Genomic DNA, 72,089 nt, shown 5'->3' with positions numbered 1-72,089 from the left:
CGATAGAATCATAAGATTTCCTCAAGCCACATGTTAGTATTAATAATGGTCTTCCTTAAATATATTTTGTTAAAACATTTCAGCATTTTCTAATTATTTTCACACATATTTCATTGCTTAAAGATGCTAGTCAGGACCCATACTCTCATTTTTCAGAAAAGAAAATGAAGTCTCAGAGAGGTACACTACGTGTTTAAGTTCGAAACCGGTGTCAGAAACACAAGAATTATTGTCTTCTAAAACTTAGTTCATGATTCTTCTTGCCAGATGTGCTTATGGAAAACCATCGTGTGCAATGAGTTCTGGCAAATAAAATCAGTTGGCCCAGGGGAAACAGGCTATTTAAAGGAGTCCCAGTGTGAATCATTTTGTGGAGTAAATATTCTCTAATGCATCCATTTTACAAATCTGGATTTTCAAACACTGTGTATCTGCTGAAAGTGGGGTACCTGTGAGCCTCCACTTTTCAGACATTAAATCATCCTTCATGTCCCTCCTAATTAGAGGTGTCTGTAGGCTGGCTGAGTCTGTGATGTGTATAAACAGCAGCAGCAGAGGGGCAGACAGAGCCTCTGACAGACACTTGAGCAAGTCTAGCTCCTGGATTTGGCCATTGACCAGCTGCTTTCTATTATCTGCCAGTAAATGATTCCTCCCAGGTCTGAAGGGCTGAAGAGCGGGGCCCAGGTCAGCACATAGCTTCTGTTCACTACCTCTTTGCTTGACCCCGTCTCACCTTCCTCTGTCCCCTCACCTCCTGGTGCCACACTCCCAATCCCAATGGGGGATTTTGCTATAAATACAAACCCTTGATCATACTTTTCCCTTCTAGGTTTTTGTCTAACCCTTTCCCTCAACCTTGTTTCTTCTGATCCCGCTAGTTGCAGGGTCCTCAGCTCAAATAGATTCTCAGCCCTGGATGTATATTAAACTAATCTGGGGAGCTTTCACAATTTTTCCAACACTGGGGCTCCATGATCAAAATTCCAACTTAATTGGTCAGGTATGGGGCTTGAATGCAATGCTTTCTGTTGTTTGATTTGTATGCTATGTAGGTGAATTGAACATACAGCAAAACGGAAGACTTAAGATATACTTGATGGCCTGACCTTGACCCTGACTCCTGATTATCAAATGGTCCTTGCATTGGGTTGAATTGTGTCTCCCAAACTTCATATGGTGAAGGTCTAACCCCCTGAGAATGTGACCTTATTGGAGATAAAGTCTTCACAGAGATCATCAAATTAAAATGAAGTCATTAGGGTAGGCCTTAATTTAGTATGACTGGCATTCTTAAAAACAGGGGAAATTTGGAGACAGACCCATATGCAGAGAGAATGCCATGTGAACATGAAGAAAGCCATCTATAAGCCAAGGGGAGAAGCCTGGAACAGATCCCTCCCTCACAGCCCTCAGAAAGAACTAACTTTGCCTATATGTTGATTTTAGAGCTCAGGCCTCTAGAACTCTGAAACAACAACTTCCTGTTGTATAAGCCAGCCAGTTTGTAATACTTTTTTACAGGAGCCCTAGCAAACAAATATTTCCCTCAAGACCTCATGCAGTTGCCCTGATCCTGGAGCACAACTGGAGTGACCAACTGGTTTCAGTTTGCCTACGACGTTCCTGCTTTTAGCAATGAACATTCTAGGTAACAGGAACCTGTTTAATTCTAGGGAAACCAGGACAGGTGATTACCCTAAACAAAGCATAATGATTACGTGTGTAGGTTGCAGGACCAGACAATCTGGGTTTAAAATCCATCTCTGCTCATTCTTGGCTATGTTGCTTTCAACCTCAGCTCCTATAGCTGCAAAACAACCTATCTTATAGTGACATTGTGTGGATAACATGGACCAATGTATGTAAAACTCAGAACATTTCCTGGTACAGAGTGAGTACGCAATAATATTAAGGAAGTTAATATCTTATATACAATTAAAATCAGAAAATAGTCATACAAAGATATTTCCTTTTGTGATAGTAAGATAATTAAATGGCCTTGCTTTAAGAGCTGAATGTAGTCAAAGTTACTTGACTTCCATCCACTCATTCCAATCCTGGTTTTTCTTCATGTATGACTGTAGTATGGTCTTGGCATTTCTCAGTACTTCTGCTCTTTCTTATATGATGCATATTTACCATAAGACTGACTCTAGAAATCAAAACAAACAGAAAAAGGAATTGTCTTAACCATTCGGTATGTTTATTTCCCATCTCCCTGCAATACCATGAGGGAAACCACCCATGGGCAACAGGTAACAGGCATGACCTGGTCTGAGGGTGAAACTTCTAACCAGTCAGAACCAAAAAGGTTCACTCCTGAAAGAAGACAGGCTTGCAAACGAGGAAGTGTCAGTTCTCTGAGGACAGATAGAGGTCAGGAAGAGAATTAACGGAGGGATGTTACTGAGGTAGAATTGTTCAGGAAGCAAAGGCATTGCTGGGCAGCTATGGAAGTTTGGGGCTAGTTCAGACAGAGGGAGCTGCACCAGTAAAGACAGGAAGATGTGAAACTGCCTGGCATGTTAGGAGACTAGAAGTAGAAGATCACTTGTAAAGGGAAGAAGAAAAGTCATGTTTCTACATTCTGGCTTCTCTGACTGTAGGAACATGGGGAAACAGCAAGAGATGAATTCAACCAATCCTGACTTTTCCCTCTTTGGCATAAGGCTAAATCACATAATCAACACTTTGTGAGAATTGCCTTCAAAACCAGATATTTAATTCACTGAGGATAGTGCAGTAATTTTTACTTTAAAAAAAATACTCCTAGTAAAATTTTGGCATAAGTCACTCACAAGTAAAAGTAGTTAATTTTGTCAATAACTCTTTCAAGATGGACAGATGTTGAACATATATATATAAATTCTAAAATTACTCTATTTGGAATCTGTGTGTTACCTTGTAGAATTTATTGTGCCAACCCCCTTTCACCACCCTTCCCACCCTTGGGCTTCTTCTGGAATCTGAATCTGTCCAAATCTGCATCACTATATTCCAGCTACAACTCCAAATTGACGTCTGTGAGCCCTGGTAGAATATAAAACTAGGGCTTTGGGGAAAAAGGTCGTATTTAGAATAAAGGTTGCACTGTGTTCACATCTAAAGCCATTCTTATAATCTTCCTTATTTTCGTTGTCTCTTTATTGCTTGATTTTTAATTTTACTTTCATTCCTAGCAATTTTTTACTGTCTTTGATTTCTCTTTTCTGGACCTCTTTGCTTTTCTCCATATTAACTGGTCCCTGATCTGAACTTACGTATTTTTCTGGATGTGTAGTCACCACTAAAGCCTTTCTATTCAAAAGGTATCAGGGATTCTTGCCTCTGGCTATGCATGAGAGTAGCATGTGAATCACATGTGCAGTTTGTTGTATAGCCTCTGTCCAGGAAATTTTAATTCAGTAGAAATAGAAGGAGTACAGGAACATGTAAAAGAAACAAAATACCAAACAAAAAACATCAAAAAACAACAAGAAAAAACCCACAAATCATTCTCGTGTGCAGGCTGGGATGAGAAGCATTTAATTGGACGTAACATCTTAATTTCCATAGGCCTGCCATTTTCTGTTGCTGCATAAATCCCAAATTGTATTGCTCATCACAATGTAGCAAAGAGAAAGACAGAGGAGTCCATATGTCCCCAGGTACCAGTTTATGGGACCACTACAAATTCACTATCCTTTGCAAATGTTAGTACAGAGACAACATCTGTAAGGAGAGAAGATGCAAACATCTTCTATTTCTATCTGGCCCACTAATTACACTTTGGGTAAATATTAGGAGATTTGGGGGTAACGGGAGAGTCAGAACATAACCCTAAAAATAACATAAAACCTGTTTGGAAAACCAGGTAAATTTTTAGTCTTGTGAGTTATTGTAAGTGTCATTGAACATGAATATTCTTGGAAATCAGGTGCTTTCAATGAAATCTTGAGATTCAAAGCTGTAGGCTTTTAGAAAAGAAAAACTGGAGGGTGGTTTGGTTATCATGATGGCTTCAGTGGGGAAAATGGTCCAAGCATAAGAGGCCATGGTGACCTTCACTAAGCACAGCTCATCTCTTCTGCTGCCACTTCCCCTTGGTGTGGCTCTTTAATCTTCGAAGTGTGCTGACATTGTTCATTATCCCAGACACCAACAATATTCAATTGGTTTCTACAGGGATGTCCATTTTATGAAGCTGAATGTGAATGAAAGACCTTGGTGTAAGTGGTGCACTTATCAAACCAAGACTTTACCATGTTATTCATTAGGCAAATGAATTAAACGTCAGGCCTCCTTATCTATTGGGCCATCAAGGGACAGGCCAGCTCCTTGACAGGATTCTTTTATGAACAGTTATTTGTGTGAGAGAGAAGATCTTAGTGAAAGCCTGAAGGGAAGTACCAATGAATTGAAGTATTTTCTGCAGAGCAGATGCTCTATGAACAGGGAAGGAAAGCTGCATTGTAAGACTTAATATTTCATGTGCTGCCTTGACATCTTTGAGCCTCTTAGGACCACAAGGCCCTTACTGTGAGTTCCTCTGCTCTCTCCAGAGATGTCCCCAACCCAACAGAAAGGTTTCCCACCTGGCTAGTTCTACTATCAACTAGACAATCTGCACCCCTCCCAGTCCTTAACCTAATGGGTTTCACCTCCCTTCCAGCCAGCAGTTATGCAAACAAGCCAATCGCATCCTCCTGTGGGAACCAGGGGTCACCTTACCCTCTTGTTATTACAAAGCCTACCTCCCACATCTCTTGCTGGTTCCCTCTGTCCTGAGTGCAACCCCTAGGTGGACTTATATGATGTGTGGTGTCCCCTCCCCCGTTCATCCCCTAGACTGTGAGTACACATGACTAATAAACTGCTGCCAGCCTCATCTGCATGGTGTCAGTGTAGGTGTGCAGCCATCTAGTATTAACGTAGGGTGGGGATGTCTTCCATCACCAAAGGGGCAAATAGGAGGCTCAAGTTCTCTCTGTCTGTGAAAGCACTTTGCCCTTGGTGATCACAAAATAGGTAGTCAGGGCCCTGGTTTCCAAGGCAAGCATTTCCAATTAGGTCTGTAACATAAACCCCCTTAGACTCAGTTTTTCTGTCTGATACATAGTCATCATAACATTGGTATCCACCTGCTGCAGAGGTTTTTATGACATCTAATAATGGTGCTTTTGAACATTATAGGCACAAAAGTCTGTAGAGCTATTCTATAATTACTGAGTTGTGTTTTTAGAATCATTTTCTTCACTTAGTCTAGGATGGAATGGGGTTACCAAAAGCAACTGAACAGTGCCTTCTGAGTGATCTAGAACATTCTTTCTTAGCCTTCCTATGCCTTCCCCTGACAAGAACCTGAAGAAGGAAGAGTGACAGTAAGAGGGAAAGGAGAAAGGAGAGAGGACAGTATGCAGCCAAACTGACAGAGTAGTGTTATTTTTCTTTGCAATATTCTAAGACAAATATACCTAATTGTACCACCTCACCCCTGCATATAGAGCACGGTTTGGGCATAAGGCACAGGGATGAGCAAGAGTCGAGAATTAGACATGCACTCTGGCTGTAAAGGACATTATAACATAACTTGGGTGACAGCTTTAAGTGTCTTATAAAACATTATATGAACGAGCAAATATTGATATATCTTTTTCTGTCGGCTTTTTTCAAACTCCTTTATCTTTCAAATTTCTATGGCTACATCAAAAGTCTTCCCCAAAGCTCCATTCCTCAATGATTGCACAAATTGATAGAAGTTTGGAATTCACACAGACTTTAAAGTTCAGTTATGCCAACCCTGATCTCCCCTTCCCAACTTGCAAGGTATGCAGATGTAAAAATAAGCAGGTGTGTGGGTAAGAATAAAGTACCTATGACTAGAGGCTTGGGAGTGGGGAGAGAAGGTTGCATAATGGGCGACTGGGGGGAAATTTGCCACATAACGGAGTGGGTAAAGAAGACTTGAGGGAGAGAGAAGATCACTAGTAAAGGGAAGAAGAGAAAGCATGCCAGGCAAATGGCAAGGTCAGGAGACCCGGAGGGTCAAGTCCATGTGAAAGAGAGCCTAAAAGTAAGATGGAAGGGTGGCTGCTCCTAGCATGGCTTATTCCCTTTACTTAAAAAATAATAATTTTATATTGAAGATAGTGGAGAAGCTTTAAAATGTGTGTGTGTGTGTGTGTGTGTGTGTGTGTGTGTTGTGATCAGATACGTGCCTTAAGAAGCTCAATGTGGCAGTAAGTAAAATGAGATGGCACTGGCAAACTGAAAACTAGGGAGGACTATTTTGAGACTCAAAGTCCAAAAGGGGGAGGGATCAATCCATAGCTATAGCTGCTATGAAAGGACGAAGTGGGTTTGGTTTATGTACACTTCGTATAAAAGTAGAATTCAGTGTGTTCACTATGTATGGCTGTGTGCTCCTACACCAACTTTTCTATTCTGTACCTGGGTGACCTAGGGCAAGTTCTTCTCTTTCTTTAGGACTCTTCTTTCTCCTCTGTAAAATGAGAGGGTTAGATGTATTATGATTACTTCTAGCTCTTAACACTCTGTAACACTATGATACTGGTCCAATTTGAATGGCATCCAAGGAAATTTGGTTAGAGGAATTCCCAAAAGAGCTCATTATAAAGTGGTCCCATAGATTAGAGTCCTAGGGCAACTATGGCAAGACTTAAGAAGACTATTACTAGAGATAATAATAGTGTTTTGTTTTTATACACTTTCACAACTATAATCACCTATAATCTGCATTAATCTTCACCCCATCATTGTGAGGTAAAGTGGTATAATGGTCATTATCCACATTTTAAAGAGGAGGTATTGAGTCCTTGAAAGCTCAACAGACCTGCCTGAGGTCCCGAACAAGTCACGTTTGAGTCTGGACTAGTATCCATGTCTCTGAGGCTGTAACACAGCTCTTCACATGCCCTGGAGCTGCCTCCGAGCCCTCCTAAGCCTTCCAGGTGCCTGCCTAATGAAAACTTCACCCAGTCCCCTCCAATGAGCCCTGAGGTCAACAGTTACCGGGGTCCACTTAAGCTTGGTTTGTTAGATTGGCAGGAATGGCCCTGAGTATTTATGACTTACTCATGGTAGAGAAATATTACTGTGAAGAGGTTCCAAGTAACTTCAGTTTGAGAAGAAGGGAACCCTCAATACAGTTACATGCAAACAAAATCTGAAATGCTCTCATTTTCTATGTGAATTACAAGTCAAAATGCAACTTCTTGGCATTTTTCCAAGTGGCTCAGAGAGCTTCACAGTTTATTTTCAGCCAAGTGTCCTGGCCTAGGAAATGAGATTTTGTAGGAGGGTGGTTGTAGAAACTTTTAAGATCAAGAATCCTTCCTTGTCCTTTCTTCTGCTTCTCCACCATATTGCAGGGAAGACCCATCAGAGGTCTGTGACGGGAGGTGAGAATAAATTTCTTACAGAATTCCTATTTCTTAACAGATGGGCAAGATCATGGTAGACTGTTTTCCTGTCCTGCAGACTCTCTGGCTCCAGCTGAATCTATTGCTCACTCTATCCTCTGTCTCCTCTATTCCCATCACAAGTTCCACATTGACTGATCAGAGATTAGGTGATTTTTATGGAAGGAAGAAAAAGAGGGAGGGGAAGAGGCGTTTACATATTTATAATATTTAATGAGTACCTAATGGGTGCCAGGCATTATGCAACTATTTTAGATATATATTATCTATTTTAATCTCACAATAATCCTATGAAGTAAATATTATTTTAAAGATTAAATGAAAGAAGTGGAGTTACTTAAGGATACATGGGCAAGTAAAGTGAGAATTTGAACCCAGGAATGTATGACTCCCATTTGTTTCCATCTCACTATGCTATTGTTCAGTCCCATTGGTCAACTTGCTGCTGACTTTGAAAATTTATCCGAGCAAACCACTTCAATTTTGCACAGTATGACTAAAATCTTGGAGTCATAAAGGACAGAAGAAAGAAGTCAGTGAAGTTTAGGTAAGAATCTAATATTTATACAGATTTTTCCATACTCTTCAAATAACCTTCTCTGGATTCCTCTTTTGTTACTTCTGATGAGAAAATGGAGGCAGGTAGGAGCTATATGCAACAAAGCCAGTCAATTTCAGCACCGGGATTTGACCACAAATATTATTTTCCCATTGTGGGGCTAATTTCCCTTCCCTGTGGTCTCATCTCATGTAACTCTTTATCCATCCATGGTCAAGAGACAGTAATGGTGGTAAATACAGCTTCTTTGACATTTTAATGATTCCAATGATAGTGGTATTCTTCTTTTATTAAGACCTCTGTAAATGCTGTCCTTGAAATTCCCCATGATAAAGATAATAACTTCACAGACCAAGCTGCAGGAGTGCATTCTTTGGCATTTTTACCAGTTTTCTTCTTGTTCCAGAATGGTTCAAATAGTATAGGATTAAGAAATGTGTTTTTAGGGTAATTTGGTCCAGAAAGTTCCAAAGGCAATTATAAGAAATTGTTTCCACACTCCAAAATCAAAAATATCCATCTTACTCACTTTAAAAGGAAGTGAGGAAATGGCAGGAGCAGCTCTAACAGAGTCTTCATGAAAAAGACTCAATCCCTTGTAATTAATGGGAACCTCTAAAATCAGAAGCCAAGACCATTAATCATTCAACCAGCTCTCCATAAGGTTGGCATCATCCACTCACCCACACACCTGTAATGACTCAATTCACAACAGGCAAATTTGAACTGCAGGAATGATTCTCAGAACAGCATTTTAAAACTGTTCCTCGCAAAACGTGGATGATCTCATTAAATCAATGAGTTTGTTCTCTTTATAGTTCATAAACTTGGCTTAAAGGCCATTTTTAAGGCTGGGCTTAGGGGAATTGCAATTGCTTCCAGGACTGAAAGTGATAGACAGGGATATTTTTATCTCAATGTGTGGTAGGAATTCCTGGGGTATGTTGTCAGATGGTGAGTTTGATATGCCTAAGTGCCCATGATGCTGGAGGAAAGGAGTGTAGGAGAAAGGGCACCTATATTGGATGGGAGATAGGATTAGATTTCCTTCCAATTCAAAAGTATTGGTGTCTTAGTTATTTCTTGGCATGATATAATTAATTGAGAGACACATAATGGAGCAAGCTCCTCCAGGGACTTCCAGATGGATTGTAAGCGCACCATGGCTCTCCCTGGAGAAAACTCACAGGAATAGAGGTTGTTTCAAACTAGATGACTCCCCTAGCCCAAGGTATTCTGTGCAAGGGCGGCCAGTAATCTTCTGGTGGAGAAAAAAAATCTTATATCTATTGCATCTGAATACTTCTGAGTTCTTCACTAAATCTTAGGAAGCTAGAATTCTTTTGACTGGAGTGCTTAATTACATGGACCTTACTGCATTGGCTGAGCATTCAAATTTGCCAGTAAAGGGGAAGAAAATTCTAGCCAAAGAAATTTTTTAAAATATAGGTTTTCTGGAAGTAGTACAGACTTAGTCTCCTCTTTTTCCAAAAGACATTTATAAAGCATGAACTACGAAATAGGATTTGTGATAGATGCTTTGTAGACAATAACTCTGAAAACAGCATTATAAGACAGTTGTGATTATTTCCATGTTACAGTGGAGGATACAGAGATACAAAGAAGTTGAATGACAATCCCAAGATGACTCTTCAACCTTCTTCATGATTTTAGAAGAAATATTCACTCCCAGGTCCCAAGCACCCTCATTAGTGAGGAAAAATAAATACTGATAACCAGCAGACTAATTACATGGAACTAACATGGTGGAACCACTGGGATTTTCTACTTGATCTGCAATTATACAAAAAATTAAATTCATCAGGGGAACTCATAGCCTTCTAAGTATATCATGAGTTGGTTATATTTTCTTCAGTTCTAAGGACACTATCTATTAGGAGGTAAACTGTGTTCCCTTAAAACTCATATGTTGAATCCCTAACCCCTTAGTACTTTTAAATGTGACTGTATTTGGTGATCAGGCCTTTAAATAGCTGATTAAGTTAAAATGAGGACATTAGGGTGGGCCTTAATTCAATCTGACTGGTGTCCTTATAAGAAAAGAAAATATGGACAGGCATAAGAAATGGCAAGGAAGAACCCACGCTGAGCAAAGACCATGTGAAGAGGCAGCATAAGAATGGCCATTTGCAAGTTAAGCAGAAAGGAAGCCTCAGAGGATACGAACCCTGCTGGGTTCTTGATCCTGGAGAGGGAGGTACAGGGCACAGACAGCAGTAGAGTTGAGACCACTCCAAATGGACTTGCGTCAGTAAAGAACTCACAGCCCATTCATATGGTCTTAGCTAAAGGATCTAAACGAATACAGTCAATATATTAAAAAACTATGTTCTTGGTTTTTTGCTAGTCATATTCCATATTGTTTACTGAAGAAGTTCTGCATTATACATGAAATCACACATGCACACACACACATACACACGAATACATATATTAGGAGAGATTCTGCTTATATCTCTGGAATCTCAATGATCCAAATAACTATCCATCCAACAGAAATTTCTGTGATGATAAAAATGTTCTATATCTGTGCTGTCCTTTGTGATAACAGCTATCCACTGGCTACCAAACCCTTGAAATGTGGTGAGTGTTACTAAGAAACTCAATTTTCAGTTTTAGTTTCATTAAGTTAAATTTGAGTAGCCCTGGGTGGCTAGTGGCTATTGTATTGGATACAGCAGTTCTAAACCATGTGGAAAAATTAAACGTGGCATTGGTTTTATTTGGAAATGAATAACAAATAAGGCTAAACACAAACCTCAAAAAAAAAATCAGTGTCCAGTAATATTTTAGTACAGACTCCATTCTGTTTTGCAAACACCAATTTGACCTTTTTAAGAACTAGAAAGCAAAAAGAAGATTTAAAACCTAGAAAATGTGCCTTAACATGTAGTTATATGCCTAAGGAAACATAAAGAATTATAAAATTTGAGACATATAGGACATGTTAGAAAGAGATAATTTTGGATTTCTCATTTCTAAAAAGTGGACTGGGTACTTCTTGAAATCTTCACTTCTTGCACAAAATCATTGCATATGTAAGAAAGAAATCAATTACTACGAAGTCATACTTTGTATTATAAACAAAAAAATGAAGAAACTTCCTCAAAAGAGAAACAGACAGGAGAAAGCATGGTGGTGATATGAGGACAGAACAGCATTACTTTGCCACTTGACAGGAAGACTTCCACAGATAATGAAAATTTGAGTGGGAAAGTTATGTGGAAAAATTTTCTTGAAGCTAAACATTTAACCAACAGCTACCAATAATATGAAGAAAGCTAACACCATAAAAGGAAACAGAGATAACAGAGTAATTTGAAAAGCTCTTAAGATATTTAAATATCCTCAGAAAGATAATGGATGAAATATTCTTGAAAAACAGCCTACGAAACAAAAACAGGAGATTAAAATAAAAGTAGGTACCTGAGTGCCCATCAGTCAATGAGTGAATAAAGAAAACATTTTATACGCGCGTGTGTGTGTGTGTGTGTGTGTGTGTGTATGTGTATATGTATCTCAAGGAATATTACTCAGCCATAAAAAGGAATGAAATGTTGACATTTGCAGCAACCTGGATGGAATTGAAGAGCATTATTCGAAGTGAAGTAACTCAGGAATGGAAAACCAAACATCGTACGTTCTCACTCATAAGTGGGGAGCTAAGCTTTAAGGATGCAAAGAATGATACAATGGACTTTGTGGACTAGGGGAAGGACGTGAGGGATGAAAGACTACAAATTGGGTACAGTGTATACTGTTCGGGTGATGGGTACACCAAAATCTCAGAAATCACCATTGAAGAACTTATTCATGTAATGAAATACCACCTGTTTCCCAAAAACTAATAGGAAAAAAAAGAGCAGGTACCTATGACAAAAAAAGAGTTTTAAAAATATAAATAAAAAATATATATAATTAAAAAATCCAGACACAGCTGAAGGGCAAACCAGTAAGGTAGATGTTAGGTTGTATTCACACAGAGGATAGGTAAACAGAAACTTGAGACCAAAACTAAGTGTTATGGAAACTTTATCTAGAAATTCCAAATGCATTTAATAGGAGTTCTACAAATAATTTCTTTAGCAATCATTGTCCCTCCCATAGTTCTTTTTCATATCTAAATATCCTCGGAAGCATCTGAATACCCATGCCCTCTTTTTGACATTCCTGATATCAAGTTTCTATTCCAAGAAAGCGGATTTGCTCACTCACTCTGTCACACACTACAGTTACCCTGATCTCGATGAAGATTCCCATGCCTTAAATACGTGATCCCAAGTAGATGCTAATCAGAACTCCACCATCCTGCAAGGACCACCTGCAGGCACATCTCCTACACGAAGTCACATCTAGCTCATACTGATCCTCTCCTTGGCTTTCAAAAATGTGATACTTATTTAATACTCATGGTATTTTCCACATTGTCTCAATGATTTCACTCATAACTGACACTAAATGCTTAGTTTGCGCCTAACATTTTATATTGGCTATTAAACTTTATACTCAAAACAATGCTGCTAAGTGGACATAAATTCTCCCATTTTTCAGGTACAGTATCAGAGCCAGGATAGACCAAAGACTGCAGTATACAGTTGTGCAGGTTAGGCACTGTGCAAAGCGGAGGTAAGGAGAGGAAAAGTGAGACCTGATAACCTATTCTCTGCTCAACAAGCCAACAATGTGCCCTGCCTGGGGAAAAGGATGTCCTATTCTAATTTGTCAAAGGCACACTTGGGATTTTTACTGCAAGAGATCTAAGTCTATCTGCCTCTTATCTGTACATACACCCCTTATTTAAAAGATGGCAAAATGAATCCCAGAGAAATAAAGTGATTTTCTGAAGCTTACAGAGCTAGTGGAATCCGAGCTGGCATTTCAGACATTCCATTGCTCTGTCACCCTACTTGGATTGCATTTCACTTACATTTTGTTATCCACCTTGTTTTGTTTATCATTGCTTTATGATTGTCTCTTTGGTCTATATCTCACACCTACAGTAAACTGTGAACTCCTAGAGGTCAAGGACCATTTCTTATACTATCTCAGCACCATATAACCTACACTGAGGCATAGAGAAGATTCAAGCAGACATTCCTCAACTCAAATAGAATGCTTCTTAGAATGAAGTTGCCCTAAGGGCCTGTAGGTACCTCTGCAACAGCACTTGGTCATAGGCTCTTGAGAATACACCAATCTGCACTCATTCCTCTGGGAGGAAGATGGCACCAGCTCCTAGCCAAGAAGTTGTTCTGCCATTTTAGGGTGTTTACTGTTATCACTGGCTTCCAAACAGAGGCAGACTTATCTGGAAGAAATTCTTTGAAATTTCCTTTATCCTTTTCTTTTTGTTCATGCCTAATTTCGTCTTTAAAGCAGTATAAAAAGGTATAAAGAATCACTGTGGAATCAGACCTTACAGACTCCAAGAATAATAAGTTACATATGTCTTGAAAGGTTTAGGTGTAAGATGAATGACATAAATTCCAGGCATAGTTATGGAGTCAAGAAAAGCAATATTATTTTATATAAATATGTGTGTGTGTGTGTGTGTATATATATATCTCCACATATATATGTATTTTATGTAAGAATAAATGGGAGCTTTTAGTAGTTCTCATGCCTGAGGTTATGTGCCAATAAGTGGAAGATCTTGGAAGGAACTCCTAGTCTGTCTAACTCTTAATCCACTGTTTCCTTCTCTCTTCACAGCTGCTGTGCCCTGGGGGATGAGGGAAACGTGGTCCCCTAAAACACTATCAAAGGTTACTGCTTAAACATTTCCCTCAGCCATATATGAAGGCTAAATCAGATAAAGACTCCAGGAAGTGTGCAACAGGTAAGGCATCTTGAAGAATTAAAAATAAATTCTTCTAATCGTCTTTTAGAACATTAAAGGAAGAGATCATATCAGAGCCAGGTAAAAATTCAATAATATCTTCCCCACTAGTGAAGCAAAATGATCAAGAAATTCAACTCTGATCCAACCCACAGGCAAATGCAGCCATTCTCAAAAGGATCCTGTCTTCCCAAAATAAATGTCTGCTCCACTTAAGATTAGACATACGTCCATTCCGGCTGTTGACACAGAAGCCTCTGGCAAGCAGGGTGGAATCTAGAATCTTCTACAGAAATGGCCAATCTCTATAGACATCCCCCAAGATACCTGAGGCTGAAGAAATAAAGTGTCTCACTATTTCTTCCGCATCAGTATCCCCTATCCCTGCCCCACCACCAGCTACACTTAAACAAGCAGCGCAGTGTGAGAAAAAAACTGCCTCTCTCTTTGTGACTGATTTCTAACATGAAATGGCACAAATATTAGATAGCTTTATTTTTTATAATGGCATTAATTTATGAGACCTGTAGACTTGTCTCAGCAATATAATATTCATTGTCTCCTTTATCCATTCTTCGGACAGATATACACTGATTGTCTAGTACTACATTGTGCTAAGTAGTCGGACATAAGACAAGGTCTCAGTTCTCAGTAGCTCCATAACTAAGCTATGGAAATATTATTATCCTTTCTTTGATGAATAAAGAAGTAGACACCAGGAGAGGGTAAGTGACTTTCTAATGTTAGTGTTGTAGGAGAAGAAAAGCCCAAGCCCAACTCTTTCAGAGATGTGAGTTCCCTTTAATCCTCATTCCCTTCAAGGCAGAAAAGCCTTAGGGCAGTTCATTACTGACTTATTCATACTGCTATTGTGATTTTTCTCCAAGGGTATTAAAGATATATGAATAATCATGGGAGGGACATTTATTTTTGGACTTGGGGCAATAATTTTTCGTGTGATAGGAAAGAAAGAAGTAGAATTTAACCAAAACTTCTTTTTTTTTTTTTGAGATGGAGTCTCACCCGTCACCCAAGCTGGAGTGCAATGGCACTATCTTGGCTCACTGCAACCTTCACCTTCCAGGTTCAAGCGATTCTTCTGCCTCAGCCTCCCGAGTAGCTGGGATTACAGAAGCATGCCACCACACCCAGCTAATTTTTTGTATCTTTAGTAGAGATGGGGTTTCACCATGTTGGCCAGACTGGTCTCAAACTCCTGACCTCATGATCCACCTACCTCTGCCTCCCAAGGTTCTGGGATTACAGGCGTGAGCCACTGCACCTGGCCCAAAACTTCATTTTAAACTTTTTTCCCCCCCCTGCATGAGCTATTTTGATATGAAAAATAACCTGCTGAGACAACTGTTTTTGTTTTCTACCTGTTTACTATAATTCTGCTTCCTGTCATTCCAGACCTATGTTCTTACAACAGGTCTCATTTCTAATAACTTCTTATGCAAACCTAGACATAAAAGCATTCATATTCCTAGAAAAGAATATCTATTTAATTCATTTGCTCAGGGAACTTAATTTTTTTTCTGTAGAACAAAGTCTTTGTAAAGGATGGAGATCAAACTCCTTCAAAATTATTCCAATAATCAGGCCCAATCTTCCTACACATTCAGTCAATATTCATTAAGAATTTAGGCTTGGGATGCAACAGTATAAAACTCTGAGTCTTTGTATCCAAGGAACTCCTGGGTTGGCAGGTGAGGAGAGTAAACGGGAGCAGAATGGTAAGCAAATAATTATAACACTGTCTGAAAATTCCCTAGTAGGAGCCCCTGGTAGGCAGAGAAATAAGTCTTCAGGAGAAGTGGCATCTATTATCTAGTTGACCAAATAATCTTTCTTATTCACTCAGCCTAAAGATGAGTGAATAAGAAAGGCCTCCTGCATATTGCCAAGGCAAATCTACAGATTCAATGCTATTCCTATTAAACTACCAATGACATTCATCACAGAACTAGAAAACTTTTAAAATTCATATGGAACCAAAAGAGCCCAACATAAGAATGATACAATGGACTTTGGGGACTCAGGGAAAGGGGAGGAGGGTGAGGGATTACACACTGGGTACAGTGCACACTGCTCAGGTGATGGGTGCACTAAAATCTCAGAAACCACCACTAAAGAATTTATTCATGTAACCAAACACCACCTGTTCCCCAAAAACCCATTGAAATAAAAAATAAAATAAAATAAAAATAAAAAATAAAAGTGAAAAAAAGAGCCCAAATAACCAAGGCAATTCTAAGCAAAAAGAATAAACCTGGAGGCATCATGTTACCTGACTTCAAACTATACTACAAAACTAAGTAACACAAACAGCATGACACTGGTACAAAAACAGGCACATAGACCAATGGAACAGAATGGTGAGCCCAGCAATATTGCTGCACACCTACAACCATCTGATCTTTAACAAAAATAACCAATGGGGAAAGGAGTTTCTATTCAATAAATGGTGTTGGGATCACTGGTTAGCCATACACAGAAGATGGAAACCGGACCCTTTTCTTATACCATATACGAAAAATCAACTCAGGGTGGTTTCAAGACTTAAACATAAAACCTAAAACTATAAAAACTGTGGGAAGACAATCTAGGAAATACCATTCTGGACATAGGCCTTGCCAAAGATTTCATGATGAAGATGCTAAAAGCAACTGCAACAAAAACAGAAACTAATAAATGGGGCCTAATTAAACTAAAGAGCTTCTGCAAAGCAAAAGAAACTATCAACAGAGTAGACAGACAACCAACAGAATGGGAGACAATATTTGCCAACTGTGCATCCATCAAAGGTCTAATACCCAGAAATCTACAAGGAACTTAAATAAATTTACAAGCAAAAAAAGAAACAATCCATTAAAAAGTAAGCAAAGGGCATGAACAGTTTTCAAAAGAAGACATACACTTGGCCAAGAAGCATATGAAAAATGCTTACATCACTAATCAGTAGAAACATGCAAATCAACACCACAATGAGATACCATCTCACACCAGTCAGAATGGTTACTATTAAAAAGTCAAACAATCACAGATGCTGGTGAGGTTGTGGAAAAAAGGAAACATTGGAAAAAAGGAAACATTTATACACTTCTGGTGGGAAAGTAATTTAGTTCAGTCTTTGTGAAAAGCAGTTTGGCAATTTCTCAAAGAACTTAAAACAGAATTACTATTCAAGCCAACGATCCCATTATGGGGTATATACCCTAAGGAATAGAAATTGTTCTACCACAAAGACACATGTACAAGTATGTTCATTGCAGCACTATTTACAATAACAAAGACAGGGAATCAACCTAAATGCCCATCAGTGGTAGAGTAAAATGAAAAAATGTGGTACATATACACAATGGAATACTATGTAGCCATAAAAAATAATAAGATATGTCCTTTGCGGCAACATGGATGGAGCTGAAGGCCATTATCCTGAGCAAACTACCACAGGAACAGAAAGCCAAATACCACATGTTCTCACTTATGATTGGGAGCTAAACTTTGAGCACATATGAACACAAAGAAGGGAACAATAGCCACCACAACCTACTTGAGGGTGAAGGGTGGGAAGAGGGTGAGAATTTGAAAACTACCTATCAGGTACTATGTTTATTATCTAGTTGACCAAATAATCTGTACACCAACTCCCACAATACACAATAACAAACCTGCACATGTACCCCTGAACCTAAAATAAATGTTTAGACAAATTAAGTATACAAAAAATCAATTTTTAAAAAAGAAAAGCTTCCCGGAAGAGGAAATATTTGAATTCCTCTCCACCTAGTCTTCCTTTTCAGTCAGGCCAGTCTTCTTACTATTCAATGTGCCAGTTGTGTATATTTTTGCCTTTTATTTTGGCTTAATTCAATGACTACTATTTATTGAACATTTACTATATCCTAGACACTGTGTTATGGATACAAAGTTTTATCACATCATCCCTCAAAACACTTGACGTCACTGGGAAAACTAACTTTCCATATTCCTCATGTATTTACTCAATACATTTAAAAGACTTAAAATAGATACAAAACACTGATGTCTGACATCATCATTTCCTTTGTCCAAATATCCATCTTCAAGGACAGGTCCTCCATGAGTTTATTCTATTATCTCCCAGGACTCGGAAATACCCCTGCATGTCTGGGGCCCCATTATATACTGTTTTATTCTCCTGTGGTGTTACCTATATAGATTGTATTTCTGTATGGTGTCATTGGTCAATGCTCAGGGATCTCATAAGAAAAGCTTCCAAGGAGTGTGTGCTGTGTTACTACCCAAATGATTTTGTAAAGGGGGTTGTTAATTCTTTTACCCAGAGTCCTCTTTATGATGGTTAGTAGTCCTCTTAAGAGACATTCCTAGCTACTGTTAATGTTAGGAGAGTTCTGGGTCTCCTGAACAAGTCATCTTTTTGAACCTGGTAAGACAAAATATAATTTGCATGATTCATCAGTTTTTTTTCAAGGGAAACTAAATTATATCTTATAACCAAATTTGTGGCCAATGCATAGGAAGTATTTGTGAAATGTTTGGTTCCCTTTACTTCTTTCCTCTCTCTCTCCCTCCTCTTCCTTTCCTCCTTAATTCCTTCTTTCCTTTATTTACCATTTTGCTATTTTTTTTAACATATCCTGGTAAGGTACCTGAAAGTCTCTTCTAGACCAAAAAAAAAAAAAATCCCTCCCAAATAAATAAAAATAATATTTGCATTGTTCTTTAGTTATCTAATTCTATAACATAAGGCTAGTATGGGACTAGGGATTCACCATAACTTTAAGGGTTAGATTTTCTGGGAAATGTCTGGCAGTTTTCCTGTATTATGAATGCCAGAAAATGTAAGCAGAGTTCTTTGTAGAAAAGCAGGAGCAAAGTTCTTCTTTTGCTTCATAATAGGAGCAAACTGAAACAAAGCTGAGGTATAAATTTCAAAGAACAATCCTGAAGTCGTTGAGTTTGAGGAGCAAAAAGATAAATTCAGGCCTTGAAGTTCACACCTACTGGGAGAAGGTAGGAAATGGGGAAAACTGACCCTTTTTAAGGTTCCCGATTTGCCAAGCTTTAATGATATTCCTTTCCTTAAACTTTATTGATTTTGATAAACTCTTAACTCTGTCTTGCTTTAGGGAAAGCCATAGAAGTATATATTTTTACGTAAAACATGTGTAGAATCAACATTTATTCTTTGCTGAAGACCTGCAGAAGATATGGAAAACACATTTATTGAAAAAAGATTCAGTAACCAACATTCAGAGAAGCACAGGGAACCAATGATTAGCTTCATGCAGCTGGAATCAGGCCAGATCTCAGTGACCTTCTCTGTAGAGTGCATTCCATCTCATTGAAACTACCAGCCTAGCCACTGAATAAAGTAATAATGCTGCCCACACACAGGTTTCTACTCTCCAGGTGTAGACTATCCAGCAAGTTGTTGATCCAGTATCCAGTTCTCTTCTGTCTATAGTTCACATTAAAGTTGGCCTTCTAGGCCAACAGTTACCTGGCTTTGTAAGAGAGATAGGTAATAAGATGATGGAGGGTTCCATGGAAGAGTCTCTCTTTGTCTCCCTTTTTTTCCATAGACTACTCCATTTAAGAATTTCTGTGGGGATACATTTTATCATAAAGGATTGCTTCTTTGGATTCAAATATTTCTGTCCTTCTAAGTCTCCACATATCTGTATAAATGAGTTTCTCTAGTGTTTTATCCTGAAAGCTTTCCTTTCTGAAAGTAGGGGACAATTGCCTTGCTATTAAAGAGAAGAAGGGAAAGGGGCAGGGGAGGGAAGGAAGAGGGAGACAGAAAAAAGAGAGTAAGAGAGTTTAATTCCAAGAGGACAGACTTATGTATGGATATATGTCCCATCTTTTAATCCCTGGGATGATCAAAGAAACCATAAACCATGCGAGAATAGATTTAAAGTGATTCTGAGCTTATGGCGCCCTGCGGATCCAGAAAAAAAGTAAACTTTTTCTAGAGGAAAATATATGCATCCTAAGATTTTGGGAACCTACACAGATATGTTTTCGAGAGAGAGGTCTAGCCCACCATCAAAATAAACAGGGACACAAAATAAGTGAATACATCCACGAAGCAGCAGAAACATCAGAAAGAAAAAAATACACTCACAAAAAATTTACAGTTATAGGCCGGGTGCGGTGGCTCAAGCCTGTAATCCCAGCACTTTGGGAGGCCGAGACGGGCGGATCACGAGGTCAGGAGATCGAGACCATCCTGGCTAACACGGTGAAACCCTGTCTCTACTAAAAAAATACAAAAAACTAGCCGGGCAAGGTGGTGGGCGCCTGTAGTCCCACCTACTCGGGAGGCTGAGGCAGGAGAATGGCGTGAACCTGGGAGGCGGAGCTTGCAGTGAGCTGAGATCCGGCCACTGCACTCCAGCCTGGGCGACAGAGCGAGACTCCGTCTCAAAAAAAAAAAAGAATTTACAGTTATATAAAATCACATAAATAATACAAAATAACCATGTTTACTACATCTATGTATAAAAAATATTAAAAGCTTTAGAAAATATATTTAGGGAATAGGAGACCCCCCCCAAAAAGGCTGGCAAATTAAACAACAACAACTTACAGATAGCTGGCTTCTGCTTAGGATGCAGAAAACTGAAAAATGTAGCCTCATTCTTAGAATGAAGAAAAGTGGATAATCTATGAAAACATTATTTTTCTCGAAGACCTCAGAGAGCTGAGTTTGCAGGACAACTGAGTAGCCTGAAATCCAAAGGAAGGGAGAAGTCTCCAAGGAAAGACAGGACACAGCACTTGCTCATCAGGGGTAGGTGCCAGGCATCCTGCCATCTGGTAAAAAACACTCAACTAAAATTTGTAACAATTGCTAAAGAGTAATCATTGCTAAAGGATAATGTGAAAATATGGAAACACTCGGAGACACAGACATAAAGAAAATGAGTACAAACTCTAAAGATCTTTTCCACAGACCATACTGTTGACTCACAAGAAAGATGGGGGCAAGGTGAGAAAGATTAGAGAAAGCCTCCTATGTGTTGCATGCCTAGAGGAGGGAAGAAGCAGTAACTTTAGGAAAGGCAACAAGTCCCACCTGGATTCTACTCTTCTAGCTGCCCCGCAGAACAAAAGGCTTAAGCTGCTGCAGGAAGTACAGAAAACCTCGCACTGCTCAGGGCACAAGTGGAAACACATCATAGCTGGGGGAATAGAAGAGAAAAAAAATGTTAATCCCTGGGGAAGGGAAGAGGTCAGAAAAACACCACTTGATTAGTGCAAAAGAACTTGTACTATTGAGGGAGAGGCAGGATCATGGAGAAGGACCTGTACATAAGACGCAGGGACAAAGAATTTTCTTTTCCTAAGACTAAGGCTGAATAAGGACAACAGAGAATTTCCACCTGCTCTTCCCTCCCCAACCAGCCTAGCAAATACTGAGGAAGAAATAACAGCAGTTTAAGGGGAGGGGAGAGGCAAGAACAACCACAGTGAGTCTCTCTGGGCCTTAGGCACAAATAGAAGACCCAATGCTAACGGTGAATCCGACATTGTCTTAGTCCATTTATGTTGCTATAAAGAAATACCTGAGACTGGGTAATTAATAATAAGAAAAAAGGTGTATTTGGGTAACAATTCTGATGTCTGAAAAAGTTTAAGATTGGACATCTGAGGAGGGCCACAGGCTGCTAATCCCATCTCTACTAAAAATTAAAAATTTGCGGCCAGGCATGATAGCTCATGCCTGTAATCCCAGCACTTTGGGAGGCCAAGGCGGGTGGATCACCTGCGGTCAGGAGTTTGAGTTTTATGGCAGTAGGTAAGAGGGGGGCCAGCTGTGCAGAGATTACACGGCAAGAAAAGAAGTAAGAGATAGACGTGCCAGGTTCTTTTTAACAACCAGCTCTTGTGGAAATGAATAGAGAGATAGAGCGCACTCATTACCATGAGGACAGCATAGAGGGAAACAAGTCATTCATGGGGGATCCACCCCCATGACCTAAACGTTTTCCATTAGGCCACACCTCCAACATGAGACATCAAATTTTAGCATAAGATTTGGAGCAGTCAGACAAACCAAATTATAGCAGACATTAAGAAAATAACCCTGACAAAACCAGTTCCTTTTTTCATGTGCAAGGTAATGCTAGAGGAATTTGAAGCCTGTGGTAAACAGAAGGTAAATATAGCGATAACAAAATCCAAACCCAGATCAACTCCAAACTAGATTGACTCAACATCTCCACCACCACAGCTAAAGGCATAGGCATGATAAAGTAAAAAGCATATCAATTTCTAATAAAAATACTATTTGTCTTAGCCTTTATAGTCCTACACAAATGCTCATCTTCCAAAAAATATTATAAAGCAAAAATTCAAACAGCACACTATCAAGAAAAAAAAATCAATAAAAACAGACTCAGATATGCCCCATATGCTTCAACTACCTGATAAGAAATTTAAAGTAACTATAATTAATAGGCTAAAGGCTTTAGTAGAAAAGGCAGGGATGTATGAACATATAGAAAGATTTTAGAGAACAGAAAGATGGAAATTATATGACTGAATCAAGTGAAAATGCCAAAAATTAATAAAAGAGAAACAAAATATACAAAAATGTCTTTGATGAACTCATAAAAATAGCAGAGAATAGAAAAAGAATCAGTGAACTTGAAGATAGATCAACAAAAAGCACCTAAACTAAAACAGAAAGAAAGAAGAATAGAAAAAGCAAGCAAGCAAGCAAGCGAGAAAGAAAAAGAAAAGCAGAGAAACAGAAGAGTATCCAAGGACTGTGGGACAATGTCAGTCTAATGTATATATGACTGAAATTTCAGAAAAATAATAGGAAGAAAAAGGAGAAAAATATGTGAAAGATATAACGACCAAAAATTTTTCAAAATTAATGAAAACATCCAAATCAAAATTCCAAGAAGTACAGTATAGAGAACATCAATCAATATATTTATCTATACCCCCAAAATACACCTACAAAAATCATATTTGGACTGTTGAAAATTGAAGATAAGGAGAAAACTCTAGAGGGAGCTGGGGGAAAGTAGATGGGGGATACATTACATATATTGAAAGAGAGAGAAGAATTACAGAAGACTACTCATCAGAAATTATGCAAGCCGCAAGAGAATGGAGAGTAATTTCAAACTGCTCAATTTTTAAGATGTCAATAGAGAGTTCTCTACCAAGTGAAAATATCTTTTAAAAATAAAACTAAAATAAAGCTAAAATATATTTCTTATACAAGCAAAAATTGACAAAATTCACTACCACCAACACCGCAAGAAATGTTAAAAGAAGTTTTGTTGGCAGATGGAGTATAATACCAGAGAATAAACTGAATCTGTGAAAAGAAATAAAAAGCAATGGAAATAACATAGGGTAAATATAAAATTTATTTTATTCCAATTTTTATTGCTGTGGATATAACTTTCTAAGGCAAAATAGTAACAAAGTATTTTGTGTTTGTTGCATGTAGTAATAGCATAATGTATAATAACTATAGCATAAAAGACAGACGGAAAAAAGTGGGAGTATGGTGTCATAATGTGCTTACACTACACATGAAGTGGCATACTATCTTTTGAAGGCAATCTGTGACTAATTAAAGATGTGTACTGTAAATCCTGGGGCAACTGCTGAAAAGAAAATTTTAAAAGAGATTAATAATGAGCCAATAATAAAGATAAAATAGTATACAACAGAAACATAAACAAATGAAACGACATGGAGAACCCTAGAAATTAATCTATTATGTACAGCCAACTGATTTTTGACAAAGGCACCAAGAACATACATTGGGGAAAGAATAATCTCTTCACTAAATGGTGCTGGAAAAACTGGATATTCATGTGCAGAAGAATAAAACTAGACACCCCCCCTTCTCCCCCTATAAAAAAATCAACTCAAAATGAATCAAAGACTTCAGTAAGACCTGAAACTGTAAAACTACTAGAAGAAAACATATAGAAAGCACTTTGGGGCATTCATGTGAGAAAATATTTTATGAATAAGGCTTCAAAATCACAGGCAACAAAAGCAAAAGTGAACAAATTATATGAATCCAAAAAGTGTCTGTATAGCAAAGGAAGCAATCAATACAGTTAGAAGACAACCTACATAATGGGGGAAAATATTTGCAAAGTATACATCTGACAGGGAAATAATATCTAGCATATACAAGGAACTCAAGTATCTCAACAGCAAAAAAAAAAAAAAAAAAAGGGCAAATGATCTCAATGGACATTCCTCAGAAGGAGATATACAAATGGCCAACAAATATATTAGAAACGCTCAGTGTCACTAATCATCAGGGAAATGCAAATCGAAACCACAGTGAGGTATCATCTCACCCCAGTTAGCCTGGCTATCATCAAAAAGACAAGAAAGAACAGATGCTGGTGAGGATGTGAAGAGTGAACTCTTACACATTGTTGATGGAAATGTAAACTAGTACGGCCACTATGAAGAACAGTATGGATGTTCCTCAAAAAACTGCAAATAGAACTACCATGTAATTCAGATACTGAGCATTTATCTCAAGGAAAGGAAATAAGTATCTTGAAGAGACCTCTGCACCCACATGTTTATCACAGCACTATTCACAATAGCCAAAATATGGAATCAACCTAGGTGTCCAACAACAGATAAGTGAATAAAGAAAATTTAGTATACACAATGGGATACTATTCAGCCATAAAAAAGGGAAATCTTTTAATTCAAAGCATCATGGATGGAACTAGAGGACATCATGTTAAGTGAAATAAGCCAGGAATAGAAAGTTGAACATTACATATTCTCACTCATATGTGGAAGCTAAAAAAAATTGACCTTTCACCAGTAAAAAGTAGAACAGAGGATATTAGAAGTTGAAAAGGGTGGGGGAAAGGGGAATAAAGAGAGATGTGCTAAAGGATTCAAAATTACAACATGATAAGGGGAATAAGTTCTAGTGTTGTACAGCACTGTAGGATAGCTATAGTTAACAATAATACATAGTTTCAAAGAGCTAGAAGGAGGATATCCAGGGCTGGGTGTGGTAGCTCACACTTGTAATCCTAGCAATTTGGGAGGTTGCGGTGGGAGAATTGCTTGAGCCCCTGAGTTCAAGTCCAGCCTGGGCAACACAACGACTAAAGCTAAGGCTGAATAAGGACAACAGAGAGTTCTGGCCTGCTCTTCCCTTCCCAACCAGTCTAGCAAATATTGAGGAAGAAATAACATCAGTTTAAGTGGAAAGGAGAGGCAAGAACAACCAGAGTGAGATTCACTGGGCCTTAGGCACAAAGAGAAGACCCAGTGCTAATGGTGAATCTGACACTGTCTTAGTCCATTTATGTTGCTATAAAGGAATACTTGAGACTGGGTAATTAAAAATAAAGAAAAAAATATTTATTTGGGTAACAATTCTGATGTCTGAAAAAGTTTAAGACTGGACATCTGAGAAGGGCCACAGGCTGCTCATCCCATCTCTACTAAAAATTAGCAGCCGAGGCCGGGCGCGGTGGCTCACGCCTGTAATCCCAGCACTTTGAGGGGCCGAGACGGGCGGATCACGAGGTCAAGAGATTGAGACCATCGCGGCTAACATGGTGAAACCCCATCTCTACTAAAAACACAAAAAAATTAGCCCGGTGTGGTGGCGGGCACCTGTAGTCCCAGCTACTCGGGAGGCTGAGGCAGGAGGATGGCCTGAACCCGGGAGGTGGAGCTTGCAGTGAGCCGAGATCGTGCCACTGCACTCCAGCCTGGGCGACAGAGTGAGACTCCGTCTCAAAAAAAAAAAAAAAAAAAAAAAAAAATTAGCAGCCAGGCGCAGTGGCTCACACCTGTAATCCCAGCACTTTTGGAGGCCAAGGCAGGTGGATCACCTGAGGTCAGGAGTTCAAGACCAGCCTGGCCAACATGGCGAAACTCTGTTTCTACTAAAAATACAAAAATTAGCTGGGCATGGTGGCGGGTGCCTGTAATCCCAGTTACTTGGGAGGCTGAGGCAGGAGAATCACTTGAACTGGGGAGGCAGAAATTGCAGTGAGCCAAGATCGTATCACTGCACTCCAGCCTGGGCAACAGAGTGCGACTCCATCTCAAAAAAAAAATTAGCTTGGCATGGTGGCACATGCCTGTAGCTCCAGCTACTCAGGAGGCTGAGGCAATCCACATTCCTAGGCACCCTGGTCCTAGTATGAAAGAGAAACACATTAGCCAACATTTTTCAGCCTTCTAGAAATGCTACATAAAACTGGGGAGTACTAAATGGGCAGATGGCACTGATCCCAGTGTCCTAGTATTAACATTTTAACATGTCATACCTTAGCAAGACTTTGGTACTTATTCCATTCTCTCTGAACCATCCTTTGTCTTGTACTAGCTCTGAGGTCTAGATTTAAATCTCAAAAGCTCTAAAGCCTCTTGGGCATCTGTTCTTTTGACTATTTGACTGTTTCTCTAGATGCTGAGCCTGGTGATCTACACTCTTCCTGTTCATTCCCATCATGTGTAGGAATCAGTTTCTGCTCTCCTGCTGCCTCCACATTACTTGATATCCTCCCAAAAAGCCAACCTTTCCTCCTCACCTAACTCAACTGTGTTGTCCTGCCTGAGCACATTCCTTCATATCTTACCAACATTGTAGAATCCAATTATGTTGGTCCTTTTTGGCTAACATCATCATTACACCACAGTAACCCAGGCCTATTTGAATCTTAAACCACAAGAACGTACTAAGGAGACCAACAAAAAATCTTAGGGGAATATAACATCCCAGTAATTTTTAATTATGATGAATTAATAAGAAGTATAACATTGGGCAGACAGTAATTCTCCATTCATTTTTTCCAGGCTGTATCTGTAGCAGGCAGTGAAGCCTGTTTTTTTTTTTTTTTTTTTTTTTTTTTTTTAAATAATTGGTATGTGCTGTTGTTCAAGGGTGAACGGTTGCATTCCCACAATATATCACACTGCAAGTCCCTGACATGCCTTTCTTTCTGGCTGCTCTAAACTGGAAGGAACTCATGTATTGCTATTATTATTGTGATTATTATTGATATTGTTTCTGACTTTTCTGTTTCATTAGCATTAACTAAAGGGTCCTGGGCTTTATCTAGGCAGAAATCTAGTCACAAGGTAGGCGTGATGCATGCCTCAGGCCCTCTGACAGCACAAAAGCAGAAATTCAAATGAGAAGACATCAAACATAATTTTTCTAATTTGTAAGGACATGAGAATGCTTTGTGATTGTCCAGCTTCCAAAAACAGGTGGGGAAGTCACTTGAGGACCCACCAGGACCAGGCATGATGGGGTTCTCAGCCCAGGTCAAGACACTCATCTATAATCAAGGAAGCTTGTGATATAATTAGCAGGTAAAGGAAGGGTGACAAGTTCAGTTTGGCAACAGACAGGATGTGGGTGGTCCTGTGTTTCAGAGACATGTAAGAGTGAGAATAACACCCTATTAACCAGATGAGAGGAAGAGTTCTTATAGGATGTGTGAAGGTAAAGAAATAAGACTAAACATGCAGAAAACAGATCAGAATATATGACCAATATTGTTCTTCACAAGAGATACCTTGGCATCTTGAAGTAGTGGAAAGAATATTTTTTCTAGGAATGAGTTCATCGGGGTTCTAATCCAGGCTTTGTGGTTCCATAACTATATGTCATGGAACAATCTACCTCTGCCCCTCTTTTGGTTGCAGTTTCTTCATTTGCAAAATTAAGAGTTTGTACCACATGGTTTATCAGTTCTCAGTCCCCTTTTGCATGCTGCCATGCTACTCTCCTGACTCAATACAGTTCTAGATTGCCCCTTTTCAGTGCCTTCAGAGTTTATTTACATGCATGGCCATATGCACCCATGTACACATGGACACACACACACACACACACACACACACACACACACAGTTGAGGCAATCATTTCAGGGATACATCTTGCTTATTCATAACCCAAATTGTATCTCTAAGTTTGACCAGTCACCTTATTTCCATCTTGGCTCCAAGTGGCTCTTACTTTTCCTAAAAATTATATCAGATATGGATTCAAATAGCTTTTGTTTAAATGCTTACTATATGCAAACATTCTGCCAGGAAGTTTATGTCCATTTTGACCATTCTCATATTTTTAAATATTTTCTAACTACAAATTAAAGAATAAAGACTTACTTACTGATATTTATCAGCATCTTTGAAATATTTTAGTGCCTACTGACAATGTCATCTCTAGTATGACATTCTCCCTATTTCAACTCTCTCTTCAGAAGTGATTGTTCGGCCCATTGAGAATGTCTCCTGTCTCTCCTACCATCTCATCATCTGGTACATAATTCCTTTAGAAAAAAAAACAAAAAACAAAAAACAGAGTCTCACTTTGTTACCCAGGCTGGATTATGAAAGCACCATCTGCCGGGCGCGGTGGCTCAAGCCTGTAATCCCAGCACTTTGGGAGGCCGAGGTGGGCGGATCACAAGGTCAGGAGATCAAGACCATCCTGGCTAACGTGGTGAAACCCCGTCTCTACTAAAAATACAAAAAACTAGCCGGGCGAGGTGGCGGGCGCCTGTAGTCCCAGCTACTCGGGAGGCTGAGGCAGGAGAATGGCGTAAACCCAGGAGGCGGAGCTTGCAGTGAGCCGAGGTCGCGCCACTGCACTCCAGCCTGGGGGACAGAGCAAGACTCCGTCTCAAAAAAAAAAAAAAAAGAAAGCACCATCTCTGCTAACTGCAACCTCTGCCTCCTGGGCTTACGTGATCCACCCACCGCAGCCATCCGAATAGCTAGGAGCAGGTGCATGCCAGCAGGCCTTGCTATGTTTTTGTTTGTTTTTTGGAGCTGGGGGAGTAGAGACAGGGTTTTGCCATGTTGCCCATGCTGGTCTCGAACTACTGGCTCAAGTGATCTGCCCAGCTTCCCAAAGTTCTGGAATTACAAGTGTGACCCACCTCGCCTGGCTGTTACAGGATTCTTAATCAAATGTGAGCTCCCTGAGGACAGAAATTACATCTTACAACTTATTCTGGAGTCTCTAGTACAAATCACAAAACCAAGAAAATTATAGATGCCCAATAAAGAAGAGATGAATAACTATAACTCTTTCAAGAGCCTAGTGGTATTCACAGGTATATAAAGTTAAATTCCATCGTTTCTCGTATGTGCTTAACATCTTTCAATGAAAGCTATAAGAGAAAGCAGAAGTCCCAACATATTCATTGCAGAGACACGAAAGAAGGTATGAAGGAGAAGATTCTGATCATCTTTTTCTTTCTCTCTGTTAATGGGGTGGTGAAGGACAGAGCACAACATACTGTACTTAATGCAGATTCTGTTCAGTGAAACAATGATTACAATCAATTTGACTACTAATGTGACTTATCTTGTAAATTGCTGGGTCATTAACTTCAACAACATCAATGTGCTGTCACTATCCAATTCCACCAAATTAGTGTCCGAGGTAATAGGAGGACGAATGTATTAGTGCATTATTGGTGGCTAATAGAGATGGCAAGTCTTTAACGTGCTGCAGAGAGCAGCTGAGGCGCCAGGAACCAAGACAACAAGGCTAAGAGAATGTATGAAGAGATCAGAATCTATGACATGGTGGTGCATCAGGGCTGCTGCAGGGACTTACCTGCCCTCTTTTCCTTGCTGCCTGAGATGGCAGAAGAGCTGGGTACTGGGGAGATCTCAATCTATGGCAGAAAGAAGGAACATTCTCACTTGGGGCAAAAGTGCTAAAAGGCATAGCACTGGATCATCCAAGAATAATGGGCCTGTCTTAAGGTCAGGTTCTGAAAGCAGGATGTTTTCCTGACAGCCCTGCAGTCACAGAATGCAGGGGAACACGTACTCATGCTGCACACTCAGGCACATTCCTCATAACCTTTAGATTCATAACCTGAATCTAAAGTCGTCATAGCAATACCGAGCCCTATCCTGGAAGTGACTTAGCAAATTGCATTCATACGCAACTTGAGGATTCTTTGACACTTATTTCTGGAGAAAATAAAATATTTGCATTCATGTTCTAGAGGTAGCCATTTTGCCCTTCCTGCTCACCCTTTCTTGTGCAGAAGCTACTCTACTCATAGCCCAACAAGGACAGCATCCAACCACATGATCCTGCCCCTTTGCCACAGTTCTTTGAACCAGAAATGAAAACTTCATTGAAGTAGGTCGGGCATATTCTCTCTCTCAGGAGAGTGGAATGAAGTATGGAGACTGAGGCAGTCTAAAGTGTCAGGCACCAGAACTGATAAGGTGGAACTGGGCCAGGATACGAGAGCCACTTTCATGCCAACATTATAGGGGAGCAGAATCTAACAGCCTTGCAGATGTCCTAATGGAGAAAGGAGAATGAAAAGCTCCAGCAGAAGTACAGAGAGAAGCTGAGTCTCGATGATAGAGAAAGAAAGGCTTTTTTTTTTTTTTTTTGAAACAGTTTCACTCTTGTCACCCAGACTGGAGTGCAGTGGCATGATCTCGGCTCACTTCAACCTCCATCTCCCAGATTCAAGTGATTCTACTGCCTCAGCCTCCTGAGTAGCTGGGATTACAGATGCCCTCCACCACACCTAGCTAATTTCTGTATTTTTAGTAGAGATGGGGCTTCACCATGTTGGCTAGCCAGGTCTTGAGCTCCTGACCTCAGGTAATCCACCCACCTCGGCCTCTCAAAGTGCTAGGTTTACAGGTGTGAGCCACTGTGCCCGGCCAAGAATGGCCTTTTGACAACTTTCAGGTGGTGAGCATAATAACCACTGTATAAGTACAAATGGGTTCTATGCACTTCTCCCATATCTTTTTGCTAATTGGCTTTAGTGGGTTTCTGTTTCATGGACCTAGCCAGCCCCTATAATAATCATTTCATGATTGTCAACAAACATTTATTGGTCACTTGCTGTGAGTAGCACACTAAACCCTGCTGAAGACATAAAAAACTGAACAAGAAAGTGATTGCTTTTCAGGGAATTATAATTGAGTTGGAGAGTTTTTCTTATTGAGCAGAATTCTATCTTTCTTAGTTGAAAGTGGAACTTGTGGGAGACCAGGGTTTGTGATCTGTATTGTCCTTTCTATGGCGTAGAGCCAAGGTGGAAAATGTGAAAAAGAGTACATGCAAGACATACTGTGTTGGGTTGGATTCAACAGTCCTGAAACCATCATCACCACCACCATTGCTGGCTACCTTTGACTGTGAGCCCCTTAGGAAGCTGGCCCTGGACTTCTGTACTCTTCCAGCTTCCATGTGAGGTAGTTACTGTGAATATATCTGTTTTAAAAGGTGTCACAAGGACCAAGCTAGCCCAACTATCAAGCAACAAACTGGGATTGAAACCCAACTAGGATGTCCGCAGAGTCTTCTGTCAGCCATTTCCTCCATCTTTCATCTCCATGTTTACCTCTCTTCGGAGGCCATGACCCTATCCTCTAGCCCCTTTTCAGGTGGCCCTTGGCCTTCTTAATCACACCTCTAATCATTAATGTGCCTTATATTAGTATTTTTTAACTCAAGAAAAAATTAAGGTATCATTTGTCCTCCCTCTAGGGGGATTTGTAGTGCATCTGATTTCTCCATCTGAAAGGAAGAATATTTTCTCCCAGTTATAAAAGTTTTGGCATCAAGAAAAAGATGTATAAAAACCAGCATCTTTGATGACAATCCTGAAACCTCACCCTTCTCTACCTGCAAACAAAGGTTTCTCTAAAAGTTTGAACTCTTTAGGAATGGTATTAGAATTCTACTGAATTCATGTGTTTCTTTTTTTATCTTCATTAATATATAGGGCAGAAAACCATCTTTGAGATCATGTTTAGGTTTCAGTTACTTTATTTTGGAATGTGCTCTTGTCCCTTACCTAAGGAAAAGATCCAATAGTATGTTGAGATTGAACATTGGCAGATGTCAGTATAATCAATGCATATGTATCACGAGCAATTATCTATATCCAAGACCTATTCTATACAAGGTATGTAGCATGTGGTGAAGCCAGCTGTCACAAAGTCTATCGCTTACAGTCATTGAGGGTGATAGATACAACCATTACATGTATTGTGGCTTGGGGCTTAAGGTTGATCCTGAATAGATTTTCCACATCCTAACAAAGAATTACCACCACAGAGGTTGCCACAAGGTGACAGATATGGCTCAGTATAGCTACTTGCCACAATGGATTAGACATATATAAATTATAACATGTAGATGCAAAGTTTTATAAAAATCATTTTTTGGGAAATAGCTATATATTCACAGAGGGCTGCAAAAAAAAAAAATGTACAGTGAAGGTCCAGTGCACCATTTTCCACAGCCTCTTCCAATATTAACATCTTATACAACTCTAGCACCATATTAAAGCCAGAAATTTGATATTAGTATAATCCATAGTTCATTCAAATTTTACCAGTTACAGATGCACTCATTTGTGTATGTTGAGGGATGCAAATTTATAGTTCTATGAAATATTATCACACATGTAGCTTTGCATAACCACCACCACAATCAAGACACTCGACTATACCATCACCATGAAGATTTCTCTTGTGCTATCCTGTATAGCCACACTCACTCTTTCCTTACCTTTCCCAATATCCCTAATCCCTTCAAACCACTAATTTATTCTCCATCTCTATAAGTATGTTATTGCATGAAAGTTACATAATGGAACCAATATGTATCCTTCTGAGATTGGCTTGTTTTCACTTAGCATAATTTTCTTGAGGTTTGTCCCAAGTTTTATTTATCAACAATTTGTTCCTTTTTCCTGCTGAATGGTATTCCATGGTATGGATAACCACAGTTGATTTAACTATGCACCCATTGAAGGATATATGGGTAGTTTCCAGTTTGAGATTATTATGAATAAATCTGCTATGAACATTTGTGTGCATGAAAATAAGACTTTATTTCTCTGGAATAAATACCCAAGACTGAAAATTCTGGGTGTATGTTAAGTAGATTTTCAGTGTTGAAAGAAACTGCCAAACTGTTCTGAAGTAGCTATATCAGTTTACATTTCCACCAGCAATGTATGAGTGATTTGGCTTCTATGCATCCTTGCCAACATTTTCCCTTGCCATTATTTTTCATTTTAGCCATTCTGATAGGTGTGTAGTGATATCTTGTTGTAGTTTAAATTTACATTTCACTAATGGCTAATGATGCTTACTATCTTTTCATGTGTTTACTTGGCATCTGTGTATCCTCTTTAACGAAATGTCTGTGCAAGTTTTTTGCCCATTTTCTAGTTGGATTTTTAAAAATATTCAGTTTTGGGACATACAGTGTTTTTGCTTTTACTTCAAGCCTTCTATTTGGAAGATAATTTTAAAAAATATTTGTATATTACATTCTTGATAAAATTTAATCTTGACCTGGTTATTCTTTAAAAAGTGATGTACACTAATAGGCACTCAGCTGTTTTCCTTGGCATTCACTTAGTAAATACCTAATGAGTACCCTGCCTACTTTAACAATTAATCATGTATCTACATTTTGAATCTCTAATTAATTGATATGTCCCTCTACAATCTACTGCATCCTACTTCTCCAACTTCATCTTTTGCTACTCTATCCATTGACTATTGTGCTTAATTACCTTCAACTTCCAACTTCACCTCAAACATTCTATATCTTTCTTGACTCTGCATTTAAACAAGCTGCTTTCTCCAGCTGGGATGACTTTTGCTCCTTTCTTCATGAAGAAAACTCCTACTCAAACTTGAAGATCCAGTTCATATATCATCACCTCTATGAAACCTTCTCCAAATCTCCCCCGTCCTTTAGTCACTCTTACTCCATTTTGCTGGACCCTAGGTTACAGCATTTACTGCCCTATCAAGCTTTTTGATGTCTCAAATGACAAAATTTTCACATTAACTTCTGGATTTCTTCCCCTGTAAAATAGCTGACATGGCACACTGAAAGTAGGAGGCTGGTACCCTCTGCCTAGTGCCTTGGTCCTGAGAACCGACTGTGTGTTCCCAGGTTTGGTAGTTGAACTTTTCATTGTGATTATGTAATTAAATCATGTATTAAACTGATGATATGAGTGTCAAAAATAAAGGTTGTTGTTTTTCTGAAAATTAAGTTAATTGGTCTGGAAAGACTTGATAAAAGCAAGTCAAATTAGGTATGAGTGAAAAGTTATAAAACAGTGGGGTTAAAAATAAAACGTTCTAGAGGTATTCAGCATTCAGATTGTTTTGATGCAAATATCTTTAACTTTTCACTCTTCCTCAAAGTAAAAACACTAAAATTAGAAATTGAACATAACGCATTATAGACATGGTTTATGTAAAAAGACCATGTAAAACACCAGCTATTGAACCCATACACAAAAGGCATTGATGTTACATTATAATTGATTAATGATCATTTTAAGCTAAACATACAGTATTTATAGCATTAGCAATTTTACAATTCTTTTTAACTTTCTCAATACACAAAATACTGGTTCAGATTATATCAGTTGACATGGCTTCTATTATGTTTTCCATTGAAGCTTATCATTCGAAAAGCCTTTTTGTTTACATGGTTCTCACTAGATTGAGAGCTCCTTAATGTCAGGAACCTGGCATTTTGCCTGACACATCATGAGTACTCAATAAATTATTGTTGAATGAATTAAAAGAAATCTGTAAAACAAATTTATAAAAATCAAAAGAAAATTGTATCTTAAGATCTTCATGCAATTATTTAATCCAATTCATTCAAAGAAGTTATCAGTTTCAATTATCAATAGTCAGTTCAGAGGAGTTCATTCTCTTTCTTCCTTGCACAGCTCCACATGCCCAACAGAATTTGGACCTCTTTGATGGTGTGAGCTAGTCTTGCTAACTCTGTGTGTGTGTGTGTGTGTGTGTGTGTGTATAAAATATGGACCTATAAATTTAACTATATCTTACTATAAAAAAATCAGCCTTTCAGCATAAAAATGTTCTGTTTCTTAACTATTATTATTTTTCAACATACCTTCTGTAAGATGGTCGTGATGTAGCTTAAAATAACCTGGATATCTAAAATGAAACATTTTAAAAGGCAAGCCTAAATCCAACCCTATGAATTTCATCCAGAGTGTAGTGTGTTACTCATAAGCCAATTTTTAATCTAGATAGTTGCTCCAGGCAGCATCCATAATATCCAAGTGCAATCCAACTAGCTATGTGAGGTGTTTTGCATCAGCTTTTTGCTAAGTAACAGAGACTCCTTCAAGCTCTGAGGGGTCTCCTTAGCCCCACCTTTGGTCCAATTAACACAGGATAGAAAAACTGAGGGTGCACTTTTTTTTAAATCTCTATCTCTGTCCAAATGATTTGATTGGCCAAAGATTTTTAGGATCTCATTGTGCAATTACAAAAAGCAATTAAAAAATAAATGGGGCCATGTAATTTTTCTTGTCTTGGCTCAGCTCCTGTTCTTACTTTCTCACGCTGGAGAACCAGTGACACAATCCACCTTGGTAGGAATGTCAGCCATCTTGTCTTTCAACTGGAAAGCTAGAAGTGACAGCATGGTATATTAAGAGGTCTCTGCTTGAATAAATTGATGTCAAGTTTTATTACATATAGACCAAGCTAGAAGGCACAAGACAACCACTCAACAACTATATATTAAACAATGAAATCAACGAAATGGCATACAGCAGTATTTCAAATTCTTGAAATAGAGATAGGAACAGACAAAAACTGTATTCTCTAGAAGGCTGAAGTCCGCCAAAGAAAATGCACAGTAAACACAAATCGAGATATTTATAAGATCCTTATGGTGTTAAAAGCAACCACTCTCTTGTCTTTATGGGTTGGAGCATGGGCGAGATTCTTCAAAGAGACATCTCCTAGAAGCACTAAGACTTTCTAGACATTTAAAGAAACATAGAGCTGAAATAGAGTAAGCCTGAGGGAAATGGCTCATACTCATGACTTAGCTTAAGAAAGAAATAAATGAAATAAAAATATTTTCAAGTAAAACCATTTCTCAGAATGGCATAACAGAAAGATAAAAATCAATACCACTAGCTTTAAAAAAACAACAACAACAACTATGTAACTCTTGCTATATTCTGGAGAGTATATTTTCAGACTAAGGGTTGCAATCCAACAGAGAATTGCAAGATCACTATTTAAAAACAAATATGAAACAAAATAGAATAGAAAACATCAGAATATCTCACATATAATAAAGGTAGATACTTCTTTGTTTCAATTATGGGTGTGTGGGGCACTGGGTCAGAGTATAAAAATATATTCCTATGCACTGTAGCAGAAGAAATTTAAAATATTGCTCTAGGAAGTTCTTTGCAAACTTGGTTAATAATCAAAACTATCTACGAGCTATAAAAATATACAATTTTTCAGGTCTCCTTGTAAGAAGAGGGTCCAGAGATCTGTGGAGAATGCCTCAGAAAATGCTACAAACCATGAGTCATTTACTCTAATTAGAATGAGCAGTGAAAAAATTAACAGTAGTGAGAAAACGTGATACAACCTAAGCATCAGGACCCACAAGCAGCGTTAAAGAGTCATGAATGTGGGGAGAAGTTCATCATAGAAGACCATTAGAAGAGATTCAATGAACACCTGCCACAAGCAGTATATGAAGATACTGAAGGCACTGCAATTTGAGGAGGAAAAGATAAAACACTTACGTACAAAAAGCTTGATGCTTCAAGATATTGTTAATGTCATAAGTACCAATAAGTGAGGAAAAATAGGATTTCAGGACAGAATCCACCACCAGGGATAAACACATGAAGGAGGTAAGACTTGCCTTGGCTGAGCCTTGAAGAATGATTCAGACAAAGGTTTCTTGGGGGAAGGGAATCTCTTCCTTAAACTGTACCCCAATTGCTGAAAACAAAATAACATGATAAGTGGTGGTGAAGTAGGGAAAGCTACCAGAGGAAAAATGAGAAAATGAGTCAGAAAGGTAGATCTGGATGGAAAATTCAAACTTTTTATATTTGAGAGATGTAAGATGAGAAAAATAAATACAGGCAGGACAATTAAGTTTTCTATTTCTTCTCTTGGATTCTGTAGCAAAATTATACAGAAATTTTTTTTTAAAAAAAGAATCCAAATATATTTTCTGAAATACTTGGCTGGAAGAGGCTGGGAGCTCAGGTTTAACTAATGGGTTTGGAAAGGAGATTTTGTTTTAAGGCTATAAGAAAAGTCATACATATGGTGTTCCAGTACCGGTTTTAATATCATCCATTACAACAATTGTTCTCAACCTAGAAGAAGCTGTGAGCTTTTAAAATTCTCAATGCTTTTTGCACATTGCTTCTGTATCCTGAGACTTTGCTGAAGTTGCTTATCTGCTTAAGGCGATTTTGGGCTGAGACAATGGGGTTTTCTAAATATACAATCATGTCATCTGCAAACAGAGACAATTTGACTTCCTGTCTTCCTATTTGAATGCCCTTTATTTCTTTCTCTTGCCTAATTACCCTGGCTAGATCTTCCAATACTATGTTGGATAGGAGTGGGGAGAGAGGGCATGCTTGTCTTGTGCCCGTTTTCAAAGGGAATGCTTCCAGCTTTTGCCCATTTAGAAGGATACGAACAGAATCTCAAAAGAAGACATTTATGCGGCCAATAAACATATGAAAACAAGCTCATCAGCACTGGTCATTAGAGAAATGTAAATCAAAACCACAACGAAATACCATCTCACGCCAGTTAGAATGACAATCATTAAAAAGTCAGGAAACAGATGCTGGAGAGGATGTGGAGAAATAGAAACACTTTTATACTGTTGGTGGGAGTGTAAATTAGCTCAGCCATTGTGGAAGACAGTGTGGCGATTCCTCAATGATCTAGAACCAGAAATACCATTTGACCCAGTAATCCCATTACTGGGCATATACTCAAAGGATTATAAATCATTCTACTATAAAGACACACACACACATATGTGTATTGCAGCATTGTTCACAATAGCAAAGAATTGGAACCAACCCAAATGTCCATCAATGATAGACTGGATCAAGAAAATGTGGCACATATAAACCATGCAATACTATGCAGCCATAAAAAAGGATGAGTTCATGTCCTTTGCAGGGACATGGATGAAGCTGGAAAACATCAATCTCAGCAAACTAACACAGGAACAGAAAACCAAATACCACACGTTCTCACTCATAAGTGGGAGTTGAACAATGAGAACACATGGACACGGGAAGGGGAACATCACACACAGGGTCCTGTCATGGGGTGGGGGACTAGGGAAGGGATAGCATTAGGAGAGATACCTAATGTAGATGACGGGTTAATGGGTGCAGGAAACCACCATGGCACATGTATACCTATGTAACAAACCTACACATTCTGTACTTGTATCCAAGAATATATAGTGTGTGTGTGTGTGTGTGTATATATATATATATATATAAAATTCCCAGTGCTTAGGCTCCTCCCTAAGGAAACTAAATCACAGTATCTGAGGATAGGTCAGGAGCATACATGCTTTTGAAAACTGCCCTAGGTAACTCAACACATAGCCAGGCTTGAGAACCATTGAAAAGTGATTCCTAAAATTCACACTGCTAACACAGAGCAGAGTTTATGCTCTCTTCCTTGCTTTTCAACAGAATAAATCAGACTGACATTTATTTTTTTTCAACCTTGCCCCAGGGCATAGTCACAATAGAACCATGGACAGCAATGATTCTTTTCCTTAACTCTGTAGGCAAAACCAAAGATGAGCTTTTAAGCTGAAGCTCCTGAGAGCTGCTCCTGCTCAATGCCAATTATACTAACCTAGACATCCTCCTCCTTCCAGCTTTATGGCACACCATTGTCAGACTTTCATATTCAGAAATATTTGATGGCCCTGAACTGTTTAAAGGCAAAGCCCAAACTCTTCATCCAGGCACTCCTGGCCCTTCGCAATCTGGCTCCAAACATTTGCTCATGCTGTGGTCTCAGAATTCTGTCTATAGAGTTGCCTTACTGTTTCCATAAATACCATGTCCTATCTGTCTCTTGTTCTTGTCTGCATCTGCAATGACAACAGTTCTATTCTTACACTCAAATTCATCCATGTGTTTTTATTCAATGTCAAAATTGAGTTTAAGTCCCTTCTTGACTCTCAATAGTCCAACACTCTACAATTTCTATGAAGCTTCTTTCTACTACTCCAAGCATCAGGAAACATGTCAGATTTAATGGCAAAAAAGAGAACTTCAGTTTTTCAGCAAAGAAAGTTCATCATATTTGGATTATTATTCAGCTTTATGATTCTGTGATATGACTGCTTGGGACCAAACCCTATTTCTTTTACTAGTTTATTGCATGATCTCTCAATTTCTTTGCATGTAAAGTGAATAAGTTCATCTTATTAATAAGAGTTCCTACCTTAGAAGTGAGGATTAAATTAGATAATAAAAGAAAATTATTTAGAACAGTACTTGGTCCCTAGTGAATCTTCAGTAAATTGTAGCTATTTTTGTTTGCCTGTGTGTTCATGTAGTCTGACGAATATATTTTGTCTGCATTAGTTCACTCTTACACTGCTATAAAGATACTACCTGAGACTGGGTAATTTATAAGTGAAAGAGATTTAATTGACTCACAGTTCCACATGGCTGGGGAGGTCTCAGGAAACTTACAATCATGGTGGAGGGGAGGAGGCACATTTTACATGGCAGCAGGCAAGACTAAGATCAGGGAAAACTGCTTTATGAAACCATCAGATCTTGTGAGAACTCACTGGCTATCACAAGAACAGCATGAGAGAAATTGCCCCCACGATCCAATCACTTCCCACCTGGTTCCTCCTTCGATATGTGGGGATTATGGGGATTACATTTCTATATGAGATTTGGGTGGGGACACAGCCAAACCATACCATTGTCCCTTCAGCAAAACTGGAAGAATGCTTAATGGCAGAACATATTTTGTAAACTTTAGCACCTGGATCAAAATACTATCCAAAAACAAGGTTTTGAAATCAGAGCATTGAACTTCAAGTTTCAGCTCAGCTATCTAGTTCTTATTTGATTTTGGCGTGTTGTTTCACTGAACCGAACCTCGATTACCTAATACCTAAAATTAAAATTATAGTAATAATGGTATTTACTATATTCTGGAGATTAAAGAAGTTAATATACCAAAACATTATTTTTCTCTCAAGTATTACTCAAAGAAGTATAGTTGTACTCATAGTAGTCTATATGTTTATTGAATCACTCCACAACATCTGAATTTGATATTATAACATCAATATATATATTCGCTTACTAAAATACTGGCTCTTTGTGTGTTTGTTAATTTAAAAATCAAAAAGTGGATGTGAATTTCATGTCTTAATTTCTTCATCGGTAATATAATAGCGCTAAACAAGAAGAAAGATCTTTATTTTCTAAGTCTAAGTTCTACATTTTTGGAAAGCGCTTATGCCTTTAACTGAGTTTAAAAATGCAAATAAATGTACATACATATACACAAATAAATATTCATCTTATAAAAATTGCCCAAGCTATTTATATGTATGTTATACATGAAAAAATAGAAAATTAATAGGTATATGCTATTAGTGGTTACCGCTGGATGGACTTATACATAGAAAATGTTTAAATCACCTTATTTCAAATGTTCTACAATGAGATTATAGTTACTTGAGATTTTTTAAAATCTTATTTTTAAAAATAGTCATTGAGACATAAAAGTCCATCCTAAATATTAACATATATGTGTCTATGGATGCGCATACAGAAAGATCTTTTAGGACAAGCAACTGGCAGCATCCTATGACTGTGCCTCCTCCAACATTTATTTTCATTAATTGCTCATTATATTTAGAAAACTGAAGGGACAAAATGAATAGAGTGGGGCATACACAATAAGTCTTACTTGATGTGTTGTGATGAGGTTATTACAAACTCATGGTTGGAAATTTAACATCATACAAAAAATATAAAGCATAAGAACTGTTCCCAGAGAAGCCCAGCATATTACAGTGATTGGCAGGATGTGCTATAGTCACCAGGCTTCCTCAGAGATTACAACTTATAGGTCCGTTGACTTTATAACTTGGTATCAAGCAGGCCAAAAGGAGTTCAAAGACAAAAGACTTAGGGTTATATTTGAAAGTACTGAAAAAGCATGAATCTATTTCAAAAGTAATTACTATGCTCTTATAAATAGAACAATATCTAACAATTTTCCCCTAAATGGGAACATGTCTCCCTCTTTAAAATGCTGCAGAAAATAGGTTTTTATTTTCCATAGAAATAAACTTCACAGACATCTTAGTTGGTAGCATACATCAAGCACAGCAAACAGTACCTATGTATTGTTCAGCTGGTTTTATTTTGGGGCCTTTGAAGATCATATTAATTCTTTAGTGTGGATGTGTGAGTTTACTGTGTGAGCAACACACTTAAATGGACATGAGGTAATATGGGTCAAAGATTTTTAAGCAGTGATTTTGAATAGGCTATGGCGGTGCTTAATATCCTAAAACATAAGTTAAATTATTTCTGAAAAAAGTAACTATAACTTTCATCCTTTTGCAAGGAGAATTTGCAAAAAGGCAGGATAGCCCTGGTTTATGTCTATTTATCTGTTTTTTTTTGTTTTTTTGTTTTTTTTTTTTTTGAGACAGGGTCTCACTCTGTCACCCAGGCTGGAGTACAGTGGCACAATCTCAGCTCACTGCAGCCTTGGCCTCCCTACTCAGCCTCCTGAGTAGCTAGGAACACAAATGTGTGCCACCATGCCAAGGTAATGTCTGAGATAATTTTTGTTACCATATTCTTTCACTCTCAAAACTGTCCCAGCCTACATTATAAATTATAAGATTAGTCTATGTAAGGCCTATGGGTTAAGGCATTGCTTTTTTGTGAATGACAGTAACAACAAGTCAGTCACGATTTAACTGGTAAAAGACAGGGCAGCTTTGAGATAGGTTTCATGAAATTCTCAGAACGCAAATGACACACACCAACTCTGGGTTTAAACTCTTTCATTTTATATTCTGCTTAAATATGGAAAATATGACAGCTCAATACCTTAGCAATGGTGCATCCACCACCCCAGAATAAGTCTGTTCATTATCTTCCTAGTTACATTTCCATACTAGAAATGGCAGGTAAAGAAATGTTTAAGTTTTTGTGCATTCATTCAAGAAGCATTATTAAATACCCATTTAATAATAGTTCTGTAATAGTGAACAGGGAAAAAATGTAAAACAAGGTTTCATTTCTCCCATCGCTTATAATCTGTGTGAAGAGATAAAGCACACTTGTTAAAAGACAAAACATCTAATGAATGATAGACAGGTAATTAGTGATCTAAGAGTTTGAAGGCGGAGCTCACTATAAATTAGAATGGTTAGAAGGACTGAGTGGGATGAGTTTTTGAAAGACCTCCAGTGACAGTTCTGGGGGAAAGATTATCCTCCAGAAAATGGAACACCCTTGGACATTTCTAAGCAAAAGCTAGAATGTACTAACATAATTTGAGAAATGACTTTGAGGCATGGCTTCCTGAAAATAAATAAATTCTTCAGTTTTCCAATGCAGAGTCACAATAATTTTCAGGCATTATAATGCCTTCCCAGCTCCATAGCACTTGTCTAATTGCTAAGTCTCTCCATTTTGGTTTTCCGTAGTCAGTTATTTAAGTATATTTTGATCTACATCCACTTGGGATTTTTCTGTCTTTCTAGAGAAGGCACTTAAGGCCAGGGACAGTGCGTAGTTCTATTGTGCTTCTCTACGAAACTTGTCTGTCTCTCTGTATCTGTCTATCTCTCTTTCTCTCAGGCACCACCACCGCCTCCCCGACACACACATACATCCCCACCCACACACTAATTGATCCCAAACAGAAGCCACTCGTGAGCCTTCATGCAAGTGGTGGATGGCAGTGGACCAGAGCCTTTGTTTCATTTTGGTGGTCATTTCTTATATTCAAATGAGCAGGAAAGGCTATTGATTGGAACCACAATTGCATATGAGGGAAAAGAAAAGTTACCTGTGTCACAATGGGTATTCTAAATAAAATCCCTTATCCTGCTAGACTTACCAGAATCTGAATCATTTGACTGAGCTGATCACTCTCTCATCATCCTTCTCACCTTTAAGTGTCAGAGAGTCCTAGGGCTTAGTTTTTGGTCATCCTCCTCATCTGTTTTATGTGGTGAATTTATTCAGTCTCATGGCTGAAAACTAGCTATATGCTAGTGGTGCCCAAATTTATATCTCTACCTTTGACCTCTTTCTGATCCCCAGATGCATGACTATGATGTCCTTCTCCACACTCCTACTTGGAGGTCTGAAAGGTAACTCAAGCTTTACGTGTTTGAAACAGGACTCCTGATTTGAAACCTTAAACCAAAACCCTCATGCTCTCACTCTATTTCCTATAACACAAATGGCATCTTCATTCTACCAGCTACTTGCTCAAAGAAAAAAACTTTAAGTCTCCTTAATATGAGTCATCTTTAACATCTGTCTCTCTCTGATGCCACACATATAATTCATCAGCACTGTTTGTCAGCTCAACCTTGGAAATGTATTTAGATTCCAGAACATGTCTCCCCATTTCCATTGCTGTGCCCTTAATCTGAAGCCATCCATTCTCTCCCAAATTATTTAAATTGTCTCCCAACTGGTCTCTCTGCTTCCATCTCTCTGCTTCCCACCTTGCCTTCACAGTGTTCACCACAGTGCAGCAGAGGGAACCTTGTAAAACCTAAGTAAGATTGTGGCACTCTTCTACTCAAAACCCTGCAATGGTTTCCATCTCACTCAGAATAAACGCCCAAACACACACCTGCCTTCCTGTAAGATGCTATAATACTTGTCCCTGCCACTGCCCTGATCTCATTTCCCACCTTTTGTTATTGTACTCTCCACACACTGTGTTTTCAGTTGTCCCTCAAACACATCAAGTATGTCTAGCACCTTTCCTATTCCTCACTGTATATCCTTTTCCTATTCTTTTTCAGATTTCTTAAGCTTAGCTCATGTATTATCTATTTATTATCTGTCACTACAGGAATATTGGAATATAAGTCCTATGAAAGCCAGGATTATCTATTTTGTGTGCAGCTATAGCCCCAGTGCAACAGTTCATGCTCAATAGATATCTGTTGAACAATGAAGTAAATATGTAAATGATGGATGAATAAATGCACATGTACTCACAAGCAAACATGCAAATAAATAAACTTCCTGTCATGCTCATCCATGGAATCTCCCTATTTGCCCAAGTAGAGTTCTGAAGTTTGCTGCACCAGAGACTTAATTCTGCTGACATATAAATAACTACACAGTTTTTTGTTTGTTTCTTTTTTCCAGAAAAGAGTTCAAGAGTTAGCACGTTTCCCATCACCACTCCCTGCATACCCTCTTATAACTTGCTATCTGTGATTTTTCCATTTGGAATCATTACATGGTAGAATGGAAAGGGTCATTAGAGACCATCTAGTTCAAATAATCATTTCAGAAGCAAGGAAACTGAGGCTCAAATTCATGAAATGACTTGCTTAAGCTTACAGAGCTGGTTAAAAGCAGAACTATAATTTGATTTCAGGTCTCTAAATTTTTATGCCTTTTTTTTTTAAATCACCACAAGGATAAGGAATCAGTCTCTTTCTCTCTCTTTCCCCATCTTTTTCTCTATCTTTCTCATATGTTGTCCTTGCTACCACTGTTGGTGATCAAAATTCAATAACAACAGTCTTTAAAGAGAGAGCCAGATTTGCAAGAGCTTTTGGAGCTCAATGATGACTTTCTCTGAGTGGGAGAAGCTGGTTATAGGGTCCCCCTCACTTTCACAGAACAGAAGAGGCAGGGACTCATCTGTGGGCATTGGCAGGGCTGGTGCTTACTGACAATCCCTGAGAATGGAAATATCCTGCTTGTCCTTTTAACAGGATTTCAGCCAGAGATTTGAGGGAAAAGTACCGCAGTCTAGTGGGCTGTGAATATGAGTGGAAATGTCAGAGCTATGAATCAGTTAACACATTTTTATTTAGCATCTTCCTGTGAAAGAGGATGAAAAGACATGGCTCCTGTGCTCAAATTCCTTATCATTTCAGGGTACGGTCCAGAATAGTACAAGTCCCGGTTAGATCTTAGAGGTCCTAGCACTTCAGACATAAGAGGCATGACCTGCGTGGTAAGAATGGGGGTGGTTCAGACTGGTGTAGTGGCTCACTCCTGTAATCCCAGCACTTTGGGAGGCCGAGGTGGGTGGGTCACCCGAGGTCAAGTTCAAAACCAGCCTGGCCAACGTGGCGAAACCCTGTCTCTGCTAAAAATACAAAAAGTATCTGGGCATGGTGGTGTGTGCCTGTAATCCCAGCTAGTAGTGGGGCTGGGCTGGAGGATTGCTTGAACCTGGGAGGTAGGGGTTGCAGTGAGCTGAGATCGTGCCACTGCACTGCAGCCTGGGCAACAGAGTGAGACTCCATCTCAAAAAAAAAAAAAAAAAAGAAAAAGAAAAAGAAAGAAAAAGAAAGAATGGGGGTAGTTTTCATGGAGAACATAATGCTTAATCTTGTCATGGAGTGGCTGTGATTTAAGTAGGTGAAGCGTATTGTGGAGCAATACTTGCTCCTGTTCTCTCTGGACTTAAGCACTACATTAATACACTCTTCAGCTTATGGGATCCTCCAGTCCTCCCTGGAAGGCAGAAAAACCAAAGAGCATATGTTCCATCTTGCACAGAAAAACTGAGACTCCAAACTATATAACAGCCCAAGTTCTCCCTTCCGGTTAGAGCCAGAGTTCCCCACACTCCTTCCCGGGATACCTTTGAGAATGTCCTGCTGGAAGATTGCTTCTCTGTGCCGTTCTCTGCATTCTGGAGATGCAGACACTAACCCAGTCTTAACAACTCTCAAGGAGATCAAACTTGACTTCTGCCCTAAGTTCTGTGACATAATTTTTAAAAGAAAAAAAAGTTCAAGGCATCCCAAGGTGTCAGTTTCCTCTTTGCTGTTCGTAACCAAAATGTTTTAACAGCCCTGAGGAGCCGTCCACCCATGGGGCTCTGACTCTTTGAGGCCTATCTGCAGAGGGTGCACAGTTGACCTGGCCCTGCTGATGAGAAAAGCACAGATGTCTACCATCTGGTCAGGGGTCCTTGTACTTGTGCCAATTTCCTGTCACTGACAGCCAACACTTGATTGATGGAATTTGGTACTCCACCATTTTTTTCCTTAGTACACTATAACCTCATGAATTCAGATGGCACTTAGCCAAACTGAGAGAATTTGAACTTGGGCAGGGTAAAGTTTACCATCAATGAAATGAGGGTCTGTTAAATAAATTACCGATGTAAACAGGATTGTAAAAGGGGCAATTTAATCTACTTACAAGAATGAATTGTTTTCAAGCACTTAAGTTGCATAAATTTACATACAGTGTGCTAATTACAAATGATTGATGATATCCAGTCATTCAAACACATCTGGTAGGAGCCCTGTTCTCTAACAATTTGTTAGACACTAGATTGCATTACTTGAAATATTTGAAAATTGCATAAATATATCTTTTATATATGTGTATTCACACACATTTATATAAAAGACAGTTCTTGCTTTTCATGGAGTCATGCCATTGGAAACCACACCACAAAGATTATCAAACACAGATCACTGAGAACCAAGTAATACTTTTAGATAGAAACAATGTTATAATTGGGACTGGTGTGCCTGACTCAGGAAACACACCAAGTAAATCACAGAATCAATCAGCCTTATGTTATAACAACTTAACCTACGACAACCATGACTAGAGAAGACAACTAATTGAGCAGTTGCTACATCTGAGTACTTTATGTACATTATCTCAGTCACCAGGACTTGCCCGTTAGGGAGTTAACTGCTTCCATTTTATGGGACACCACATTGAAACTCCCAAGACATTAAGTAATTTGCCATCAATCACATAGTTGTAATCAGTAGAGTTAGAAGTTAAGTCTAGCTCTGATTCCAAATTCCATGTCTTCTTTTAGAACTATAGATCTATAAACTTTCCAAAACTGTTAGATTGTACATAGCTATGGGAAGTTTTATAATTTACAAAATGGGAATTAATATGCTGCCATCTTCTATGACCTGGATGAAATGTTAGCCCTCAATGAAGATGTGATGTTAAAACAAATCCTCCTTTTATGCAAGTATGTTTTCCAAATGGTGAAACTATTCATTACAATATATTAATTTAAATACAGCTGCAGTATCTTCAACATATATTAACTTCTATTTTTTTCAGTTGTTGACATACATGTCTTAGTTTTCCGATAGATATTAGGCTCATTAAAAGTAGAGACTAATATCACCAATCTTTATATATACCACCCTCATTTAATTTACTACCTAGAATAAAGTCTTCACCAACAGGTGCTAAAATGTGTTTGTTGCTTGAATTAGTAAATGAATACATTTTATCTTACCACAAATTATAATATGCTATAAATTTAAAATCAATACATGGTTAATAATAAATATTAGCATTTAATCTTAAAGATTAATTTAAATTTTAGAAAGTTATTGCTAGTGGTAATAGGGAAACGAGGTATTAAGAAATGATTCGGATGTCTTGGGAGTGTGAAAACCATCTTCTCTTGAACAAATTTCCTATAGCTAGCAATTCAGTTATACTTAATCCCTTGACTTCAGATTTAACATTCAAAAATTTAAGAAAAACTTTATTAAAACTGTGTTAACACAGACATAATATAAAATTCACCACTTTAACTATTTTTAAGTACACGGTTTAGTGGCATTAAGTACATTCTCATGATACAATCATCATCACCGCCATTTATCTCCAGAACTTTTTCATCATCTCAAATAGAAACTCTGTACCCATTAAGCAATAACTCCTAGCGCCCTCTCCACTGCTTCTGCTAACCTCTATTACACTTTGTGTCTCTGTGAGTTTGCCTATTTTGGATACCTCATATAAATGGAATCCTACAATATTTTTTAAACTGCATTGGCATCATCTAAATATTTTAAAGCATCGTTATCAAATTCAAAATTGATACATTGGAGGACCTAAATATCCCAACTCTAGTTCTTTTATTATTGATATTTGTTTTCTTCTCTTCTTGTATTTAATATAAAAGGCAGGCTTGCTGATAAAGACTCAACAAAGGGAACCAGAAAGAAGTATATATTTACAAATAGAAACAGTTGCCTGTGTGCTAGTTGTTCAGGGTGATATTGAATATTTATCAATGATTGCATGTGTATGACAGCTGGTTTCATATTCACCTTTCTCTTCCGGCCCCTGCCTCTTGTCTTTTCCTTTTCTTATTCAGTCATCATTAAAAACCATCAAGGAAACAGGCAATCTTGGTAACATGGGGTATAGTCAATAGGCAGTGTTGAATAAGAAAAACAGCGAAAGTGGATGTCGATGTGCTATGAAGCATCAATATTTCTACTCATTCTGACTCTTCTTCCTTCATACTAGTTCACCTAAATCCAAACTAAAAGGTGTCGAGTGAACCATTAAAAAATCCCTCCATGAACTCTGAGCAGGTGACCAGCCACAGGAACTGAAAATGGGACTCAGCCATCAGGTCTAGTCATAAAGTGCCATATTGCTTCAACTCTTCGAAGTCACAAAGTCTCCATTTTAAGCAAAGCCTTTAAGTTATCGGTTCCCCTTCACTGAGGAAATGTTCTCTTTGTTAATGTCATCCCATTACTCCTCATCACCTCTCCTTGTACTAGGTTGAGTAATTCCTTTGCCTCCTTAGAAGTTAAACACTTCAAATATTTATAGGCTGTAACTTGAAAAGTTTGGGGCTAATGGATCATGTTTCTACCTGAGGGACTCCTTCATTTTCTAAAATTACTGTAGGCACATAATCTTTAATCCTCCATTATTTCTGATTTCTCCAGGTTAAGCATCTGTGGGTGGCAGCAAATTTAAATGATATCTCCAAGCTGCCTTTTAAAGGTGAAGACTTTTCTTCCCTACCTTTAACATTTGAACTTTCAAGAGAACAAATTGGCTCTGTACTTTCTGGCATAGGAGGTCTGATTCAGCCAAACTAAACATTAAGACTGAAGAGATGCAGCTGTTTCTTGAACCAGAATACAGGTAACTTTTATTCCAAATATTGCTAGAGCTTTACATTATTCAGTGAATGAGCAGCTGTGAATCATCAAATGAGAGAATATCTATGAAAGGGGTTTATAAAATATAAAATTTATAAAAATAAAACATATTAGTATTAACATGAATTGTGTCAGGTCATTCGGGTGTTTGAAGTTTTATTTATTTTATGCTAAAACCTAAAAAGTAATAGCACTAGGTATATGTAAAATTTACTGCACAGAATTTATCCTTTTATCTATAATATAAGGCCATCAAAATGAACATTATTGTAATAAGAGTAGTTCACATTTATTGAAGGTTTACTTCATGGCAGTACAGAAGGCCAAGTATTGTACAAAGATTCTGTCACCCCTTACAGTATCTCTCAGGAAAAGACTTATTTCTCTAATGTACAAGGGAACAATTGGGGGCTTGTAAACTTTGTTATCTGAAGCCACTTTATTAATGTGGACTTGAACCCAAATCAGTTCAGTGACAATGTCTAGGTTCTTATAGTACTCTTCTCATTTATATTATGATGCTTTTCAGTTACTAAATGCACTTACAACTATTTCCTTAACTAAATGGGTGCAGCTTCCAGGTTATGAGTTCTTCAGAGAGTTTTGTCTTTCTCTTCCACTGTCAACTATGAGATGTCTCATCTTCCTCCTATCTCAGTGACAGTCCCCTCCTTCTCCTAATCTGGTGCTGTAGGTCTCCTAAGGACTTGGAAACCAGAAGAACATGTTAAAACTGTGCAGTAAATGAAAGTCAACACACAGTGATGTGGGACTAAGAAGGCTGTCTGAGCAAGATGAGCTGTTGCATAAAGCTGTGGTTTTAAGCAGAAGCAGCTATCAAAATGCTGAAGGAGGTGTAGGAGCTGCATTAAGTGAAAAGTACATGAGAGCCTTTCTGTGGGCTTCTCAGTTTAGGCATTTTATGACTCCATGAATGCAATTCTTGTAAGCCTATCGGAATGAACTATTTGTTCACTGGTTCATTAATTCCTTCATTTCACACACTTTACTAAAAACCTGCTCCAAGCCAGTAACTGTTCTGCCAATCAAACATATACTTGAGAGGAGAAAAAAATAGGACCCCACCCCCAAAAAGAGCATTCTCATGGGGAAGAAAGGGCTTAGACCACGACTGCACAAAAATCCAGAGTTGCTGAAGAAAAATGCAATCTGAGAACGTAATGGAGCATGAAGGGTTATGGAAACCACTCTAAGATGACATTGGAAGTGAATCTTGAATGACAAGGAGGAGGAAAGATCTGAGGGAATAGCTGTTCAGGCTCTTTCTTCAAATGAAAACAAAAAGTGAGATTTCCAAGGCAGAAACAAGCTGGGCTTCCAAACAGAAAGGTCAGCATGATTGGAGCTTGGAAATGGAGAGGAAGAAGACAGAGACCAGATCACCGGGTGCTGCTAGTCCAGTCTTCATGCAACAGGAAGACATTGGAAGTTTTTAAGCTGTGATGAGGCATGATATGATTTACATTTTTAAAAGACAAATTTGACTGCTGTAAGAATTAAATACATTAATTTTTTCTTACCATACAGCTTTCTAGGATGTATAAACACTTCCTAGGATGTATAAACAATTTTGTTAAAGTTAGATCAGACTAATCATTTTATCGGCTTTTGAATTAAAAAAAAAAAAAAAAAACAAAGAATGAGCACCTCAGGGAGTTTCTTTTTCTCTTCATTTCACAAAGTCTCTTTATGTAATCCTCCCTCCCTCTGGGACTGAAAATAGCCTCCTCTCCAATGGACCTAGACTCAGAGTAGAATGTTAGGATTTTAGCAATCTTATATTATTAGTCCCCAGGGATTCTACTGTGGAGAATGACTTCCGGGATGCACAAAGACTTTTCTGCCTCCCCCTAAGCTCTGGCCCAATCCTCCCTCACTTACTCTCTAATGCTAGAAATACTGCCTTTGGAATTTTGTTTCTTTAGCTCAAGGAGAAGATCCTTTGTTGAGATGCAAGTGCCTTCAAGGGGAACAGATTTCAGCTTAACATTACTGGTTATTATCACTTCAAATTGAGGTTTTATTGGGAACTGGGGGTTAGAAGAGAATGGGAAGAATACTGAGAAGGCTTGAATGCTACCATGAGTGGGACAAGATCAGATGTAGAGAACAGGGAGGATAAGAAATAAAAGCCTCTGAACTGAAAAGTCACTCAGGGCTGTGGTTCTTTTTCTGCTTAATTCCAGCCTTTCCTTCTGGCTAAATGTTAGTTTTTCTTGTTATTCTTCACCCTGCTTGAGTGAATAAGAGCCTCTTTTGTTGTGAGAAAGAATTAAAAGAAAACTTGCTAAAGCTTATTCCTGAAATTAGTTTCAGGCAGAGGGACAGAGTGGAATCTCCAGAGTGCTGCCTAGAACATCTCCATTAGTAGTCAATTCTCAGTGCAGCAAAGAACTATGTATCTGTGGAGTGAAGAATAGTAGAAAAAAACAATTCCTTCTTGAGACACACAATTTCACACAGCAGGAGGAACACTGGAAGTGGAATGCTGAGACCTGTTTTGGAACGCCAGTTCTAGCCTTTACCCTTATGGGACCTTGCTAGAAAGGGAGAGTATTTCAAGGAATTCACAGTAAGGAGTCAATGGCTGGTGAACTAATCCTCAAGAAAATCCTCAATTAACCAAACAAATCTCCAATAGACTACCAGGCAGTGGGGAGAAAAATCTCTACCTTCTAACCACACAAAGCTAACTCTGCCTGCATGAATTAACCCTCAATTGCGTTCATGTTTGTGTGTGCATAGTTATCCTCATACATGTGTATATTTATAATTAAACCTGTATGCATGTAGATATATAAGAAAACCTGCATGTATATATGCATATACAAACACATATGTATGTGAGAATGCAACTAAACATGCATATTATGCATGTGTATAAATGAGTTTGAACTTCTCTTTAGTAGGGAGACTCTGGCCATAATGGAGGAACTGGTACTACATTATCCTGTTCATCAGAAAACTATAAAACCTGTATAAATTGTATCAAATCATTTGTTTGCAGGTATCAGAGAACAAACAAATTAAACGGTGTATTCTTTAAGAGAAGCAGGCATAGGAGACGATAGCCAGATTCACTCAGACTTTCTCCCAATGACTCTTTTGGGATTTGATGCATGAAAGACGAGCCCAATAAAAATGAATAAGTGATCTTAACGGCCAAAGGAAGCAAAATTAGAATTTGTGCCTGCTAAGGTAACTGGACTTTCAAAGGCATGTTGCCAGAGAAGGAGCATCTCAAAAGTCTGTATGGAAATATGCATCACACCCTAGACCAACTCCTTGCTTGTGCAAGTACAGCATGAGACTATAGGAAGTCTAGAGATAGCAGGTGCTGAGAGTTGAGAGCTAACCAGTGATTCCAGAAATCTCGCAGATGGCAGCCAGTATAGCAGTACCTTGAGCAACACTCTCACCAGTTAGAGGTTCTGAAATGGCCATTCTATAAAAGGACTGTGCCTGAGAATATTAATTTTTTTTTTTAAAAAAACAGAAATATCTCTGTTCTAACAAAACTTTTACTAGGCTTGAAAAGAATCAAAGGGGTTCACCAGCAATTAACGACCTGCCAGAATAAAATTCAATTTGTCTTAGAAAATGATAACATAATCTAAAACCTCTGCACTGCATTATAGACAATGTCCACTATACCATCAAAATTTGCTAGACATAAAATGAAACAGAAAAAGTGACTCACAATAAAGAGATAAGACAAGTTAGCAGAATAAAATGCAGAGATAACCTATAAAACTATGTTGAAGAAAATAGAGCGAAAAATGGGTGGGATAGATAAACACATAAAATATTTCAGTAACAAGTAAGAATCTATTAAGAAGTCATTAAATGAACATTCTAGGAGTACTAATATAATATCAGACACTGCATGTGTTTAACAGCAGACTGGACACGACAGAGGACAGGATTATTGAATCTCAAGAGAGGTTATAGGAAAATACCTGAACCAAAACATGGGAAGAACAAAAGAATGAAAAGAACAAAACAGAAGGGAATATGTGAGATGAATTAAGCCATCAAATATACATGTAATTGTTTTACTAAGAGAATAGGAAAGAAATAGTATTTGAGGGGGAAAAGCTCAAGAACTTTCCAATACTGATGAAAGACACTAACCCACATATTTAAGAAGCTCAGTAAGTCATAAGTGGTAAAAACACAAAAGTGTTATATCCAGGCACTATAGAGTCAAACTTCTGGAAACACAACTGAAGATAAAATTTCCATAGAGAGAAATACTGGCTGAGAGAGGAAGTTTGATTTCTTTAAATAGCCTTTAGATACTGCTTTACTAAGAATCCTTGGCAAATCCTTTGACAATCTTTAAATGCTTGTTACGATAAAATGGGAGAGCATATTATACGTCCCTTTGGAAGTTACTCAATACCTGCCTTAATTTCACTTCTTCCATAGTAATCTTATCTCACCATTCCAGCTCCCCTGAGAGCTGCAACAGAGCCAAGTGTCTCTTTTTCTTATTCTCACAGTGTTTTATGTCTGTATAGGTCATGCCTCTTCATCTCAATGCTCCCCTCCTTAAGGATACAGGCTCTCTCATGAACATTTCACGTAGCTCCTTCAAAGCTTGGCACAATGCTAGAACAAATTACACTCCCTATGAAATTTTGTCACATTGAATTAATTAAAATGTATTAGTTCTCATAACACAAGACATCATAAAGTTTGCAGATTTTTTTACTCATATAATCTGTGCATTCTTTCAAATCAATACTTATTATGCCTTTTCTATGTGTGAAGCACTTGTATCTAAAAAACAATTACCTTTGTTCCATAAATTTTCAAAATGTACCTAAAATAGATCAGATAAATACCAAATTCAGTGTCCTGTTAAACATTATTATCCATTTGCAATATCTATTACCCTTTTAAAATTTCAGTCCCTAAGTCTTTTATAATCAATTGTGATTGCATAAATACACAATAACTTTTTTATTAAATCTGAGTTTAAATATTTGTTGTACAGCCTTAATTTAAAATCTGACCCTCTTTTGAATGGAATGCCTTTATGAAATTTAATAAAACATGAAGGTCATAAAACATATTAAAATATTGTACTTTCCATTTTTAATTCTGAACAGGCGCAAGATTCAAAGAGAGCAGGCTGCTTTCTTGTAGCAAGACAAGGCAAATTGGAAGAGAGGATGATTTTTCTTCTTCAAAGCTCTCACCCTCAGGAAGATTCCTATCAACTAGTTTGGGAAAGAGTGAGTACAAAAAGACAGGGGACATACCAGATGACCTCTCTGGGACCTTTAAGCCTGAAGATTTCATTACACATTCTCTTCTTGTGCAAATGTGCCCAGAGAAATTTTAATGAATAGTGAGATCCCATCTGCTTGTTGTTAAAAGACCATCAACACCATATGAAAGGTTTGTCAGAAACAAATACTCCAAGTAGAGCAAAACAACCTCCTCAGAGCATAACTGTCCAGTTTTTGAGACATAGATTTTTGGGAAGGGTTTTGAGAAGAAAAAATGTTCTTAGTTGTAGCTTTTAAACTAGTGTCTATTCATTCCTTAATGTTCTCTCTAGCTGATTGTTTATGGTACTAGAGAACTTGACAGACAGTAGGTACTAATTGAAGAAAGATATACAGCTCTCTTCTGCAACATTTTATCATGAATATGATTCAACCTGAAGTGCTTCTACAACAATTTTGATCCCTTGAAAATAGCGTTATTTTTTTTTCTCCAACATCTTGTAAAGAAGTTCGCTGAATAGCTTGGTTCTCAAACTTTGGTCTTGACCCAAATTAAAGTTGCTGATGCTCTACAAAATGGCTTGGAAGCATCCCCAGAAAAAGAAACACTTACCCTCCCTGTTCCCAGCCTCCAGGCCAACTGCAAAAGGGCAAGGAACATGGAGTCTTTACCAGAGGGAATCCCATTCTAGCATGTTCTCCACTAGCGCCACGCAAACTGTGGTGGGGGCGGAGAGGAACACAACACTTTCTCTTATTAGACAACCACAAGCAGCCCACAGTTGGCTGTTAATACCATATTTTGCTTTTGGCCTCTCATCTTGGAGACAGAACAGAAAGGGAAAGAAAGACAGGGTATTATTGCATTCTTAAATTGTTAGTTTATAATATGACAGACATTGTTCTGTGAAATATAAAGATGAGGAAAACGCCGCTATTGCTCACTTGAAGGAATGACTTACTATCTGGCAGAGAACTGTGCTGGATAGCTTCCACTCACCGCTCCTGACTCACCATGCACCCTCTTCAGTGTCCGAGAAGGTTGACAGCACAGACTATATCAAAAGCCATTTTTTGCCCTCTGCTTCCTGACGGGTTCAGTTAATGAGGAACCTTGCAGAGACAGAGAGAGGAGACAGAGAATGGAAAGAAGTTGGAGAATATTTATTCCCCTGGCTCCCTCCCTGCCTGGTCACCTGAGTTATCTGCATCCCTCAAGGGAAACATGGTCCCAATCAGTGGTGCTCTGCACATTCTCCTTATGACTCCTTTCTCTTCTTCAGGCTTACTGGGGTAACACCAGGATATTGCACTATCTGCTGTAGTTCACTACACCCTGCACACACTTTGAAAATACTTTTGTTAGACTATCCTAAACTTATCCAATTTTATTTTGCCATCTGGGACTAATAACAAAGACTTTGACTTGCTTGCAGTGTGACCCTGGCCAAGTTATCTAACCTCTCAATGCCTCACCACCTTGACTTATAAAATGAAGCTAATGATGTATATCTTGTACATGAATTTTAAAGATTAGAAAAGTATACAAAGCATCCGACCCATAGTAACACCCTGTTGTCTTCTTCAGGCACTGGACTTCATCCCAACTACGTGGGCTTAGCCAAAATAGGGAAAGATCAACATTAAGCTACAAAATATGGTGATTCTGTAGCTCATTCTCCTTCATGAGTGTCTGGTCTGAGATAGTCTGTTTGCATGTGACCCTTGTTCTGTGGAAATCTTCCCACATTGACCAGGATTTTGCTGTCTGAGGGTTTCTTTTTTTATTTTTCTTTTTATTTTTTTCATGTTTTCATTTTGGTTTTGTTTTGTATTCTCAAGGCCCCTAAACAAAAGCCAATCATTTCATTGGTGCTCAGCCAGGAAAGAGCTCTCTGGTGGAAAAACTGGCTGAGATAGACTTACTAAAAAGTTTTAAGTTGGTTCTCACTGTGGTATTTCCTAAGATATTTCAAGCTAATGTTGACTTCAAATCATATTTTCTGGCTTTAGAAACTATTCCTCAGATGGGATGGCTCTCTGACGTAAGTGTTCAACCACAGGGGGCTGTCCCTCTGCCTTTACTTCTTTACAGGTTGGACTCTGTCACCAGAGTCCTGTCTCTCCTTTGTCCTTGTAGATCCAATTCCTAGCTTAGGTCTTTGCACGAAGCAGATAGATACTCAATACATATGTACTCCACAGATAAGACATGAAATAGTGGAGCCAGATCATAAAATGCTTTACAAGATCATCACAATTCCTAGAGAACGATTCTTCTCTCTTTTCCCACAGGTGGAGAGCTGAAATGCATGGTGAGTCAAGGAAAGCCAGTAGTTTACTGGATGCTCACTTAAAATAAGAAAGCTTCAGTTCATTCGAACTTATGAATGTGAGTAAGGGGTGTAGGGAATTCACAGATGTGATGAGAGATTTTCTGTGGCTGCTCTACTACATGCACTAAGCAGATTTTATACATCAAAAACTAGTTGGCCTCTCTGAACCCTTGATTTATTATTTTAAAATGGAAGACACCATGCCACTTTCACTCCCTTTATTGTTGGTATTGTTGAAATAGCCTGAAGCTAAGTATTGCATTTTGGCACAACTGAGGTGACAGGAAAACTAGTGATGCAGCTATGGGTCCAGGCTGCCTTTCCTCCATTTCTTGAAGTGACCTTTCATTTATTGAGGTGTTTGCATCTCCACTCTCCTTCTCCTGACCTTGTGATCAGCTGGCCTTGGCCTCCCAAAGTGCTGGAATTACAGGCATGAGCCACCACGCCCGGCCCCCTTTTGATACTTTCTGGCCCCATCTCCTAGGGTGGCAAGCAGCTGTGAAGAGCCTGCAGTTTGTAAACAATGCCAACAAGAAAATCCTGACTGAGGAGATTTTTAATTCACTTTCTTGACTTATTTACAAAGATCTCCTCCTCCCTGTGTTTGTCATTGACTGATGGGCATACTGTGTTAGCCAAGTTGTTCTGATGATCTTTCAGTGTTAAGTGCCAATGGTGAAGGAGAATATTCTGCTCTGAAAAATGAGTAGTTGAGCCAATCAACTTGGACTCTCAGTGGACTCAATACTTTGGTACAGAAGCTGATCCTTTAGCATCCTGTTCAATTGATGACACTTCCATCTATGTAGAACACAAAGTCACTTTATCAGGAAAATTATCTCATTAGCTATTTAAATTAGTTAAGTTAAATTTCTGGCTATGTGCCACTCATTCATTCATTCAGCAAAGATGAGTTGAATTCTGCTATGAGTCAGGCCTTATTATAGGAACTATAGCAGTGAATAGAACAAATAAGTTAGTAAAAGTCCCTGTCCTTATAGAGTTTATGTTCTATGAGAAGCACATGAGGAATGAACAACACAATTTAAAACTTATGTAATATATTAAAAGATTTTAAGTGCTGGAGTGAAAAAATAAAGTGGGAAGAGAATAGGAGTGGCTTGGGCAGAGACTTCTAGTTTTTAAAGGCAGTGCTGTAAAAGTCACCAAGATGGGGTGTGCTTGGCATCTTATTAGCACAAGGATACCAGTGTGGTGTAAGAAGTGAGCAGAAGAAAGCATGGTTACAGGTGAGATCAGAGAGGTGATGGGGTCAATGGTGTAGGACTTGTGGGTCTTTCTAAATGAACTTTGGGTTTTACTCTGAATAAAATAAAGGCACTGTAGGGTTTTGGATAAACAAGTAGCATAATTTGATTTATGTTTTAACAGAATCATGCTGTTGAGCTAGAATGAAGAGTCCAAGGTTAGAAGTAGGAGAAGTTAAGAGAGCCCTACCATAATCTGGGCACTAGATGAAGATATTTTAGTGGTTTAGTTGAGATGGTAGCAGTGCAGGTAGTCAGAAGTGGTCATCGAAGCCAAAATTTGCTGATGGATAGGATGTGGGATAAGTGAGGAGTCAAGGATGACAGAGGTGTTTGGCTTGAATCAGTACCAGAATGATGCTATCACTAATCAAGACAGAGAACTGCAGAGGAGTCAGTTTTGGGGGGAAGGTCAGCTCAGTTTTTGATATGTCAGTACCTTCCTGGTGGATCCAGTGCTGTGTGAGAAGAAGTCCTTGCAAGGGCCTCAGCCAAGGGTTCCAAACTATGAATGAGTGAGTCAGTCCATCCATCAGAAAATATTTGTTGAGCACTTACTGTATTCCAGGCAGTGCTCTAGGCTCTCAGGCTACAATAGTGACTAAGACAGACAAATCCTCTTTTGTTATGGGCTTACCTTTTTGTGAAGGGATACAGAGGTAAAAGGTGGATGGTAAAAAATAAGAACCTAGACCTTTATTCTCCTTATATTAGTCAGCTATCCTTTGGTTATGAGCACTGGAAGATGGATGGATGGATGGATGGATGGATGGATGGATGGATGGATATATAGATGAGTAGATGGATAAGTGGTTAGAGATATGGTAGTATGATAGATATATATATAAGATGATTTCAGAAAGTGCTAAGTCCTATGAAGAAAATGAAACAGGATGAAAATAAATAAATGTTAACAGAAAGGATCCACTGTGGAAGCTTCTTTAGGCAGGGTGGCCAGGAAAGAATTATCTTAGAAACTGAGATCTAAATGACAAGAAAGAGCCAGCCACAGTGAGATCTGGGAGAATATTCTAAGCATAAAGAGGCTAAATCAAAGTCCTGAGCTTATGGTGTCCTTGGTGTGTCCAGGGCACAAAACGAAGGCCAGTGACCCCGGAGTGTGGTGAATATGGGATGGAGTGGTAGGAGGGTTGGAAGGAGATACAGCAAAACAGGTAGGCAAGCGTCAGACCAGGTAGGACCTTCAGGCTGTGGAAGAAGTTTAGATTTTATTACAAATTTAAAGATAAAGCATAGGAGGGATTTCAACAGGAGGGTTTCCTAAGCTGATTTGTATTTTTGAAGCTCTCTCCCATAGCTTTATGAAGAATGGCCATATAATAAAGTAACAGAGAGAAGAGAGGAACTGCTGGGCTGCTGTTGAAATAGGTTGTAGCATTGAGATAACAGTGTTGGGATTTGGCAGAGTATTTCAGAGTCACTCTAGCCAATACAGTAGCTACAAGAGTGCCACATGTGACTCTATTTACATTTATATTAATTAAAAGTAAATTACATGTTCGGTTTCTTAGTCACATTGCAAGTGCTCCACAGCCACATGTGACTTGTGACTTTCATGTTGTACAGACACGGAACATTTTTGTCATCACAGGAAGTTCTACTGGGCAGTGCTGCTGCAGTGGTAAAGCCACAATGTCTCCATACCAACTAGCTGGAACAGCTGTAGATAAAGACAGTGCAAGATTTCATACCAGATAGATCATCAGGAAAGCAGAAATAGACCAAATGCTTCAGTTTTTAAATCTAAAACAGGCAAAAGCTGATGTTGGTTTGATGTCTTTCTTCTCCTGTTTCTGTAAGATTATTGGATTATCACAGACTGGTTCTTTCTGACCTCCACAGTTCATATTCCTTCTGTATCTAGCCTTTCATCTTGATAAATTCCTAATAAGAACCAAGACCTTTATTCTCCTTAGTCAGCTATCCTTTGGTTATGGGCACTAGAAGTCTATTCAAACTAGCTTAAATTTTAGAAAGAAGCTATACATGTAAACATATATCTCATAGAACCCAATGGCTACATAAATGGGGCATCACAGGACCTGCAGAGTTGGGAGGCAGTAAGAATTTGTCATCTCTGCTTCATTATTTTGTCACAGATGAGCTTCTCTACTCATGCATTTATCATGTGAATCAGAGCAGTACCCAAAAGTGACCACACCCTTTGAGTCTATATAGGCTTCTAGTTAAAGCACGTACACTGATTAATTTAATCTACTTAATCTAGGAGTTCCTTTTTAATTCTGAGAAGAGACATGGATTTCCTCAGCTTCATCGGGTGTAGTTAGCCATGGCAGGGCTTGGGGAGCTTCTGGTACTTGGGGTTACATTTCAAAGAGGAGGTTCTCTAGAAGGTGGTGTGAATGAAGAAGAAACAGCAGGTAAAGAAATGACTGCCATTTTTGCCATTGTCCTGTTCTTACTCGGTATTCATGGAACCTAATGAAGATTATACCAAAGCTACAATAGGCCAGACAGGCACCTATTAGTTATACATGTATTTAGCAATAAGCTTGGCATTCTAGAAGACATGAGCCTTATGCTCTAGGTGCTTACTAATTGCTAGACATTCCTTAAGCAGAATCCTTAACTTCAGAGGTGGGAACCAAAAGGAATAAATCAGGCAATCAATCTTTAACTAGTGTTATTACCAGTAAAGGGAGAGGACTCAGAAAACTGGTCATTTCTCAAAAGTATTGAGGGAGATAGATGTTCTTCTATCCATGACTACTCAGGCCTTCTCTGGTTTCAGCCCTAATTCCTTGCTCTGAATTCAGATGACTTCTTGTCATCTGACAAGATTACCTATGTTAACTTCTTGGTGGATGCTCATAACTAGAAGCTTGAAAACAGAGACTGTGGTTTCTTCATCCTTTATCTAAAGCACAGTTTCTGGCATAGTAGAAGCCCCATAGTTGTTAAATGCACGGGTGGAGGGATGGATAATGATTAAAGCCTCAGTCAAAAAGTTTGGCATTCTTATGAATTCTGCTTAGTCCCCCTGGAGAGGCCAGATCCTCTTCTTCATCCACATCTTTATCCTTTTTTACCAGTCTTTTTCAAGAGCAGGGGATTTGTATTGGTATTGAGGACTTTGACATTTGTGTTACATGGGAAAAGCAAAAGACTAACAAGGGGATCATGTTCACATTAGCCTGAGGGGCTGACTAGTTTTCAGTATTCAAGTTAAAACAAAACACCTTTCTCTAAGGGTGTAAATGCAGCTTTAATTTCAAAAATGTGCTTTTTCTTAGAGGCAGAGGCAGTTAAATAGTTTATAACAAAAGGTGAGGATTCCTAGTATTGAGTTCTAATGGTAATGACCATTACACAGGTTTTGATTTGTGCTGGATTGTTGCTGAGCATTAAGGACATCCTACCAAAGTCCAGGAAACTGCTAATTAATCCTGCAGGAGACTGCAAAGACACACTTGTCATTCATCCAGCAAGTGCTATTTAAAAGCCTGTTGTGAGCATCTGAGTGCATTTGGGCTAAGGAGCTCATGGACTAGATGCAACAGGAGCTACACAGCCTGCCAGTGCACCACCAGCCCGCACCAGAATGCATGTCCCAGCAAACAACTCTCAATTGACCAGTTTGCAACAGAGCACCCTTTAGCCCCTTTGGCTCTTTAGCCCTGGTCATTTCCTTCCCACCTTGCCCTTTTGGAGGCATCAACATTGAGCTCAAAACATGTTCAGAGCATTCTGTGCGGTGCACCATTTGTACCTTCAACAGCTAAGCTGACATTTCTTAAGGTAATATAAGAATGCAGCAAATAGTCAGGAAGCATGAACTTCAGGTCACTGAATCCAAAACGCTCACTCCAGTCTGTTTTCTGCACAGCAGGCTTTGGCTCTAATGACTGTTTCTCATTGAACTCCTAGAAGAGCAGCAGTCTCCCTTTCCTTCAGTATCTTGCCTGTTTCTCCTTGGGGGAAAATCAGCCTCTTGTGCTTTTTCCATTCTAATGCAATGAGCCTCTAAGAGTTGGCCTCCCAAGCTCTTTGGGAGTAAATGAATCTGAAGATCTGAGGACACAATGCAGCCACCTTGATAGGGAAGAGATACAGAAATGTACTGTGAAGTTTCATGTGACCAGATTCAGTTTAGTGAGCATTTACAGAGCATCTGGGCAGGTGTTCCAGGTAGTGAGGGGGCAAAACCTTTTGAGAGCTTACTACAACCTGCACACCAGCACTGGAGTGTTACATGAGCCAGCTTAATTCATACTTCCCCACTCTGTGAGGACACACTACAGTCTGCATTTTAGACACAAGAAATGGAGAGGTGCAACAACTGGCCCAAGTCCCACAGGTAGAGAAGGCTTTAAAGCCAGGACCTTGCATCTATATCAAAGCCTAGACTCACTCCACTTTTCCACTGTGTCTTCCTGAAGCTGAAAAAGCACAGGAGATAAGGAAGGAGACCACCCCTCATATTGTCTTATGCCCAATCTCTGCCTCCAAATAAAAAAGAAGTAAAAACTAAAAGTCAGAACTAAAACCCACAGGCAGACAGCCCAGCTCTGCACCCTGGGCCTAGTAATGATAGACCCCTGACCTAATCATTTATGTAATCTATAGGTTACAGACATTGTATGGAAAAGCACTGTGAAAATCCCTGTCCTGTTCTGTTCCATTCTAATTACCGGTGCAGGTGCATGCAGCCCCCAGTCACATACCCTGTGCTTGCTCAATCGATCATGACCCTCTCACAGGGACCCCCTTAGAGTTGTAAGTCCTTAAAAGGGACAGGAATCACTCATTCAGGGGGCTCGGTTTTTGGGAGACGTGAGTCTGCCGATGCTCCCAGCTGAATAAAGCCCTTTCCTTCTACAATTCCGTGTCTGCAGCTTGTCCTGCTACAGAGAGATGTAAGTCCAGTCAACAAGTAATGGGTGTGCACATGTAGTTTAACAAAAAGAAAGGAGCAGAGCATCCCAGGAGTCTGAAGAGGGAGGAAGTTGAGATAGCAGGGGCCTGAGTTTGAGGCTGAGTCCTCCTAATCTCTTGCCTTCCTACAAGGCAGTGTGGAGGTAAACCTGAGTGCTCTGTGAGCTGTCCCGGACTTCATAAAGTCTCCACCCTATGAGGCCGAATTCTCCCTGCACTTAAGACTCCACAGATTATCTGCTCATCTCGCCTCAAAAACTTCACCAATTTTTGCATTTTTAACTTAACAAGCATTCATTAAACAATTACTATGCATATCAAATGCATGCTTCCTGCTTTAAAACACAACTGTTCAATGTCAAACATTTTATTTGCATGTGTGAAATAAAATACTTCCAATTATTCATTAAGCAGTATTTTAATAACAAAACAGAGAAGTGGCTAAAATATAGAACCTCTGTACAAGTGGTTATTCTGCAGCTATTTTAAAAGTTTCAAACAAAATCTTCAAGACATATGGCTAAATGAAAAAAGCAAAAGCAAGATACAGAACATTTAATAAGCTAGTGTGTGTTTGTGTGTGTGTGTGTGTGTGTGTGTAAAACACAGGAGACCAATACCATTGATTGCCTCCAGGAAGGAAGTGGATAGCTGAGGAATAAGAACAAGAAGACTTTCACCATACAGAAGTGCTTTCCAAGCTACCTGTGTGGGAGAACAACAAGTATTTTCCCCCTCATTTATTACAGACCAGTGCACGGTTCTATTATGTACGTTTCTAAGCAGCTTGCTTTATGTACCACTTACCACACGACTTTGACAATGTTCAAACCCATTTTTTCCCTTTTCCTGGGCCAACATTCACTTGTTTCATGCTTGGATGTAGAGGCAATGTCATATTGCTACAGAAGTTTCTAACTCTTTAATTTATACTCTGAATTTCTGTTGTGTACAACAAGTAATGAATGTGTACAATGTAGTTTAACAAAAAAAGAAGGACCTCACGTTGGGGAAAAAAAAAAAAACAAACAAAAAACAGTTCCCAGACAGGCACTGCCATACATCCTTCTGTACTTTTGACTTTGAATATATGATCTTTCTGGAGGAATTTGCTTTTAAAAAAAATTGCCAGGGACCCACCCCTAGCAGAAGTGAGGATAGACTTGAGGATCTTCAATTCCCTCGGATGCTCTCTTACAGCATCAGCTATCAGCAAAAGTGTGAGATTGTTCAAGTCTGTCTGTGGCTCTTTCACCACCTTCTGTAGTAAACAAGATGCTCTGTCCAGTCCTTTCACCTCCTCTCTGGAGGAATCTTCTTATGGTTCTTTTCTGTCCTCTCTGACACTCAATGTGAAGGCCAACTCACTCTTATGTAGGTATACAGTCCTAATACAAAAATAAACTATTTCCCTTCCATGTAAACAGAAGAATTGAAAATATAGTTTTCCAGACTGAAGGAAACAAAGCCTCAGGATTGGATATCAGACTTGAGTATTTTCAGTTGGCCACCACTTACAGCTGGTCAGCTCTCAGGAAGAGTACATGAAAAATCCTGGGAGTGGGGTCAGGAGACAGGGGTTCTGTAGAATGTTCATGGTAGGGGTGGCACGAAGTTCACAGGAAGGAGACACTAAAATTGGAGACTGAGGTAAATGAGGCTGGCCTTTGCAGGTTCGTGTAATTCAATCAAGTAGCGATTAGAACTAAACTGTGCTAAGTCATCTTAAAGATCCAAATAGTCACCAGGTCAAACGTAACCAGGCTGAACATTTTAACAGGTCTAAAGAGGGAGAACGTGTCTATCAGAAGCATAACACTGTGGAGCTCCAGGGTCATCTAAACCATGACCCAGGGTGATGTGTCCAGACCTGAGGACAGAACCTACCGGGTCCTGGTGGCAGAGCTATTCCTACTGCAGAGATAGTAGTATCAACCTTGAACTACTGCTCACCAGCACAGAGCTCATCCACCCTGTTCTCACAGCATATGGATGAAGCAATCTGTTAATACAGGTTGCACCACCATGTGTCTTTGCCTACAGGGAGAGAATGTGTTGGCTCTTCTGTTATATGTCTCATTATAAATTACTAAGCTGGCTCTGTAGTTTATACTCCAGGCTCTTGTAAACCTAGATAATGTGAATCTATTCTGGTGATACAGATCTACTTTTGGTCAAGAGGAAAACAAAAGTGAATGAGCATTATGAGGCCAAAGAACCGACCATGGGCAGGGGTTATTCCAACATGGCAAAACTACGTGAGGCCTTGTGGCAGTCGGGTGGCTAAAGACTGGGAAGCTGGCCTCACAATGCCTTTCTCTCAAAGTCCTCATGTACTTTTGGTAAAAGCAGAAGCTCTGGACATAATCTTTAGGCTTCTGTACTGGTTTTGATTTGGCATAGCTCAGCGATGAATAATTGCAGTGTGTCTGACGCGCAATTATACAGTTACAGTAGTTGTATATTAATGACCAGGTTAAAAATGCCCCATGTCAAAATGGCCAAGACAAAAAGCCGTATACTCTGTACACCCTGTTTTAAATTTTAAAAAATTGAGATAATCCATGTGTATGTTTCAAATTTTATTTTTAACTTGTATTTTTAAAGTACTATGAGAAGTCTCCCACTCTTGCCTTATTTGCCAAGTTTCCAAAGTAATCCCTATGATTAATTTACTTTCCATTCTTGTAAATAGTTTGGCATATTCAATCCAATGAAATACATGTTTTTATATATTTCTTTTTTTACACAAAGTCCCATGCCCTGTACTGTCTTTTGCATATCTTGATGATCTTTTGTTAGTATATCTTGGGTGATTTTTCCATATCAATACAAAAAGAAAGTTTCTTTCGGGAAGTCATATCATTCTTGCAGTAAACGACATAAGAACACAGGATTTGGCATTAGGCAAATGCAGCTTCAACAGTTACTGTTTAAGTGCCTTAAGTGGGTTTTTTAACTCTAGTATATTTTAAATTTCTAAATCTACAGAACGAGGGGGAAAAATACCCTGCTTACAAGGTTTTTAATAGGTCTAACTATATAGGTGGAACCCTTCCCATGTTTTCATGCACACAATCATAGGAAAGAAGAGGAAGGAAGCAAGAAAGTGAAAGAAGAGGGAGAAGGAAGAGAATTTCATAGTAGCCTGATTTTCAGGGTCCTGCAGATCAACCAACTGGGCACTGGATAGATCAGTTTCCTCCAGTGAACTTGAGTGTCCTCGTTTTTTTTTGTTGTTGTTGTTTGTTTGTTTGTTTTCTGAGATGGAAACTTACTCTGTCTCCCAGGCTGGAGTACAGTGACGCAATCTTGGCTCACTGCAACCTCTGCCTCGTTGGTTTAAGCGATTCTCCTGCCTCAGCCTCCCGAGTAGCTGGGATTACAGGCATGCGCCACCACGCCCGGCTAATTTATTTGTGTTTTTAGTAGAGATGGGGTTTCACCATGTTGGTCAGGTTGTTCTCAAACTCCTGACCTGATGATCCGCCTGCCTCAGCCTCCCAAAGTGCTGGGATTACAGGTGTTAGCCACAGCGCCCAGCCTTCAGTGTCTTCATTTCTTAGCAAGGAGAATTAGACTAGACAGTTTACAAAGTGTTGTTGGTACAATTGTTGCAATTTAATGCCCTCAAGGAATTCATTAAGCTTGCCACTTTAAAAATATTAAAATATTTAAAATCTTTATATATTTCTTTAGTGTGCATTTATGTGCCTGCTATATAAATATTTAAGATATTTAACGTGCATTTATTATGTGCCTGCTATATAAAAAGGAGTTAGGAAAAAAAGATGAATGGAACATATCACTGCTCTTTGGAAAAATTTACAGGTTAGATATGGGCAGGGAAAATGCAAAGGAGGGGGCCAAGAAAAAGGGGAGAAAAGAAAACCTCTTAAAGGCTTCACTTGAACGAGATGGACAGAATGTTCCATTGGGAACAATGAAGTTGACTGAGAAACTGTCCCAGTGGGTTTTCTGGCAGCAGAGAGGGCCTGGTGAATGACTTTGTTTTTAACCTTTATCTCAGAAATATGATGGGGGGAAGGGAACACCCTCATGGATCTAAGGCACTATAAACAGCAACACAGATACTGAGAAAAACTGACTCAGTTCATCTTTGAACTCACAATTTAATCCCAATTGATTTACATGTATTAAGCACTTGCACATACTAGTTTTGTAAACTTGGGTGAATCGCCTTCTCAATACTTCAATTTCCTTACCTGTAAAATACGAATAGCAATAGAAGTCTACCTCCTGGGACTGTTGATAAGATTAATTAATATGTGGAAAACACTTGGAATCGTATTTGGCCCCTAATTAATTCTGCATAAATACTTGCTATCCTTGTCATTGTTATTTGGAGCTGGGAACAGAGCTAAGTGCTAGAGGAGATATGAAGATCCATTAGATCGCGTCCTTGCTCTCAAAGAGAAGGATCCACATGATGGCTGAAGCTGCTGCTTTCTAGACTTACCTTAGTTACATAGGGTTGGGTTCACTACGGTCTCTAAGACAAAGTCTTCTTAACTGGACAACCTGGGTGATTAGTCTCTGTAGGGGGACTTTAGCCTAACTTAAATCTTTAACATTGCTAATCGATCAGCTATTGTCCACAAGGTAGGGAAAGCTAGTTAGTACTTTCTAAAGAGACTGGAGAACTAGAAGACAAAATGACTAGAGATTCCTGGATTCAATGCCAAAATGCTATGATTGCATTTTCACTGGGGAGCCCATGAGGATAAAATACTCAGTGCATTCCTTTCAATATCATATAAACCATACCAAGATGGCACTAACCCACAACTACAGTTTTAGGTCATTTATAAATATTACTCCAGAAAATTGAATAGTATGGTGGTGGCATTGTTCTGGGGGGAACCCTTCATGGAGCTTTCCTTGTGGTTGAAATAACTTTTTGAACAACTCCAAGACAAATGGCCAATATCTCAATATACGGAGGTGGGTTTTTTCTATACTCGTACATTTTTTAAAGGGAATTAACAAGAAAAAAGGATAATTATGCATGTTATCCCTCCTCTGGCCTCCTCCAATCTCTGTCCCTCTGCCTTCCCCAAACCATCAGAAACACAAAAATGATCAGGAGTCAATTGCTGCAAAATCGGCTGAAAGTGGGTGATTTGCAGTTGGGTATATGGGACCAATTGCTGTGCTAAATGTTCTTTTAAGTAGCCAGTTCTGCAAAGGATATAGACTGTTTACGTATGATTAATTAAGAAATAATTATCTTTGACTGGAGGAATATGAGACAATAAATGGACCATAAAATCTAAATAAACACTCAGGCCGCTGCCTTTACTTTCAATTGGTGCCAAGGAGATTTATGATTTGTATAAAACGACATGATAAACTCCCCCCGCCAATCCACCCACCATTTCCAAAATCCAAAGGCATTGTGAAATCACACTTGACACAATTCTTGCTTTATTCCATAGTCACTGCCTGCTGGTGCATCACATCAAAAGAGCATAGTAATGCACAATCACTATGATGCTCTCATTTTCCATTTGTTGAATAACTGTGTCTTAGAGGTCATTATCAGTGTCTTCCTCCACCACATTTCTATCCGCTTATTGGTCTATAGAAGTGGTCTAGTAATGTGTTCCCAGGATCTAGTGCTCCCCATGTCAGTCCACCTTGCATACTGCTGCTAGTTACATCCACCTTGAACATGGTACTCTGATGTGCAAAAGCAAGCCAAAAACCTCTCCGAAAGTTCAATGACTGTTTTCTTTCCCTTTTTTTTTTTTTTTATCTAGGGAATACAATCCAGACTGTTTAGTCTTGCCTTCAAGTCTCTGTCTTTCATGAATTCATGCATTTAATAATTATTGAATCCTCACATGTGACAAGCATGTAGTAGGAATGTAAATACAAGCAATATGTGTTCCTTGACTCTTGGACCTTATACTTCTAATAAAAGGAAGAAGAAAGGTAAACAAACATAAGTGAACCAAAGTTGAGTTCAACAAGAGAAAAATGTACGGGCATGGTGCATGCATACACACGAAAACAGTGTGTCATTGCATTTTTCTTGGAAAAACCTAGAAAGCTTTCTACTAGGAGGTTGATAGTTTCAATGAGGAAGCTGAGCTGATTAATTTTGAATGACAGAGGTTCTCCAGAACACAAGTTAGAAAAGGGAATTCCAAGTGGAGGTTGCAGTGAGAAATACGGAAGTGAGTATAGGAGTGGCTAGGAGCTTGATGTGGGGAGCAGATAGGAGTAAAACAAGAAAATAAGCTGGAGGCAAAAGCAAATCAAACAAAAACGAGGTTTAAAGAGGTAAGAATGATCTCAGTGTGGCATAGGAGATTTTTTTTAAGCCAGGTAGTAACATGGACAGGTTTTAAGCTAAGTAGTAATATCCTTGAATTTTTGTTTTATAAAAATTACTCTGATTCCATGTGTTGAGGAGAGATTAACAGAACAAGAAGGGCTGTCGGGAGACCGTTTAGAGAAAACATCACAGGAGTCCATAGGAAGGATGCTAAGATCTCAAATGCCATATTGCAACAGTGCTTTGGAAAAAGCATTGACTTAAGAACTAGATGAACCTGGGATGCTACTTAGAAACTATTTGATCCATGCTAAATCACTTAACCTAACTATGCCTACATTTTGTCAGCTGTAAAATAGAACTAATATTGCTTACCTCCCCAGATTGTTGTGAAGATAAACTAAAATAATCTTCAAAGAGAGTCTAGCTGGGTGTAGTGGCACACGACTGTAATCCCACACTTTGGGAGGCTGAGGCGGGCAGATCACCTGAGGTCAGGAGTTTGAGACCAGCCTGGCTAACATGGTGAAACTCCGTTTCTACCAAAAATACAAAAAATTAGCCAGGCTTGGTGGTGGGCACCTGTAATCCCAGCTACTCGGGAGGCTGAGGCAGGAGAATCACTTGAACCTGGGAGGTGGAGGTTACAGTGAGCTGAGATGGCGCCATTGGACTCCAGCTTGGGCACCAAGAGCAAAACTCCATCTCAAAGGGGGGAAAAAAAACCGTATAAAGGCCAGGCATGGTGGCTCATGCTGTAATCCCAGCACTTTGGGAGGCTGACGGTGGGGCAGATTACAAGGTCAGGAGATCGAAATCATCCTGGCCAACATGGTGAAACCCTGTCTCTACTAAAATATAAAAAATTAGCTGGGCATGGTGGCATGCAGCTATAGCCCCAGCTACTTGGGAGGCTGAGGCAGGGGAATCACTTGAACCCGGGAGGCAGTGGTTACAGTGAGCCGAGATTGTACCACTGCACTCCAGCCTGGTGAAAGCGAGACTCCGTCTCAAACAAAAAACAAAGGGCCTAACAATATCGCACAATATCTCATATATATAGGGACTCCACAAACAGTAGCTCCTATAAAGACACAGCAGTGGGGATCAGGATGTAAAGATGTAAAAGGTGCCAAAGAAATAGAGTATACTGGGTAGGACTTGGTCCCTGTCGCAGGCCATTTTCCTACTGCTATAAAGAACTGCCCAAGACTAGGTAACTTATAAAGGAAAGAAGATTAATTGACTTACAGTTCAGCATGGTTGTGGAGGCCTCAGGAAACTTAGTCATAGTGGAAGGCAAAGGGGAAGCAAGACACATTCTTCACAAGGTAGCAGGAAGAAGTGCCAAGCAAAGAAGGAAAAGCCCCTTTATAAAAGCATCAGATCTCGTGAGAACTCTCTCACTATCATCAGAGTTAACATGAGGGAACTGCCCCCATGATTCAATTACCTCCACCTGGTCTCTCCCTTGACACGTGGGGATTACGGTGATTACATTCCGGTTAGAAACCTAGGAAGTCATTGGTGATATGTGCTCAAGCTGTTTCCTTGGATTTCTAGAGGCCAAAGTCTTGTTATGGGGACAGAGAAATGAGCAGATGAGGGAATGGCAAAGATGAGTGAAAAATGTTATCTGAAACAGGGTATAGAAAAAGAGAAAGGCATATGTAAGAGGGGATAAGGACTGACAGAGGGTTTTAAGAGCTGGAGAGAAACCAGTAGATGTTTACAGTCTTAGAGTAAGGAGCCCTAGGGAAACAGTTTATAAATATATGCAAAAGAGAAAATAACAGATGAGGGAAGGAGAAGAAGAATCTAGACTACAGGTGAAGGGATTAGAAGGAGCAGGTGATGAAACAGGTCTTTCGTGTTGATAAAATAGTCCTATAAGCATGCCAGCTGTGACGGGCAGAGTGAGTTCCCCAAGGGTGTCCACACTTGTATCCCTGGAATCATGTGTATATGTCATGTTACATGGCAAAAGAAACTCTGCAGGTGCATGTAAGGTTTTGAGCTTTTGAATAGGAGACGCGCCTGGATTCTCCCAGTGAGTGCAATCTAATCACATGAGTCCTTAAAGCAGTGAACTTTCTCTGGCTGAAGTCAGACAGGTACAATAGAGAAAAGGTGTTTCCAAAATTTGAAGTGTGAGAGGAACTTCACTCACTGTTACTGGAAGAGGCCACATTGAAAGCATAAGAAATGCAGGCAGGTTGTAAGAGAAAAGATTGGCCCCTGGATGACAGCCACCAAGGAAACAGGGACCTCAGTCCCCAGATTGCAAGGATCTGAATTTGGCCAATGATCTGAATGAACTTGGATTCAGATTTATTCCCAGGGCCTTAGAAAGAAACACAGCCTTGCTGACACTTTAATTTCAGCCTTGCGAGACTAAACAGAGGATCCAGCTGAGCCACATTGTACCCAGACTTTCCCCACACAGGACTGATTACTAAGTTGTTTGTGGTAATTTGTTATGGCAGCAATAGAAAACTAATACAACAACTGGCAGTCTGTGGGGCAATGAATGCCAGAGACAAGCAGACCCTTATACCTTTTTTTTTTTTTTTTTGAGACAAAGTTTTGCTCTTGTCGCCCAGGATAGAGTGCAGTGGTGTGATCTTGGCTCACTGCAACCTCCGCCTCCCAGGTTCAAGCAATTCTCCTGCCTCAGCCCCTCAAGTAGCTGGGATTATAGGCGCCTGCCACCACGCCCAGCTAATTTTTTGTATGTTCAGTAGAGACAGGGTTTCACCATGTTGGCCAGGCTGGTCTTGAACTCCTGACCTCAGGTGATCCGCACACCTCGGCCTCCCAAAGTGCTAGGATTACATGCGTGAACCACCATACCTGGTCCCTTGTACCTATTTTTCAGTTTCTCATCCAGTAAAGCTTTTGACCTGCCCTGGTGGTCTGGGTTCTTGCTGCAGACTTATGGTACAAAATTCAGGCAATGATTGTCCCAAAGGAATGTTACTGGTGGAACAGGCGAGAGCTAAATGTAATCTTTTTAAAAAAAAAAACTTTTATTTTAGATTCAGGGTACACGTGC

This window comes from Theropithecus gelada, chromosome 18 (assembly GCF_003255815.1).
Source record: "Theropithecus gelada isolate Dixy chromosome 18, Tgel_1.0, whole genome shotgun sequence".
In the NCBI taxonomy this organism is placed as follows: domain Eukaryota; kingdom Metazoa; phylum Chordata; class Mammalia; order Primates; family Cercopithecidae; genus Theropithecus; species Theropithecus gelada.
The sequence above is the reverse complement of the archived record's forward strand: the minus strand, read 5'-3'. Positions refer to the sequence as shown.